Here is a 72,089-nt window from a genome sequence, read left to right on the forward strand (position 1 = left end):
TGAGGCAGTGTCATGATGGTCAGGGCACACATCCAAGAAATACAGTCCCCGAGGGTACATGTGTCCCTGGAAACAGAGTTTACAAAGTTCAGGCACCCCGTGCAAGCCAGGCTGTACACGCTAACAGGGCCCCCAGTGTAGCTTGCCTGTGTGGTTCCTCCCGCCCCAGGCTTCTCAGTGGTGCCTTTCAGAGGAAGTGCCTGAGGTGGTCAGTGCCGGAGAGGTCTGTCAGCACTAGTCCATGGCCTGCTGAGTGTGGAGGGACCGTGCAGGACCCCGCAGCTCAGTGTCACATGGTCACATGCAGCCTGGGCTTGGCAGTCCTGTGGAATGTGAAGCGCTCAGGGCAGCTGGCACAGGCAGCACGGTTTTCCTTCAGTAAGAGTGGAAAGCTTCTGGGAGCAGTTCTGGAAAACCAAGATCACTCATGCCCCACCTCCACCCCTGGGCCTCCCCATGGCCCAAGGTTTTGTTGTTGCAACATCAGTATGTCCCACTTAATAATCCTAGCTTTCCAATTTCTCCTATCATTTCTCTCCTTCTCTTTTTTTTTCCCCCAGACATCTTGTCTGGACAGGTTGTGTACGAGAGGGACACAAGCATTTTCACAGAATAACATTTTTATAGTACTTAACCAAAAAGACACATCATATTCAAGAACTGGCCAGGGCAAAGAAATGGTCAGGGTGAAATCCTGATTTTTCAGTATTTTCTAAAAATGGGTTTACATAACCCCTTCTCTCCCCAGACCTCTTGTCCTGATCATTTTTCTGGTGAGCAGCCTAGAAAAGATCAATCCGTTTCTGGAGACAGCTGCACTGAACGATCTCACGGCCTTACTAAGATGTGTACAGCAGGAGAAAGGTGATGGGGTGGAGTCGGGCTGTCTGTTTACTGCAAATCACAACTCATCTGGAAAGCAGAACACAGCCAACAGCAGTGACACATCCCGCCCCCCTAGGGGTTCCAGAGTGTGATCTGTCAGGAAGGGCAGAGGGTTATGCTCCCCCGGCAGCGTGCAGCTTTCAATGGGAATCACAGGTTAGGAACACAGGCTCCTCATCAGAAACCTAGAGCCCGGGGCGCCTGGGTGGCACAGCGGTTAAAGCGTCTGCCTTCGGCTCAGGGCGTGATCCCGGCGTTCCGGGTTCGAGCCCCACGTCAGGCTCCTCCTCTATGAGCCTGCTTCTTCCTCTCCCACTCCCCCTGCTTGTGTTCCTTCTCTCACTGGCTGTCTCTATCTCTGTCAAATAAATAAATAAAAAATCTTAAAAAAAAAAAAAAGAAACCTAGAGCCCTTCTGCAACATCATTTCCTATGGTCTCATTCGAGAATAAGCCCTTTCCTTAGACAGCCACAAATGACCCAGCTGGTCTAGCCAGCATCTACCACATTCTCATAACTACGACCCCATAGAAGGGTGTCCTAAATTTCCAGCAGTCCCAGGGTCTGACTTCTGTTCCTGGAGCCTGTGACTGCTATCAGCTGAGCACAGCTCACGGCTGGCAGGGAAACAGCCCAGGGCAGGAAGTATCAGGTTTCAACTTGGAATCAGGTCCAGAAAAATAGCATCTGGGAAGTCAGGACATCAAAAATGCCACAGCTTTTCCTCAGCAGCAGCAAAGCTGAGCCACTGTAGGGCCAGGCACCTGTGTTCCAAGTTCAAGTGACAAGCAAGGCTTTTCCACGCATTTATTACCTCGTCAGTCTTAGGGTCCAAATTGCCCCATGCAAAAATGTGCACACCAGGGGCCAGAAAATCATGAGCTCCCAGGGGTCTGAAATCTTATTTTCCAAGAACTCATTAGCAAAATTAAAAAATGCTTTCTAAAATCTCCAAAGTGTATCTTCATCTGGACATTGGCTCCTTTTCTCTTGAGACTCCAACAAGCAAAACCCTAGCAAAGATTCATCAATTATAGAGACCTGTTTCCAATATTATGAGTTTAAATTTCAATCCGCCCACCTGTGACGACAAGCAAGGGAGCTGTGTCCCATTTGCACTTTTTTTTTTTGCAGCTTTCCCTAGTTGAGATGACCCCTCTAGCATTTATGAAATTGAAAGCATGTAATATTCTACATTATTTTTGTATCCTATATCCAGGTGCAATAGCCACAAAATGAAAACTGTGATTTAAAATTCCTTTTTTTTTTCCATTACAAGTTTAGGCAAACCCCTAGCAGTGAATTCCCCATTTCCAGGGCTCACATCACAGCTGCCAGGAGAACGAACCCAGCAGGACTGTGGGGCCTGGGATGACTGCAGTAGCAGCTAGGCTGAAAAAATGGCTAGGGTGGTTTTTTTCTCTTTCTTTTTCCCTCTGGTTTATCTAAAGCCTTGCTCCAGCCTTTTTTTCCTCCCACTTAGAGGAGAGAGTAGCCACAAACCAATGTTTATATTTGGGCCCTTTCTCCCCCTGCCCAGAGGAAGGAGAGAGACAAACAGATCACGGGGGCTATGGCGGCTTTTCCCTCACTGCATGGGCCATAGCCTGCGTGGCCCCAAATAGCTGGGGGTCCAGCCAGCCACCTCTCCCAGGAATGGATTCTTTTGCCATTGCATAGGTAAATTTGCCTCAGATCACAAACAGCCGCTCAGCTGCTGCTTCATACCTACTCCCACCTCTCGTCATTCCCTGCCCCCCCTTGCTCCCCAAAATAACACTGTGGCTGTATTTCAGTGAGTTACGTCAGTAAGTTCCACCATTGTGCTGGAAGTCCCCAAAACCACCCCACATTCAAATATTTCACTAGATGGTCTCACAGCACTTACCTGTATCTGTGATCACAGCTAAGATGATTTATGGTGATGCAGTGAAGATATACAGCCAGAACAGAAAGGAAAAAGACACAGGTGGAGTCTAGGGGAATCCTCCAGCAGGTTTCCTTATGATTGCTCCCTCCCCTGAGAGGTCATCCAGGGTGCACTCTTCCCCCTTCCCCCGCTCCCCGACACCAAACAAAAATTAGCAACAAGCATGCAATGTTTCTTCCCAGGGGAGCCCATGGGAAGACTCAGTGCCTAGGGTTTTTACTAGGAGCTGGTCACACAAGCACCATCTACCTAGCCCATACCAGAACTCCAGACTCCCAGCAGGAAAGCAGGTGCTCCCCATAAGCCACAATGTCAGCACAAACAATCTAGGCCCAGTGAACCACCCTTATCACTCAGCGCAGGGTGGGAAGACTCCTGAAATTGTAGTTCCCAGGTTTAGCCAGGGGTCAACCTTGCTGGCAGGCCTTTCTAAGGATAATGCTCCCAGGCTTGCTATGTTAATTCGTTTCTGCACATACACTGCTAATACTTCTGTGTGGGGTTACATGCATTCATAATTAAAGGAGAGGCTACGTTTCAGTGAGAAAATAGCTATGTAACTATTTTTTCCCCTTCAAGTTCACCAAACCCCCAATTTCCATCCACTGGCTCCTTGAAGAGAGGGAAAGTCCACCGATGACTGATTCAGAACCAGTGAAAGTTGATGGCTCATTTTTTCCCAGTCTGAGACTTTGCAAAGTTAACTGCCTGCAGTGGTGAAGCAGGGGCTTCTAATATTCCCTCCACTTTGTAGTGTTAGTTGTACTCCTGTATTTGCTGAGGACCACAGGGTTGGAAGACCTCAAGGAGGAAGAGGAAGAGGAAAGAAGAGTTCTTACCTGGCTGATGCCAATCTTCCAGTTTTCTATGGCTACAGCAGATGTTTCAAGTTGACTCTCCTGTGGGTATTTACAGAGATTATTTGGAAAACTTTCTCCATATTTCCCTCAATGCTGAGCTCTCGGATCCCTTTCCTACAGCTACTTCTGTATTCCTTCCAGTTTTGCTTCTCCTTCTTCAGTCCCCAGATAGCTAGATCTCTCTACAGCTCCTTCTACTAAGTCTTTCCACCCCACTAGGCAACTCTTTGGGACAGGACGTAAGATAAACCTACGGCAGCATGCCTGCCCTCCCTCCCTCCCCCTCCAGAAGGGAAACACTTTTTGCTTTGGCGAGCTTGGAGCGTGTGGCTGCTCAACCCAGTCACCTGTTCTGTCCTCTGCTCTTCTGTCTTCTCTGTAGCCCGTCTGTTGCCCTTAGATTTCCTGGTGAGAGTCAGACACTGATCCATGATGTTCCCAAACTTCAGTGGACACCGATTAGCTCTACAAGTCACCTCCTTAAAGTCTTTTGTTGACTTGAGTCACTCCACCTTTGGGGCTCCCTCAAATATTCCTTTCGCCGTCCCAATTTCCATACTTTGATATGGGCGAGGGAATAAGAATCAGGTAAACCTGACGCTTCCTGCATCGTGATTTTAAACCTCACTCAGCTTCTTGTTCTCTTTGTGCCTCCCCAGAAACTGGCACTAGAGCCTGCTTTTAACACCCAGCTACTAATGTGCATTCATTCATTCATGTTCTTTTCCTCAGCAGTTGAACCTATGATCAGCAGGTGAGTCCACTGAGGGTCTTTTCTTGGCATAAAGGATAATTTCAATCTTTGTCTCGACTGCATTAGATTTGACCTTCACCACCTTCGCTTTCGTTTTCTCCTTTTAAAATTCTTTTTCCTATAAAATTATAGGGGCAAAGTGCAAGAAACTATTTAAATGTTTCACAAACACTGCTATGGGTACAAAACCGGAGAAATGCGACCGTTGGCTGGCAGGCAGCACTGTCCTGAGAAAGCTCCAAACGTTCTCTCATCAGGTGATGGATGAAAGTCCATATTCAGCACAAGAAAAGCAGTTTTGGGGTTCCAGGGTATCCTTCACAGAGGTGCTGATACTACCTGTAAAGATTGGTTTGGTTTACAATATTCTGCTTGCAACTGCTAATACATCCGAGAGGTTCACACCTTAGACACAATTACTAAGTGACCTTTCCTTCCTTTTGAATAATACTGATCGCTAAGAAGAGGTGCACTGAATAAATGGGAGTTTGTCTCTACTGAGGGAGAAGAGAATTTTTGGATTGATCTTAGGGAATTTCCATCTGGATATAAGAGGTTGGTGGAATGATGGCGGGGGCAAGTGAGAGGGTCTGACAATAGGTAGAAGAAGGTCTTTGGATAGAAGCCATCAGCACTTAACTGTCTACTTAGAAATTATGCCCGGTGGCTGCAGTGACCCCACCCTTTTACTGCCCTCTTTTCCCATCATTGGCTGGTGGTGCCCCCATTTTGACTCAGTTTTGTATTGCGGTTAGGTAATGTATGATGAAACAGGGACATTGACATGAGGGGGAGTGACAGACTACTCTGAAGAGAAAAAAAATTCATATATATTTTCTCCAGAAAACAGAATGTAAAAGCAAGGAGAACCGAAGTAGGAAGGTAATAAATAGCAGAGGATGGGAGACAAAATAAGCAGGCAAAAGGGAAATCCGCAATATAACATGAATGTGAGATTTACCTAAAATAGTCTATAGTGTTATATTATTTGTTTCACTCCTACTATATGGATACAAATGACCGCTGTATATTTCAAATAAGAGAGCCAAAATGTATCGTACCAAGCTCTGCTCTGAGTACTTTGCAGGGAGTATATCTTTCAATCCTTAGAATAGCTCTAGAAGCTAACTACTATCCCAGGTAATTCAGGGCTCAGCAATTGGGTCTCTGCCCCGAACCCGGTCACTAGCGGGAGGCACGGCTGGAATGGGAAGGTCATCCTGGAGGGTGAGTGCATCTCACCGCCTATCACTAGAGCGTACTGCCTCCAGTTTGGCTTCAGAAGTGAAACACAGGGAAGTCTATCTGCCACACTTTGTGGAATACATCGAACACACCTTACTTTAAAATCCGGTTAACTAAGACTACTTACGGTTTTTGACTGTTGGCAAATCTGATGGTTCTTCTGTTGTTGTTATATAGTTCTAATGGACAGATTTTCTGAAACAGAAATTGGGACCCAAGGTTTGACAAAGAGAGTTTCGTGTTTATGTGAAAAATCTTATGAAGATATAAAATGCCCAATGCATTTAATTATATGTTTAACATATCACCTTCATTGAAAAGAAAAATAAAGTCACATGAAATATGGTCCACGCAGAAAATACCAAACATATGCTTCTGGAAAACATACTTTTCTCCTCTACAGCCACATCTTTTTGGTGCTCTCAGGTCCAGCCTTTACCCTTACTCATTTTGTCTCAATCCTTATTTAGCTAAGGACTTTGAAGCCATTTCATGCTTCAGTGCAGAAAGGTAATTAATGTTGGGATTTTGACATTTAAAAACACACGTAGAGGATTTAATAACGTTGATGTAATTACGATGCATTAAGTGGTTATTTTTTTCTTACCTCCACAAAGTAATTGTAATAGAGTGTGATGCTACTGTTATCATTGCTCTTTAAATTATAAACAAGGGAATTGCCAATGTGGAAAATGTATCCTAATTCAAATTAGGCATAACATGTAGAATAGTAAAATACAGGGAACCTTGCTTCCCCCATTTCCTTTCTTTCCAATATAAAACAAAAATGATTACTTTTAATTAGCCCCAAACCCACTCATACATATATCTGGTTAAATACTGTGAATTGTTTATTTGGCGGTCTTATAGCAGACAACATTTAAATAGTGGATGAATGATAAAGCCTGTCTAATCAATCAGATAATTGGTTGCATCTGTGGGTTCCATGACTAACTTGACAATGGCATTTCTCATTCGCCATACCGAAACAAAAAAGACAACCAAAAAAACCCCACCAAAATGAAACTAAATCCTCTGGTTTATAGACAGACAGTTTCATTATTTAGTTTTATAATTGCTAATACAGTATTATGGGGTCTGTATGCAGACTACAGGTACTCGGGTATGAATTGGATCACTTTTAGAGGCAAGGCACATTCACTTACTGCCGCGCACACCACTCCCTGTGGTTGTGTGTGTGTGTGTGTGTGTGTGTGTATACTATTTTCACTCATTTGGGTTATCTGCTGGGCTTCTAGGATCATGTGAGTTTATTACTCTTGACTGAGATAATGAAAGAAACCATCTAAATGTTATATCGGCCATTATATTAAAAAATAAAACCTTGAACACCTAAGCATATGTGTGAATGCCCCAATTATTCATTTCCTCTCAGCCCCAAATCCTCCATTTTTTGCCTCGCTTTGTGATATCAGAGGCACACCCTATAAACTTGCGTCTTTGCCAATGGTGCACTGTTGCTTTCAGCAACAGAGAAAGATGAAGGGACACTGCCAGGCAATAGCACAGAAGACATTTTCCTTCCAGGTACTGGTCCCTCTTCCTTATTACTCAGCACAGGAGCCTAGCAGCCCACCAGATCAGCACCAGCCAGCCACAACCTCAGTGTGCCACCAGCTGTGATCTGTGTCCTCCCACAAGTTTCTTCCATCCTGGAGGGTGCCTGTTCCTGCCCTCTTTGCAGAGGTCTGAACCTCAGTCTTAGTGGGGTTGGATGCTCCGCTAAGTTATTTTGCTTATTTTGTCAATTCTTCTCAGGCTAGATACTGTAGGTGTGTCAGAACTTGCTATCCCTAGACCCCTTGGAGTCTTCTTTTACCCCATTTAGTGTTCAACTCCTTTTTATTAATTATTAATTCTTTATGCTAATCTTCTCTGTGCAAATTACGATGATGTTTCTGTTTCCTCACTAGACCCCAACTGATGGAGTGAGCAACTGAGGTCTATAGAATTTTATTCTAGATAAAATGCACCAAAAATTCTTACAGACAAGGTTAACAAAGTGTTCCAGGAAATATAAGTTGAAGCATGGGGACACCTGGGTGGCTCAGTCGGTTAAGCATCTGCCTTCGGCTCAGGTCATGATCCCGGGGTCCTGGGATTGAGTCCCACATCGGGCTCCCTACTCAGCAGGAAATCTGCTTCTCCCTCTCCCTCTGCCTGCCACTCCCCCTGCTTGTGCTCTCTCTCTCTCTCTGTCAAATAAATAAATAAATAAAATCTTAAAAAAATAATTTGAAGCATGATCTATTGTATGCCAAGTTTTATTTCTATGTATGTAAATTAAAGTCTACTTCTTCGAATGTTATTTAGTATCAGTATACTTTAATGAATGCTAATGGCAATAGCTGTCTTATAAACAGGAAGCTGAAAATTCAAAGGGGTAAATGAACCCCAATGTTTATAGCAGCATTATCAACAATAGCCAAACTATGGGTAGAGCCCAAATGTCCATCGACTGATGAATGGATAAAGAAGTAGTGGTGTATATATGCTATGGAATATTACTCAGCCATCGAAAAGAATGAAATCTTGCCATTTGCAATGACATGGATGGAGCGAGAGTGCGTTATGCTCAACAAAATAAGTCAGTCAAAGAAAGACAAATACCATATGATCTCACTCATGTGTGGAATTTAAGAAAGAAAACAGATGAACATATGGGAAGGGGGAAAGAAAAAAAGGAGAGAGGGAAACAAGCCATCAGAAGCTCTAAACGATAGAGAACAAACTGAGAGTTGATGGAGGGAGGGCATGGGGGATGGACTAGATGAGTGATGGGGATTAAAGTGGGCACTTGTGATGAGCACTGGGTGTTGTATGTAAGTGATGAATCACTGAATTCTGCTCCAGAAACCATTATTGCACCGTAAGTTAACTAAGTAAAATTAAAAAGAAAAAAAAGCAGAAGCTGAAAACCAGGAACATGAATTTTCAGCCTAAGATATCTGAAGTTGTGTTAAGTAAGACTCTGAAGAAAAATCCATCTCCGGGACTACACATGCAGAGCATACCACATAGGTGGGGCCTTGCCCTCAGTGATCATTTTATCCACTTGCCAACAAAATGTCAGGAAATTACACTTAGATGCATTGAGTGTCCTTTTTTCTCAGAACATTTTTTTCTCTTTGTATTATATACAAAGAGAGGTGAGGATCTGCCAATCAATAATCATTTGGATTTCTGCATGCAATTCCATTCTCTGCTTGAGATCCTCCGAGTTATGCACCAGGCTTTGGTTTCTGATGCTGCTGTGTATTTGTTTTTCTGCTCTGGTTTCAACGCGTGCTGATGGCAAGTTAAATTATGAAAACCCTCAGTCTTTAATTCCATCAAGATGTGAATGTCGAAGAAAGGTAAAGATACAGAGGAAACTTGAGCCTGGCTCTACAGGAGAGTACTCCTATTCTTCTCCTTTGGGGAGGGTGTCTAGGTGTAAGTTGAACGTGTGATACAAGGATGCGTGCGAGACAGCCCCGTAAACTCATCTGCTGACAGTGCACATGAAGACTTGACTAGGAAATTTCCATTAAGAAGACCAGAGACATAAACACATTTTAACAACTAGTAAAACTCCTCTCCATATTAAAACAGCCAGGTATACCAATTATTTCCTCCCCCAAAATGGTAGGGGTTGTATATGTTCAGGCAAAGGTTTTCAGTCAGCAAGTAATTAAAGCAAGTAACTTCAGAGTTCATTCGATGCAAGTCATACATACACTACCGAACCTCTATAACGTGCAACCTCCTGTGCTCTGAAGAAGCTTAATGTTTGATGGGTGGGCAGATAGTGGGCACTGAAGTATTCCACAATTAATTGTTCACAGCTAAACTCTAACCCACAGCTACTGCATTTTGACTGTGGTTGAAATAGAAATCAACCCTTTCTCTCATATGTTCATTTTTCTTCCCTCTGCGGTGCACCTCCAGTTTGTATCAATGGTTTTACTCTAGCTCGAGGCAAGGTAAAGCAAGAAGTGGGATAATTCTGAAATGGTATAAAAAAAGAGTTTGACTCTTTGTTTGAAAATATTTAGATAATTGACTTGCAACCATGTTTGTTGCACCAGGAGATGCCCTTCATTAACTCTGAACTGGCAAATCTGTGACACACACCTTAGTGCGAGCCATTTAGACGGAATAACTTTGACCATGCTGCGTTGATGGCATTCATACCATGATCAGCTCCTTCTTCACAGAGGCCATTTAACACTTACTTTGCATATATGCCAGACATACATTAGTATACCCAAAGCTAGATTATTTGCCCAAATCTGAGAAGGCAAAATCCTACGAGAGACCTTTTACTGGTTAATATCTCTCTCCCTCAAAATACAGATTTGTACCATGTAAGTGAAAGTTGTCTGTCTCCTGTAAGTACCCTGGACTGCCCCCACATTATTCCAGAGGTATTCATTTCATTTAACAGATTAAAATATAAATTAGAGGCCTGTAAGTACTTTTTAAGGGACTTTAGCAATGGCAGGGCATTAAGGTCTCTTATCCTGGAAATGTACAAGTCACCAATTCAGATCAGCAGAAAAAAGTCTGCCTTAACTTTGGGATACCTGAGCCCAATTTTTAAAAAATTAGTCAAGTCTCTATCTACTGAGCTAGCCAGGTGACTGTCCATCAGCAGATGAATGGATAAAGAACATACAGTATATACATACAATGGAATCTTACTCGGCCTTAAAAAAGAAGGAAATCCTGCCATTTGTGACAACGTGGATAAACCTGGAGGACCTTATGCTAAGTGAAATAAACCAGTCACAGGACAAATACTGGGTGGTTCTACTTATAGGACGTACCTAAAATATTCAAACTCATAGGAGCAGAGAGGAGAATAGTGGCTACCAGGAATTAGGGAGAGGAGGTAAGGAGTTGTTTAATTTGTATAAACATTCGGTTATGCAAGACGAATTCGTTCTGGAAGTCGGCTATATAGCACAGTGCCTACAGCCAAGAATACTGTATGGTGCACTTAAAAATGCATCAAGAGGGTATATCTTGTGCTAACTGATCTTACCACAAAAACAAAAACAGAACAACAACAACAAAAAACCCAAAAGGCCACAGGGAAACTTTTGGAGGTGATGGATTTGTCTCTTACCTTGATTTTGATGACGGTTTCACAGCTGCATGCACATGTCTGGACTCATCAAACTGTATGTGTTAGAAATGTGCAGTTTTGAAGGAGGAGAAAAGATGGCGGAGGAGTAGGGGACCCCTTTTTCAGCTGGTCCCCTGAGTCGAGCTGGATATCTACCAGACCATCCTGAACACCCACACAATCAGCCTGAGACACAGGAAGATACATCTGGATCTCTACAAATGAACATCTCCAGTGCTGAATATTGAGGTACGAAGTGGGGAGCCATGAATCCATGCACAGATATCAGAAGATAAACGGAAGGGGGAGGGAGCTGCCGTGCTCCGGCACCGGGAAGCAGTAGCCACTTGTACTGGGGAGCATGCCGGACTTGCTGACGGGCACCCGCAAGAGAGCGGACCGAGACCGTGAGCCTGGGAACACGCGTGGGAACAGACTGAAAACCGGAGCTCCGGAGTGCTCACTGGAACTGGACTGATACAGGGAGCTCGGGAGCGCATGCGTGACCAGACTGAAAACCGGCACTCCGGAGCATGCGCAAACCACACTGAAACAGGGAGCTCGGGAGCGCGTGCGGGAACCGGGGGCAGCTGGTGGTGTTAGAAGCACAGAGGACAGAGACGTGCCGGCCCTGGGAGGGAGGGCTGCGAGAGCAGCTGTGGGGCGCACAACCCGGGACGCTGTGGGGTTTTTAGCAGCACCAACAGAAACAGAGTTAAAGTGGCCAAGAGAGCTCAGTGGAGAGCAGACTGCGATCTCTCTGTTCTGAGACAGAGGCTGGGATACGGCCACTGCTGCTCTGACTCTTAGAAGAGGCACAGAAAACCAACAGGGAAAGCTGCCAGAGAACAAAAGCCCAGAAATACCGGCTCACATTGTGCCCAACCCCATCCCCCCTCGCAGGGGACAGGGCAACTCTGCCCAACCAGGGTTGCCTGAATATCAGCGTGGCAGGCCCCTCCCCCAGAAGGCAGGCTGAGAAATCAAGAAGCCCACATCCCTAAGGTCCCTATAAAACAAGTGCACACTGCCTGGGTCCTGGTCAATAATTTGGGCTCTGGGCATCCCCGCAACCTCTCCTCATCACAATGATGAGGAGGAAAAATCCCCCCCAGCAAAGAAAAGATAATGAGTCTGTGACCTCTGCCACAGAACTGATGGATATGGATATAACCAAATTGTCAGAAATGGAGTTCAAAGTAACAATGGTCAAGATGATGTGTAGGCTTGAAAAAAATATTAACGAAAATATTAACGAGAATATAGAATCTCTAAGGGCGGAAATGAGAGTGAATCTGGCAGAAATTAAAAATACTATGAGTCAAATGCAGTCTAAACTAGACGCTCTGATGGCCAGGGTAAATGAGGCAGAAGAACGAATTAGTGAATTGGAGGATAGGATGGTAGAAGAGAAAGTTAAAACAGAAACTTGGCTCAAAAAAAATCCAATCTCAAGAATGTAGATTACGGGAGATTACTGACTCAATGAAACGTTCCAATGTCAGAATCATCTGCATCCCTGAGGGGGTGGAGAAAGAGAGAGTTCTAGAAGAGATAGTTGAACAAATTGTAGTGGAGAACTTCCCTAATCTGGCAAAGGAAACAAGCATTCTGCTTCCAAGAAGCAGAGAGGACCCCTCCCAAAGTCAATGAGAACATACCTACACCATGTCACATCATAGTGCAATGTGCAAATATTAGATCCAAGGATACAGTATTGAAACCAGCCAGGGGGAAGAAAATCTTTACGTACAGAGGGGAAAATATCAGAATAACGTCAGACCTGTCTACAGAGACCTGGGCAGGCTAGGAAGGGTTGGCAGGGTATTTTCAAAGCTCTATCTGAGAAGAACATGCAGCCAAGGATCCTTTATCCAGCAAGGCTGTCATTCAGAATTGATGGAGAAATAAGGACCTTCCAGGATCAGCAGAAACTGAAAGAATTTGTAACCACCAAACCAGCCCTACGGGAAATATTAGGGGGGTTCTATAAAAGTAAAAAGGCCCCAAGAGTGATACAGAACAGAAATTTACAATCTATAGAAACAAAGACTTCACAGGCAACATGACATCATTAAAATCATATCTCTCAATAATCACTCTCAATGTGAATTACCTAAATGCTCCCATAAAATGCCACAGGGTTGCAGATTGGATAAAAAGACATGACCCATTCATTTCCTGTCTACAAGAGACTCATTTTGAACCTAAAGATACATCCAGACTGAAAGTGAAGGGATGGAAAACCATTTTTCATGCCAATGGTCCTCAAAAGAAAGCTGGGGTAGCAATTCTCATATCAGACAGATTAGATTTTAAACTAAAGACTGTTTTTAGAGATACAGAAGGACACTATATTATTCTTAAAGGATGTATCCATCAAGTGGATATGACAATTATAAATATCTATGCCCCCAACAGGGGAGCAGCTAGATACACAAGCCAACTCTTCACCAGAATAAAGAGACATATAGATAATAATACGTTAATAGTAGGGGACCTCAACACTCCACTCTCAGCAATAGACAAATCACCTAAGCAGAAAATCAACAAAGAAACAAGAGCTTTGAATGACATACTGGACCAGATGGACCTCACAGATATATATAGAACACTACAGCCCAGAACAACAGAATACTCATTCTTTTCGAATGCACATGGAACTTTCTCCAGAATAGACCATATACTGGGTCACAAACCAGGTCTCAACCGATACCAAAAGACTGAGATTATTCCCTGCATATTCTCAGACCACAATGCTTTGAAATTGGAACTCAGTCACAAGGAAAAATTTGGAAGAAACTCAAACAGTTGGAAACTAAGAACCATCCTGCTCAAGAATGATTGGGTAAACCAGGAAATTAAAAATCAGTTTAAACAATTTCTGGAGACCAATGAGAATGAAAACACATTGGCACAAAACCTATGGGACACTGCAAAGGCGGTCCTAAGGGGAAAATACATAACCATCCAAGCCTCACTCAAGAGAACAGAAAAATCTAAAATGCAGTTTTTGTATTCTCACCTCAAGATGCTGGAGCTGGAACAGAAGAACAGGCCTAACCCACGCAAAAGAAGGCAGGTGATCAAGATTAGAGCAGAGATCAACGAATTAGAAACCAGGAGCACAGTAGAGCAGATCAACAGAAATAGAAGCTGGTTCTTTGAAAGAAGAAATAAGATCGATAAACCACTGGCAAGACTTATTCAAAAGAATAGAGAAAGGACCCAAATTAATAAAATTATGAATGAAAAGGGAGAGGTCACAACCAACACCAATGAAATAGGAAGGATCATTCGAAACTTTTATCAACAGCTTTATGCCAATAAATTAAACAACCTGGAAGAAATGGTTGCCTTCCTGGAAACCTATAAACTACCAAGACTGAAACAGGAAGAAATTGATTATTTAAACAGACTGATTAATTGTGAAGAGATTGAAGCAGTGATCAAAAACCTCCCCAAAAACAAGAGTCCAGGGCCTGACGGATTCCCTGGGGAATTCTACCAAACATTCAAAGAAGAAATAATACCTATTCTCCTGAAGCTGCTTCAAAAAATAGAAACAGAAGGTAAACTACCAAACTCATTCCATGAGGCCCGTATTACCTTGATCCCCAAACCAGGCAAAGACCCCATCAAAAAGGAGAATTACAGACCAATTTCCCTGATGAATTCTCAACAAGATCCTAGGTAATAGGATCCAACAGTGCATTAAAAGGATTATCCATCAAGACCAAGTGGGATTCATCCCTGGGATGCAAGGGTGGTTCAACATTCGCAAATCGATCAGTGTGATAGATCATATAAACAAGAAAAGAGTCAAGAACCATAAGATCCTCTCAATTGATGCAGAAAAAGCATTTGACAAAATACAGCATCCTTTCCTGATTAAAACCCTTCAGGGTGTAGGGATAGAGGGTACATTCCTCAATTTCATAAAAACCATCTATGAAAAGCCTACAGCGAATATCATTCTCAATGGGGGAAAGCTGAAAGCCTTTCCCTTAAGATCAGGAACATGACAAGGATGCCCACTCTCGCCATTATTATTCAACATAGTACTAGAAGTCCTTGCAACAGCAATCAGACAACAAAAAGGGATAAAAGGTATCCAGATCGGCAAAGAAGAAGTCAAACTGTCTCTCTTCACAGATGACATGACACTCTATATAGAAAACCCAAAAGACTCCACCCCAAACTACTAGAACTTATAGGCAATTCAGTAATGTGGTGGGATACAAAATCAATGCTCAGAAATCAGTTGCATTTCTATACACGAACAATGAGACTGAAGAAAGAGAAATTAGGGAATCCCTTCCATTTACAATAGCACCAAAGATCATACATTATCTCGGAATTAACTTAACCAGAGACGTAAAGGATCTATATTCTAGAAACTACAAACCACTCTTGAAAGACATTGAAGAAGACACAAAAAGATGGAAAAATATTCCATGCTCATGGATTGGAAGAATTAACATAGTTAAAATGTCTATGCTACCCAGAACAATCTACACTTTCAATGCCATCCCAATCAAAATACCGATGACATTTTTCAAAGAACTGGAACAAATAGCCCTTAAATTTGTGTGGAACCAGAAAAGGCCCTGAATTGCCAAGGAATTGTTGAAAAGGAAAAACAAAGCTGGCGGCATCATGTTGCCAGATTTCAAGCTGTACTACAAAGCTGCGATCACAAAGACAGCATGGGACTGGCACAAAAACAGACACATAGACCAATGGAATAGAATAGAGAACCCAGAAATGGACCCTCGGCTCTTTGGGCAACTAATCTTTGATAAAGCAGGAAAAAACATCCAGTGGAAAAAAAGACAGTCTCTTCAATAAATGGTGCTGGGAAAATTGGACAGCTCTATGCAAAAGAATGAAACTTGACCACTCTCTCACACCATACACAAAGATAAACTCCAAATGGATGAAAGACCTCGATGTGAGACAGGAATCCATTAAAATCCTAGAGGAGAACATAGGCTGAAACCTCTTTGACATCAGCCACAGCAACTTTTTTCATGACACATCTCCAAAGGCAAGGGAAACAAAAGAAAAAATGAACTTGTGGGACTTCGTCAAGATAAAAAGCTTCTGCACAGCCAAGGAAACAGTCAAAAAAACTAAGAGGCAGCCCACGGAATGAGAGAAGATATTTGCAAATGACACTACAGATAAAAGACTAGTATCCAAGATCTACAAAGAACTTCTCAAACTCAATACATGTGAAACAAAAAACCAAATCAAAAAATGGCAGAAGATATGAACAGACACTTTTCCAATGAAGACATACAAATGGCTAACAGACACATGGAAAAATGTTCAAAACCATTAGCCATCAGGGAAATTCAAATCAAAACCACACTGAGATACCACCTTATGCCAGTTAGAATGGCAAAAATTGACAAGGCAGGAAACAACAAATGTTGGAGAGGATGTGAAGAAAGGGGATCCCTCTTACACTGTTGGTGGGAATGCAAGTTGGTACAGCCACTTTGGAAAACAGTGTGGAGGTCCCTTAAAAAGTTAACAATTGAGCTACCCTATGATCCAGCAATTGTACTACTGGGTACTTACCTCAAAGATACAGACGTAGTGAAGAGAAGGGCCCTATGCACCCCAATGTTCATAGCAGCATTGTCCACAATAGCTTAATTGTGGAAGGAGCCGAGATGCCCTTCAATAGATGACTGGATTAAGAAGCTGTGGTCCATATATACAATGGAATATTACTCAGCCATCAGAAAGAACGATTACACAACACTTGCAGCAACCTGGACAGGTCTGGAGGAGATTATGCTAAGTGAAATAAGTCAAGCAAAGAAAGACAATTATCATATGGTTTCACTCATTTATGGAACATTAGAAATAGCAGGAAGATCAGTAGGAGAAGGAAGGGAAGAATGAAGGGGGGTAAACAGAAGGGGGAATGAACCATGAGAGACTGTGGACTCTGGAAAAAAAACTGAGGGCTTCGGAGGGGATGGGGGTGGGGGAATGGAATAGGCCGGTGATGGGTAGTAAGGAGGGCACGTATTACATGGTGCACTGGGTGTCATATGCAAATAATGAATCATGGAACATTGCATCAAAAACTAATTATATACTGTATGGTGACTAACATAATAAAAATTATTTTAAAAAAGTGAAAAAAGAGAAATGTACAGTTTTTTGTACATAAAAAAACAAAAAACAAGTCAAAACACAAGCCAACGAACATCTCCAACCATGTGCCATCTGTTGCAGTTGGGTTCATTCTAATATTTTAAAAGGTCTAACACTTTTCTAAAGAACCATGAGACTTGAGTCTTTTCTCAGGTTGTCTCCGTCTTCCCAATGTTCCATCTGAGAGTTCAAATTCTGGCCACTTTTCAAAGCCATTTCAAATAATCCTTTCTCCAGGAAACGATTTTATCTGTCAAACCAATATAATCTCTTCTCCTCCTCAGTACTTCCTATTTTTTTTTTTAAGTTTTGTAACGTCAAAGAGTACCATAAGAGTGAAAAACCACCTTCCTCTGTAATGTTTTGTTTTGTTTTTATTAATGTATTGGGAAGATAGATTGCTCTGTTTTCATTAATGTGAGGGGGCAGGAAGATTGCTCGAATGATGCTTCCTAAAAGACAAATATAATTTTTCTGTTAAATCACTCCAGTGATGAGGCCCAAACTCACTTCAACATTGGAAAATTATAAATGGAAAGTGAAAATCCTCAAAGATTTATGTGCAAAATTACGCCCTGCCTCCAGCTATGCCTCCACACCTGTGTCAGGAACCCTTCCTTACTTAGAATGTGGACAGGTCCTCCTGCAATCCTCTCCCCTTCTGAATAGTGTCAGCTGCAGGGCACCTCAGTGGAAATCTCTTTGCAAGTCTTTTCAGAACTCAGAAAGCAGGCAGCAGCTGAAAGCGGATGGGGGTGGGGAAGCTTTCCTTGCCTTGCAGGCAGACAGGGAGGGCTGCTTCACAGGCTGCAACGCTGCGCTGTGGCTGGCACACAGAGGTTCCCTGATGTCCTCCTTCAAGTTCAAGATGACATTTGGGGAGGTGGGGGTGGTTTTCCTCCTCTCCAGGGCCCCTGCAATAACTCCTCTTAGCTTCCCATTGAAACTCAAGTGCCTGAGTGACGTTTTCCACCTCCCAGATCTACTTTATATCATTTTCTTTTCTCTAAGTATGAGGATTTAACATCAGGTAAGGGTTAAACTACCTAATGGAGAACAGAAGGAAACTTTCAGCCTGTTAGAACGTTGACACTGGGGAGGGGAGGAGGAATTAAGTAAATGACAAGTTACTAAAATTCCTTCTGTGAAAAAAAAAGTTCTATATTTGCAGCAGTAATGTGTTGGGTTTGGCAGGCCAGCATCCATTTGCTTTTCCTCAAAGCGCTCGAGAATTACTTCTTCCTCATTGAATGCAGTCTGAGGCCTGTGAACATGGGCTCTGTCCTACTCCACCTAAGGGGTGGGCAAGTGACCCAATCCAAATCAGTGTAAATCTTGGCCAGAGAAATAAAGATTAACAATGGCTGGAATTTCATTCCTCGCTGGGGTGGGAGGTTGAGGGAGGGATCTTCTGACTGTCCCAGCTGCTGATTCCTGCTTGGCAGCTTGAAAGACAGACATCCTTGGTCCTGGCCCATATAAAAACCTAGCCCCTGATAGTGTTCCACATACACTCTGCTTAACTTCAGCAAAATGAGATTACTTGTATTGCTTAAAACCAAAGAACCTTCATTATTTAATGCTATAACTCAGAAAAATAAGCCATGGAAAGATTACTAATATCTTAAGGGTATTAGGCCCTTACTACCTGGTCGATGGTTTGCCCAACAATGTAACAAGAATAGCACCAAGTATTGCACTGGGTGTTATACACAACTAATGAATCATCGAGCCTTACATCGGAAACCGGGGATGTACTGTATGGTGACTAACATAATAAAAAATCATTAAAAAAAAAAAGAATAGCACCAAGTATATCAACATTAAGTATGTAAGGGGAGCCATATGATTTGGTGCGCTTCACAGACAATTATGGGTAGCCTTTGAAAATATTTTGGACACTTCACAGAGAGCTGACAAACAGTGCTTTGGAATGGTTCTAAACCTCAGGCATCAACAAACTAAATGATGAAAGCATGAATTCCTCCTCTTCTTTTTTACATAAGATTGCTTGCAGTAATAAACACTGGTATAGTCGGAGATGTCAACCATACGCTGTCTGAACGGAAAGCCAGAACAATTTGTTCCCATGTAAAATTTATATCATTAGTTGGAGAATTTGTAGTCCTGTGGAAAGATAATTTCTTTTAAAACATTTATAGGTGATAAAAAAAATAAGCCAGCAATTTTGGACTGATTCACTTATTAATGTACTTTGTCATGCAGAAGTTTCAATGCCAGTGTGCTTTTCTATAAAGGGCTCAAGTGCTTTAGGACTGAAGTTTCTTTGCTGTTTCAGCAAAGGTAAAAACACCACCATCGCCACAATAAATAAACCATGTTGAGGGTATGGTGACATCACAACATAAGGCCATACACTGAAAATCAACTGTACCGAATGCTTTCTTTAAAGATTCCTGAGGGAAGGCACCCCTTTGGAGATCATCACGGCGTTGCCTGTGACTACAGTAAGTGCGACACCACTTTGTCCTGCACTATTAAAATAGATTGCTCTTTCACAGGTGAGCACCAGATTAAACAGTTTTCTCATGCTTCAGGCTTATGTTTGGCCAAAAAATGAAAAAGAGCTTTTATAAAACAATAGAACCAGATCCACGGAGGCGAGATGCTCCCACTGTCAGAGCTACTGGGACACAGACCATGAGAAAGATGCTACCTCCCAGGGCTAACGTAGCCAGAACTGTGTATGCATTGAAATTTTGGCAAGCGGACTTCTCAAAAGTCACATCTGTGGTTGACATGGCTCCGCTGTAGACTAGTAACTGATCCTTAAGGCAGATCTTAACTCAACCGAAGCTTGCTTTATTGTACTTTACTTTGGTTTATAACTCCATCTTGTGGTTTATTTTATTAGCTGGTAATCGGCTGGTAATTTGACTGCCATCCAAAGTTAGTTGATTAAACAATAATAGCTACCACCGTAGATAATGTGAAAGATTCTTAACAAACTTTACCAAATTTAACCCTGAAAGGTAGGCATTATTATCTCTGTTGCATGGACTTTTAAAAAGAAATCTGAGCTTTTGTTTTCCCAGACAGTATTGTGTTGATGGTGCCAACATTTGCCCCCCGCTTACCTAAAACTTTTGTTGCCAATCATATTTCCTCAAAATTGGACGTATTTAACAACATCAATATGATACCCATTATGTTTTGCTGTCCTGGGGTCTCTTTAACATGCCTTTCCAACTCTTTGTGGTTGGAGGACAGTCCTTCCTGTGTAACAGGTATGAACCTCAACCTAAAATTTAGAAGAAATATCCAGTTGTTTATTTCTTTAAATCGAATCAAAACTGACCCCAAGCATAAACCCACAGGGCCAGTGAGATATTCAACCCCAATCATTCTTCAGACTTCCCGTCTCCCAGTATTGGCCCCCAAGCCTGGGTCTAATGGTGATCTCTTAGCTGCTTGCAGTCTTAATGCCCCTCCCTGTTACTCCCTTGCCAAGTTTGAAACACAGAAATCTTCAGCAAGGCTGGAAACCATGTAGTTCAAGTCTGGCATCATCTGTGATCTTGCCAAATCCCTGTAAAATTGCTGCGAAAGAGTGTCCTGATCTTACATGCCAGCAAGACAACTCTGAAAGTCTGAAAAAGTCAAAAATAGATTCTGCACTCCAGCTACTCTCCAAATATCAGCAATTTCTCACTCCTTTTTATAGAGACAAGAAACGTCTTGGACCCCAGCAGGATTTGACAATTTCTATAGATCAGTGACTGCTGGGTGGTTTTCATTCTTCTCTGTTCTGAATGAAAGCTTTAATGGTATTTATCCTGTTCCTGATTTACCATTGCTTATCCAACGTATATCTTGAACCACAAAAGGAACATCTGGATCTTGTGGAGAAGAGTGCAGATCACCCGAGATCCTGGATATTCAGTTGTATTCAGGGACTGGATTGCACTTGGGTTATCTTGCTTGAGGAGGGGGGTTAATGTGTTCTGTATGTGGAAGAGGGAAATGGATATATAGTGAGAAGAATAAACACTGGAAGAGGCTGGCTCTCTGTTCTAAATTGAGGGCTTTTTCTTCCTGGACACACAGCTAGAATATACCACTGAGTGTAACTTCTCACTTTGTCGTTAGGTGTGGGCATATGATGGCATTCTCACCAACGAGATACAAGCAGAAGTGGTATGTGCCACTTCCAAGCTGTTGCCTCCATACCGTATCATTGATATCCTCTGTGCTTTTTCTTCTTCTTGATGCAGATGAGCACAGTTGTCTTGGAAGCCACTTTTGGAAGACAGAGATTATAATCAGTCCAGGATGCAGATATGTGCAACATGAGGATTCCGAGCAGTTTCAGATTAATCTCCATGTGTAGTAGGTAAGAATCTTATTCAACAAGATTAGATGTGTAAGAAATATTCACATGTTATCTGAGTTAAATAAAATTAAACCTGAATCCAAATCTAAGCTCCATCCCACCAGGCTGCTTTTATTAAGGCTTCTAGATAGTGTGTTCAGGTGGCAATTCTGCTTCCCAGGCACGTTTGTGACTCACCTGGTGAGTCTGAAAGCCCATGCGCATGAGACCCAGACTCCTCGAGCCTATCCCAAGCCACACCTCTAAGGCTGTCATGTGACTGTGGGACTGCCTCTGAATTATGTGTACATCCTTGCTCTCCACTTCTGTCCAATCCCAGCACTGATCTCAATTTTTCTCTCTCACCTTCCTTCCCTTCTTCAAAAGCCATGTCTGTCTCTCCTCTCATGAGTTGTGGGACAGGCAAAATGTCACTTAATGGCCAGGGACAGCCAATGACTTTAGCCATCCTATCTCTACATGTTCTGTAAAAATCCATATGGCGAATTACAAAACCTGACCAACTGTTCGAAATGAGGGAAGGGAAAAGTATGCAGGAAACATTACTATTTCAAAAGAACCGTCATGGTACATCTTTATCAAACACTCTGGATTGTTTCCTCAAGGTGTAGCTGGGCTAGTCTTCATAGGCACACTCCAGCTAATGCTCACTAAATGATCACATAAAACATTGACCTCTAATTTATAAATGTTTCTACTAGCCCAGGACTGATTGGTTCTGACTATCGACATGAATTGAATACACTTCTGTATATTAACTTGATCAAACAATTTATACGGGTTCTTGGATGTTTGTTTATTTGTCCGAAGGTTGACAAGTTTTAAGAAGTGTAATAGCGACTGGACTTTGTGTAAGAATTCTGTGAAGCCTAAAGAAAAATGTTAAATGACATATGAAAAGAGAAATCCAATAAACTATGAACTCGAAATCAACTCTGAAAATAGAGGTGGGCAAAGAGCGCTAAAGAAGAAAAAAGGCCACTAGGAATCAGAAAAAATAAGAGGGATGAGTCCAACAAATGCCAATAGTCTATAATCCCTGTGGGTGAGCAGATGGTGACTATGTGATAGCTGTGAGCAGGGAAATGCAGAATCCTGGGGACGGGACTGACACACGAAGAGGAAACACTCAGAATCCTGTAAGGAAGGAAAAGGCCTCACTTCACTCCATCTCAGAGACACCTGCTCCGTAACGAAAGCTGCTGCCTGGGAGACATGAGAAACGCCAACTCCACAAAGAAGATAAACGATCGTATCGTTCAGCAATGGCACTTGTCTCAGTGGGTCCCTAGATCAAATCTCTGCCTGGAAATGGTTTCTCATTATTTGAATGCTCAGTCGGAGAAATAAAGTGTGCTGCTGTTTCATTATTAATTCTTAAAACATGCTGAAATGCATGTTGACACAGAACACCTAGGTTTTCTTGTAAGTTAGTCTTCTATAACCCATCCCACCCTCATGCACTGATGAGATAAAGGAAACACTAAGAGAATAACACAGTACACTGTGCAGTTTGGCTAGAGTACAAGGTGTTATTTATTAATAATTTTTATTTAATTTTGATTAAATAATTAGTAATTGTTCGTTGTGCAAGAACTATCAAAGCAGTAGATATTGGAGTGGGATCTTCAGACATGAGAAGTGGGCCCACCAGGGATGGCTTTACAGGAAAAGGAGACCTTGGTGGGGGTCTGGAAGATTCAGCAGAATATAGGGCTATGGGAAGGAAAGGAAGACATACTAAGACCCCAGTGAGCATTCTGAGTGTGATTTGGATTTGGCATTCTACACACACCATTCATAAACTTGTAAATTGTTATTACTACTGGAAAGGAGGAGAGTTTTCTGGAGCATGCTGAGGGCCTCTTTTAATCCTCATGCAATTTAAGAATGTATCTGAGATACTACAACCAACTATTATGTTTCCCTGGAACTCCTTATTTGGTGCATCTGCTTTTGGACAAAAACAAATATTAGCCAAGGTTTGATATTAAATTTATGTAGATTTTGATGCAATACTTGCTAAATATAAATACAATGTACTGTATCTCAATGTCTTCGAAGTAATGCATCAAGTATGTGAATCCTCGAGAGTGAAAAGTGGCAGCAAAAAAAAAAAAAGTAATGCTGAAATCAGTACAAGAGGAAATGAAATGGCTATACTAATTTGGTAGAAACCTACAAAATGCAATAGCCCATAGAGACCATGTTTACCATTTTGATGCACTGGTAGAAACTGAGTGTGAGGCAAATATTCAGAAAGCAGACTTAGTTCAAAGTATTTTTTTCTCATATCCTAAATATTTTTCTCCAAGTTCTTATTTTAATTCACTAGTTAACATACAGTGTAATAGCAGTTTCAGGAGAATTCAGTGATTCATCAGTTGCATATAACACCCAGTGCTCATCACAACAAGTGCCCTCCTTAACGCCCATCACACATTTAGCCCATCCCCCCCACCTCCCCTCCAGCAACCCTCAATTTGTTCCCTAGAGTTAAGAGTTTCTTAGGTTTGCCTCTCTCAAGACACATATAATACCACTGTTTTGGAGACCTAATAATTATGAGATGAGGAAAATGAGTAGGTTTCCATGACTAAGGGCATATGATCAAAATTGTAGCATTGTACTTGGAAAATTACAAATACAATCTTAACTTTGAATAACATATAAGACCTATGACAATGACAACCAACCAAACTTATTTATACTAAAAAATATAACCAGAGTACACATAAAATAACTAAAGCATCTTAGAACTAATGGAGTGAAATATTTATGGCTTACGCCCTATCTCCATCCACCGTAGGATTGTTTTTGCTGTATCACTCACAGATGGCCAGCACCTTCTGCTTGAACAGGTGTAGTATCTCTCACTGTTCCTCTAGGAAGTCTGTTTTGTACAGCTGTAATTCATGGGAAGCTTTGCCTTCTGCTTAGCTAGAGTTTACCTCCCCGTGACTTATTTTTTGATCTAAGTTTTGCTCTCTGAAGCTTCAAAGGAATAGTTTAATTCAAATCAGTTCAATTAGTGAGTATCATAGAGTAGCTCTGTCAGGGACTGAGGTAGATGCTGGCATACAAAGATGAATAAGCCACATTTCTTTACCTCTCTACTCAGACTTGACAGCTATTCAAACTCCAGAAGACAAATTTTACATCCTCGAGTCTTCCCTCTAAATCAAAGATCTCCAGGTCTCTGAACCACATTAAGATACTTTATATTCCCAATCACTCAATTTCTACATTTGCATGATTAAATTACTAATCCAATTAAAATTGTAATATACCACTATTAGATGGGGGCTTTTCCTGCTCTAATAATTTGCTTCTGAAAACACACCCTCTATATAGGATTCGCTGGGGAAGTGGGTACAAAAAAAGAGTCTAACGGTCCCTTAGCTGATCTCTTCCTACTCCCAGGATATAGAAGAAGTGAGAGAAGACAGTCAATGGGGCTCAGGCACCATAAATCTCAAATTGCAAAGAATATACACCCTGAAGTTCAGGGATGAGACACTTGGCTTTAGTAGTTTTTACCTAACATATTTTGAGACAAAAGCTAGCTTTTTCAAGTTAATACTTTTAAGAGACATTGAAACTTCTAAATAGGATAAAAAGCCAGGGCTTAACTCCAAAGAAAAAGTATACTTTTAATTATAACTGTCTTTAGAGTAAGTGGGTAAAATTAATTTCATCACTTCAAGATTTCTATGTGAACTTAATGCAACTGGTAGGATGGTATTCAGTTATTGAAGCACATTATTTCATTTCCGGGGTGGTTTGTATAATACTGCTTGTCATAACGGCATAGAGTTTTTGCAAATTGCTCCAGTATGTAGTTATTTTTCCCTCCTTTAGTATCAGATATACTTAAATGTAGAATAGAATGACCTCCAACCATCAATTACTTTACACTATCTTCTCTCCACAATTGAGTGCTTAATAGAGAGAAAAATCAAGAATAAACATATATTAACTTTCTAAAAGGGTTATTAAATGTAAAGTATAGCCAACATTTAAATATCTAACTTCACTAAGCTAATGTTGTTATAGGGAAAAATATCAGTTCGTTCATTGTAAAAATGATCATTTCTTAAGCCTCATTATGGTTATCACATTTATTTGTAATTTTTCTCCCTTCATACATTAACCCTACCATTGTGAAAGTAAATGTATTCTCCTAAAGGCCTCCTTCTTTTCTACATTCTTTTTCCTCTTTGAAATGGATGCAATAGAAGTATCTGTAATGGAATACATGGTTCCTTTCCCAGGAAGACGAAGGTTTAAATTATTATTTAAATTAAATTACATTCAATTTGACTCCATCTCATTTTATAACTTTATTACATTCCCTAAACCTGGCTACCTTCCCAATTCTGTGGGTTATCATCAACAGCCAGAAGGTGATACATTGGTTTCTTGATCCTTTATTTCTTGGGCCAAAGATAGAGAAACATAAAATTATATCCTAAATTTTTTTATAATATTTTTTATTATATTACGTTAGTCACCCTACAGTACATCCCTGGTTTTTGATGTAAAGTTCCATGATTCATTAGTTGCGTATAACACCCAGTGCACCATGCAATACGTGCCCTCCTTACTACCCATCACCAGCTTATCCCATTCCCCCACCCCCCTCCCCTCTGAAGCCCTCAGTTTGTTTATACAGTGTTTAAACCGAGTTAATCTTTTTTTAAAATTTTTTTAAAAGATTTTATTTATTTATTTGACAGAGAGACAGCCAGAGAGAGAGGGAACACAAGCAGGGGGAGTGGGAGAGGAAGAAGCAGGCTCACAGGGGAAGAGCCTGATGCGGGGCTCGATCCCATAACGCTGGGATCACGCCCTGAGCCGAAGGCAGACGCTTAACGACTGAGCCACCCAGGTGCCCCCGAGTTAATCTTCTCTTATTTGGTTTTATATAGAGAAGCTGCAAGAATTGGAGACAGCATAAGTGGGCACTATTATTTGCAAATGGTGGGCAGTGGCTGGTGGTGACCCATCCAGAGGGGCAGATCCCCCTGCATGGGATTGCCGATTCCCATATTGACTCAAAACTCTAATTCATGTTGCCATCAATAGCCATAGCATCGTGGTTGGCTCAAAGAATAATAAAAGTTGCTAAGAATTAAGTCCCCCTTTTATAATAAAATATGTTGAAGAGTGAGGTATTATTTGGGCACACATAATAGGGAAGAACATGTATTAAATGAAGGTAGAGTGTCAGTGTTAAGTGCTTGGCCTGAAATGGACAGGGTCCAAATCCTAGCCCTGCTACCTGTTAGATGTGTCACGTTCAGCAGTTCCCTGAAGCTCTGTAACCCTTACTTTTCTTTAATCATTAAAATGGAGTTACTAATTGTACTGCCAGGTAAGCCTATTGGGAGAATTAGAAGTGATAATACATGTCAAGGGCTTAGCATAGGGCCTGGTGCACAGGAAGTAGTCAACAAATATTTGCTATTATCATCATTTTTACAAAGAATCCATAGATCTATAGAGACTCTGCATTGAGGTTTACATGGAGTCTAAATTCTGATGTTTAATTTCCCCTAATGCGGTCCTAAGCTGTCTTTGTTTCCCATGTCATCTCTTACATCTTTTGTCTATGTGGCTTGCTAATCACTATCTCTGCATGTGTTGGTCCTCCATCTATTTTGATGAGAAGTCTTTATTTTATGTCTATTTATTTTTAAAAGATTTATCCATCTATTTTAGACAGAGCAAGTGGAGAGAAGGAGAGAGAGAGAGAGAGAGAGAGAGGGAGAGAATCCTCAAGCAGACCCCCTCCAAGCACAGATCCCAACACAGAATCTGATCCCATGACTCACAAGATCACGACCTGAGCTGAAACCAAGAGTTGGACGTTCAACCAAGTGAGCCACTCAGGTGCCCCTCTGCCTATTTAAATACTGCAGGGTTCAGCTCAACCTTCACTTCTTCCACAGAGCTTTCCCTTAACATGGAATCATAGAATGTTAACAGAAACCCCAGGACTGAGGGATTTCCTGGGACATGGAACTTTCAGTGCTGAAACTGGGACAATCCCAGGCAAAATGAGACAAGTCAGTCACTCAAGAGCTAGACGAGATCCCGGAAATTATCTAGATCAACCTTCTCAATTTACTGATCTGGAAACAGAGCATCTAAGGAACTAAACAAAGTAAGTGAAATAGATAAGTGGTTTCCTGATAGAGCTGGAATTGGAATGTAGGCTTTCTGATTGCCCATGACTTCTAGTTTCCCCCAAACTGCTATGATAATGACTACACACACACACACACACACACACACACACACACAGTTGAAGTACAATTAACATGCAGTGTTACATTAGTTTCAGGTGTACTGAATAGCCAAAGTAATTGTGAGAAAGAAAAACAAAATGAAGTTGGAGGTATCACAACTGCAGATTTCAAGATAAACTACAAAGCTATAGTAATCAAAACAATATGGTAATGACACAAAAACAGATGCATACATCAATGAAAGAGAATACAGAGCCTAGAAATAAACCTATACTAATACAGTTAGTTCATCTATGACAAATGAGACAAGAATATACAATGGGGAAAAGGCAGTCTCTTCCATAAATGGTGTTGGGAAGACTGGAGAGCTACATGCAAAAGAATGAAATTGGTCCACTCTCTCACAGCACACACAAAAATAAACTCAAAATGGATTATAGACCTAAATGTGAGACCTGAAACCATAAAAGTCCTAGAAGAAAAAATAGGTGGTAATTTCTTTGACATTAGCTGTAGAAATATTTTTCTAGATATGTCTTCTTAGGCAAGGGGAGCAAAAGCAAAATTAAACTATTGAGACTACACCAAACTAAAAAGCTTTTGCACGGTAAAGGAAACCATCAACAAAACAAAAAGACAAGCTACTGAATGGGAGAAGATCTCTGCAAATGATATATCAGATAGGGGGTTAATATCCAAAATATATAAATAACTTAACAGAGGCTAACACCCAAAAAAACAAATAATCCAATTAAAAATGGGCACAGGACCTGAAGAGACATTTTTCCAAGGAAGACATCCAGGTGGCCAACAGACACATGAAAAGATGCTCAACATTACTCACCATCAGGGAAATACAAATCAAAACCACAATGAGTTACCACCTCACATCTGTCAGAATGGCTAAAACCAAAACAAGAAACAAGTGATGGTGAAGATGTGGAGAGAAAGGTAGTCTTGTGCACTGTTGATGGGAATGCAAGCTGATGTGGCCACTGTGGAAAACAGTACAGGGGTTCCTCAGAAAATTAAAAATAGAATTAAATAGGATCTAATAATTATAGTATGTTTTAAAGGGAAGCATAAGAAAGCATAGAAACTTGCAAGTTAAAATGTCTTAGTTTGAATACAGGCCCTACTATTTACTAGTACGTAAATTTGGACAACTGATTAAACCTCTTTATTTTTATTTTATTTATTTTTTTAGAGAGGAAGCGGGGAGTGGCAGAGGGAGAGAGAGAATCTTAAGCAGGCTCCATGCCCATCATGGAGCCCAACATGGGGCTTGAACTCACAACCCTGAGATCATGACCCAAGCTGAAATCAAGAGTTGGATGCCAAACCAACCAAGCCATGCATTAAGCCTGATTAAACCTCTTTAAACCTCACTTTTCTCCAGTTTTCTCCAACTGTAAAATGGAATACTACTACTTGAAAAGTTCTTATGGAGATTAACTATAATTGTATATATTTCTATATTATATATCATAATGTTATGTAAAAGTATATGCATTTATATATTTACATAGAAAAGCATAAAATATAGAAAGTGATATATACATATTACTGATCACAGCTCTTGGAAATAGTAAGCAATTAATGCATATTTATTGTCGCTATTATCATTTCATCTAACGTTTCTTTTCATACTTTTTCATTCTTTCTTCCCTTTTAATGTCATGTATTTATATAGAACTTTATTCTTTCTAAAGCCTATCTGTATACATTTGATGTGAACCTCTGAGCAACACTTTGAAGCAAGCTGTTGCCTAGTGTTACGAATGAAAAAATAGGGTCCCAAGAAGTCAAGTAACTTTTCTAGATTCACTTGTAATCAGCATCAGGGCACAAATTAGAATCTTCTGATTCATACCTAAGTGACTTAATTTTACTCCCTCCCTATAGCCATGTGTATGACTTATGTTTTTGCCATGTGTATGACTTATGTTTCCACCCCTACTGGGGCAAGGGCCTTTGATGGCAGAACCATCCACTGAACATCATTGTGGCTGAGCGGGTCTTTGACTTTGACAGTATGTTCAGGGCTCTCAACCATAAAGTGCCAGAGTGATCTCTGCCCCACTTATCTGTGCAGAGAAATTATGAGGATGCATGGAAAATATAAACATGCATGTGTTTTTGTCATTTCTTTTTTTAAAGATTAAAAATATATATTTTTAGAGGGGGGAGGGGCAGAGAAGGAGTGAGGGAGAGGGATAAGTAGACTCCTTGCCGAGTGCGGAGCCTGACGTGGGACTCCACCTCAAGACCCTGAGATCATGACCTGAGCTGAAACCAAGAGTCAGACGCCCAACCAACTGAGCCACCTAAGCACCTCTATTTTTGTCATTTCTTAAATGCTACACAAATACAGGGCATCTCACCCATGACTGGCATTCAATTAATTCTTGCTGATTGAATGATGTGGTTTATAGCTAAGAATGGAGAAATGAGAGGGGAGTCAGACTATTTTTTATCTTTGTTTTGGTTTTAAGAAATAAATAACACCTGTTACCTTTCATCTATCCCCTTCTGAAATATTAAGTTCTAACCACAGAAAAATTCCCCCATGCCCCCAAATCTTACAAGATAAACATAAAGGAAACAAAAGAAGAAAACCTTCTCTTTTGTCACCAGACTCAAGCCCTTCACTCTGAGATCAGTCATTTCACAAGTGTGGTGTACTGCCTTGGACAGTTGGGTGTGGTTTTATATGCACACATGTTATTTCTCAAGGTAAACTGGAAACTCTCTGAGGTTAGGGCAATGTTTTCTTTATTTCTGTCCTTCCTATTATCCACCATAGAGCCTTGCAATTCCTAAGGAACCAGTTTTATTATTGCTGTTGTTGTTGATTGTTTTCTACTTGCTAATTCCTCACAGGGAAATTGAACTAGACTCTGTATAGGTTTCAGTCTCAAACCCTAGAAATTTGCTTTCTGTCCCTTTGCCTCTCCTTTTGCCAAACGTCCCACACGGTCATGTGGTCTGGCATACTGTGCTCTAAGGGCAGTGCCATCTACCTCTGGCACCATGTCTGCTCTCCCACCTGGGAGAATGGCAAGAGTGGGGCTAGAGATCTATTTTAATTGTATCAGGGTAGGGCAAGAAGCCATTCAGATGCTTCCTGAATCTTGCCACACAGGCAGACACCTATTTTTCTCATGCCTAGGGCTAACTTTTCTTGTTAGGTGAAGCTTCTCAGTTTTAATAAGCAGTGGATGCTGTTTGCACTTATTTATCTCGAGAACTTCACCTGGACAGAAATGTGCTCATGTCACCTGTGAAGCTGATGATTTGTCCAATAATGTGTGCATCTAGTTTTCCACTCTGTCTGAGAAAAGTCACAGAGGATTTTTCAGCTGCAGCCTGTCTACGGGTGCCTGGCAACTCCCAGAGGCATCACTAATGAAAGAAAACTTGTGTTTATGTGCTTTTGGTAACCACATTCAAATCTAGCATTTCACATCTTGCAACCTCAAGTTCATTGCCAATGAAAAAATGAGAGTGGTAACTGTTATTCCTCCTTGAGACAGGGTTTCTTTTTTATGAGAGTCAGATACGATGATGTGTGACAAAGCCGTAGAGTAACACAGAACACATCCTCCACCTTGGATGACATATCAGATTAAACCTGAAAAGAATTTATTAAAATATTTCCCTCTCTAAAGTTGCCCTTCAATGCTTGGTCCAGGGGGGCATGAAGCAGAGTCAGATGGGAAAGATACAGTATTTCCAGTTTTGAAGATCTCTTGTCCACAAGATACAGCATCTGTCTGAATAATGGATTTCTGTACAATCCCAGGAGCAATCTTGCACATTATAGTCAGATCCACTTCATTACCCAGTTATTTTCTACCTTTCCAGGCTGTTAGTCAAATCACCCTGCTGCCTAGCAAGTTTCTGATTAATCTGGATTTCACTAATTACCCTACAGCCACATGGACCGGACTGAAGGGCTGTATGGTTTTTTGCTGTAAGTTTCAAATCAGTTTTCGTAAGTCTGTGGCATTGCTTCCCTGCAAATGAGTCTTTTTTCTAGGAAGGACAACCAGGAATTGGATTTGAATTCTTCCCCATCTCATCTTTCTCTCAGGCAAACATTTTCCATCCAGGGAATCAGAGTTGTGTTAAAAAAAAAAAAAAAAAGAAGTACTTGAAAAAAGTAAGAAATCAAGCTTGTGTTGCTGCTCCAGTGACATGACTGAGGAGAAATAAGTTGGAGGTAGATTAGCTCCACCAGAATAAAATAAATGCCCAGGGTCAAGCCCCAAACCCAGTTCCAAACCTACAAACCGCCGATGACTATCTTCCAAGAAGCAACACTGCCACCTGGCTGTGTAAGATCGAGAAACGACGCTGATGCTTTCTTTCCTTTTCTAACCAAATCCTTCAGACCTTCAATCTACTCCTGGATTTCAGGATTCTCTAAGTAGATTTCTGGAATTCTGAAGATTCCTATAGTATCCTCAACAATACAGAGCACTAGGGCACAAAATAAGAATGGGATAATCGGAAAATATCTCAAGGACCATCCAAACCACCATGAAAATTCATGCAAATGAAGCTCAAAATTGCATCATAAAAGTGGTGCTGTAATGCAGGTTGTAAAGCTTAAGGAAAAAAGAACTGGAAAGGATGCATGAAAGCAGATGCAGGGAGATTAGTAGTTAGAAGACAAATGAAGAAATCAAAGGTGGATGAGGGTGAGGAAGTTGAATGAAACTGAAGAGAATTTGGAAGGTTGTAGCTAATATTTAATGGTAGAATCAATGGGGCTTGATTCTTGGTTATAGTTTGGGAGGGTGATGAGGAAGAGAAACAATGCTTAGGTTTCTGACATTAGCAATGGGGTAAATACTAGGAACGTCTACTGAAATGAGACCTGAAGGCCCCTGGTTTCAGGAAGAGCCCATACGATCTTTTTGACATATTGGGCTTGAAGTGCCTGTAGTGTGTATGGTGGTGTATTACTCAGGGTTCTTGAAGAAACAGAACTAACAGGAGGGATATACATATAGTAGGGCAAGCCAGTAGAATGTATGTATTTCTGTTCCTGGCCAGTCAGAAATCCATAGGGCAAACTAGTAGGCTAGAAACTCAGATGTTACAGTCTTGAGTCTGAAATCTGCAGAGCAGGGCAGGCAGACTGGAAACTCAGAAAGGGTTTCTGTGTTGTACTCTCGAAGCTGGATTCATTTGGGAAGACACAGTCTTTGCACTTGGGGCCCTCAAGTGATTGGATGAGGCCCACCCACACTATAGATGGTAATCTGCTTCACTCAAAGCTTGTGGATTTAAATATTAGTCATATCTAAAAAATACCTTCACAGTGACATCTAGATTGATGTTTGACCAAACAACTGGACACCATAGTCTAGCCAAGTTGGCACATAAAATTAAGGGATAGGAATGATAGGGAGGAATCTAGACTTGGTAATCTGGTGCTGCCACTGCCTGGGACAAAGAATACAGGAGGAGGAGTTTGGGGAGAAAATAATGAGTTTATATTTTGCCACACTGAATTTGAGATAGCTATGAACCAATCATAGTTAGATCTGTGGTTAAGGCTTTGTGGGTAGGTCAGAATGTGGGATAATAGATACGGAAGTTAGCATCACATAGCTGGTAGTTAGAATTGCTAGAGTAAATGAAATTACCTGGGGTAGTTGTGGAGAGAAAGAATTGTGGACTGGAAATGGTAACTTGAGGAACACCAATGTATAAGGGGTGATGTAAAGAAGAAGTTCATTGAGGAGATGGAGGAAAAAAAGTCTGAGAGGTAGAAGAAGAACAGGACAGGGTAGTGTCTTGAAAGCTCTAGGAGAGAGAGTGCTATGCTCACCAAATCCAATTCCATATTTCTACTTAGGCACATGGAAAGCTCCATTTTTCAGACTCCCTTAAGCTAATCAAGGACATGTGACTAGTTTTAGCCAATGGAATAGGAAAGGAAGTAATAGGCTTCCCTGAATCAGAGAAAAGCCCCTTAGAGACTTTCTGGCCACTCTCCCCTGCCTCAGTGAGTAGGCAAGTCCCAGAACAAGCCCTAATAGGCTTCCCTCACCCATATCCACTGAACATGTAGCATCCTCAAGAAATATACCTCGACTGTATCACACTGAGATTTCAGGATTAATTTGACCCTAGCCAATCATGACTAATACAAAAGCCAAAGCAGTAGCACATTAAGCAGAGAACAGTCACAACAGTATCATCTACACTGTTCCAAAGTTCCAGAAAAGAGAACTTGCTGTAGATTTCCAGATGTGGAATTAAGCCAATAAGTCCAAACACTTTAGGGGGTTTCAGTTACAACAGTCTGACAAGATCCTGCAATGTCTTTGGGGTTTAGCTAACAAATGTGTTTGTCAGATTAATAAAGCCAGTAGAGTTAACTTGAACTGGAAATTGACATCACAACACATATACACATTACAGTATATTATACTCATAGTTTGACTCGAAATCTTGAGATGATACAAATACTGATTGTCTTTGCCTGAGTTCTCCATTTGTCTTGCAAGAAGAGGACTATTAATATTTTTCCCTTAATGCAAGAGATCTCAATTTCTAAACAACTTTTATCCTATATATTTAGTTCTAAAGTTGATCGTTTAGAATTCTGGCTGCCCTTTCCTGACTGGAAAGAAATAACAAAGGATGATTAGTTTTCCAGGCTGGATCCTACAGTCTATTTAACCTACAATGTGGCTAGACAAGAAATACATATTATTTCAGGACATAAATACGACTGACATTATTTTTTTTAAAGATTTTATTTATTTATTTGACAGAGATAGAGACAGCCAGCGAGAGAGGGAACACAAGCAGGGGGAGTGGGAGAGGAAGAAGCAGGCTCATAGCAGAAGAGCCTGATATGGGGCTCGATCCCATAACGCCGGGATCACGCCCTGAGCGGAAGGCAGACGCTTAACCACTGTGCCACCCAGGCGCCCCACGACTGACATTATTGATTCTAACCAAGGAGAAGCAAACTAAATGTAATTTTACATAAGGCACAATAGTAGAGTCAAGTAGGAAGCTGTGCCAGATATATGTGCATTTTATTTGAAAAAGGAGAATGCCAAATTCCAAAAGTGCATGGATGCATAATAGTGGTAGTCCAACTGACCCAAATGCACACATTTAGTCATAGATTCCAAATATTTGTATAAATAAAAATGAAACATCTTATGAGGGTAATAATTATAAAATGTTCCAGCTTGGAAAAATTCAGTTTAAAAATCACTTAAAATACAAAATATGCATGAAAACAAGGCTCTGAATATGTAGCATTTCCAATGTGCTTCAGTCCTTCTTCCATATTACTCTCAAAAGAGATAACCAGAACTTTCTCAGATTTATAAAAAACAAATTCAGAGGTATCCTTGGATACTAAACTCTTCTTAAGTCTTACTTAGTCCAAGATGTGGTAAAAGCCAAGTTCCTCAGTTCTTCTTAGCTATTTACTAATGACAGAAAATAAAATGTCTCTCTATTGAAGCACCTCATTTACCCTTTTTTTTAAAAAAAAAGGTTTTATTTATTTGAGAGAGAGAGAGAGAGAGAGAATGGGGGGGGGATAGGGAGGGGCAGAGGGAAAGGGAGAAGCAGACTTCCTGCTGAGCAGGGAGCCTGATGCGGGGCTCAATTGCAGGACCCTGGGATCATGACCCGAGCCGAAGGCAGATGCTTAACTGACTGAGCCACCCAGGCACCCTGCACCTCAGTTATCCTACACAAATGGGGAATGAAGTACCTGATAACCACAGCCAGTACTTAAACAGTATGTAACTATTTTTAATGACATTAATGAGAATACTCTTATAGTGTTTTAGGGACTCCAGATGTGAGATAATTCTCAGAGATTATATTTCTACATTTTGGTTTTTAAGTGTTAAGGTTATCTATAGGGTTCATATTCTCACTGTATTAAAGGTTAATTAACTCAACATAAAAAATGAAAACTCAGCAAAATGTTTTGATAATAAAATAATAGTTAATATATACATAATGCTCGTGAATTTGTGGGCTCTGTTCTGAATGCCTTATATTTAATCCTCAAAATAATCCTTGAAATAGTGAGGTGCTATTATCATCCCAATTTTACAGATGAGAAAAGATGCTCAGAGTGGTCAAGTAATTTATTCAAGATCACACAGCTAGTAAATGGTACAGCTGGGATTCGAACACCAACTGTCTAGCTCTAGAACCCCATGCTCCTGTGTACTGCATAATGCTTTTCTAGATGGTGTGAGATAAATATGCTCCATGAACTATGTAGAAAGCCATGAACTAGCAGGACTTTGATATAAATTTTCTCTTTGTTAATCTGCCATCTTGAGAGAGAACAGTCTATGAGTAATGCAATTTTTTTTTGGTATTTTATAGGTGGAATTATTATGTCATTTAACTCTTGTTTTATAAATTATTTTTCCCATTTTAAATGTTTCCCTAACATCTATAATTGGAATTTCTCATGCCTTTTAAAGTTTTTCTAAACCTTTAAAATATTTTTAAGGACAATATGTGATACCTGTAGAAAAAAAGATTAAAAATTCAAATATGAATGATTTGTAACCACTGCTAATCCTTCACATACCTATTAGTAAACTTCTTGTGCCTAATGAACAGCCACAGAACTCAGCATCTTAACAGAGCAGCCACTTGTCCCCACGGATCTACAGGCTGCCTAACATGGTTCTGCTTCCTGCTGTCGGTTGCCAGGACCGGAGAGAGGGAGGCTGGGAGTTTTTCTAATGGTGATAGAGCAGTTTTAGAAAGTGAGGCAGGCCTTATATGAGCTGTCATGGAAAGATCCTGTATTTACTTCATTAAGTTGTAAGATCATTTACAGAACAATATACACATTGTTGCCTATGTATGCAAAAAAACTCTATATTTTTACAGTACATCTGTGTATGAAAAAGCCTCAAATCAGCTTTAAAATGACACACACCAGTTCATTGTGGTTACTTTTGAAAATGGGTTGATTTGAATTTCCCTGATGGCTGATGATTTTGAACATTGACAAGGCAGGAAACAACAAATGTTGGAGAGGATGTGGAGAAAGGGGATCCCTCCTACATTGTTGGTGGGAATGCAAGTTGGTATAGCCACTTTGGAAAACAGTGTGGAGGTCCCTTAAAAAGTTAACAATTGAGCTACCCTATGATCCAGCCATTGCACTACTGGGTACTTACCCCAAAGATACAGACGTAGTGAAGAGAAGGGCCCTATGCACCCCAATGTTCATAGCAGCATTGTCCACAATAGCTAAATTGTGGAAGGAGCCGAGATGCCCTTCAACAGATGACTGGATTAAGAAGCTGTGGTCCATATATACAATGGAATATTACTCAGCCATCAAAAAGAACAATTTCTCAACATTTGCTACAACATGGACGGGACTGGAGGAGATAATGCTAAGCAAAATAAGTCAAGCAGAGAAAGACAATTATCATATGGTTTCACTCACTTATGGAACATAAGAAGTAGGAAGATCAGTAGAAGAAAGGGAAGAAGAAAGGGGGGATAAACAGAAGAGGGAACAAACCACGAGAGACTATGGACTCTGGGAAACAAACTGAGGGCTTCAGAGGGGAGGGGGGTAGAGGATTGGGATAGGCCGGTGATGGGTATTAAGGAGGGCACATACTGCATGGTGCACTGGGTATTATACGCAAGTAATGAATTATGGAACTTTACATCAAAAACTAGGGATGTACTGTATGGTGACTAACATAATATAATAAAAAATTATTATAAATTAAAAAAAGAAAACGGGGTTGAAATTTGGAAGAATGCTATAATGGGGGGGGGAGACTGTAATTGACCGGTGTTAGAACTTTGTATAATAAGACTATACACACTACTATTAGCTTTGTCTAATGACAAATGTTTAAAAGAGCCTAACAACAGAAAAAGCAGTTGTGTATTACTCAAAGTTACTACCACCTGGTGCAACAGAGAAAACCTGAAATCTGAATGGCTTAACACAAGAACTTTCTTACGTACATAAAACCTGATGGGGGTTGGCAGACTCACGCTGTCAGGTGACCCAGAGATCCAGGCTGTCTCCATCATGTGGTTCCACATCTCAACATAGGCTTCCCATGTTTGCCGCTGAATGGAAGAGAGAGCATGGAAGTGGCATACTGGCTGTCACGTGCCTTGGCCTGGAGGTGAAAAACATGCTTCTACTCATATATCAGTGGTAGGGGTTAGTCATACGACCCTTCCCAACTTTAAGTGGACTGGGGATGGAATCACTCCTACGTTGTAGGTGCTCAGTCAAGAGCAACTGTAGTAATTAGTTCTAACAACAACCTGTTTCCTTCTTGGAGGAGTTTCTGAGAAGGCTAAATTTACCCTGAAATTCATCAATTATTTTTCTACTGCATACAATGAAACAGAGTTTTCGAATATAAGACTATATCTAATTTTCAAAAGGACCCTGCAAATCTTAGCAGAGAAAGCTCACCCCTTGTCCCTCAACAGCACCTTTCTGCATGGTCATTTGCAATAACCTGTATAATCTCAGTAGGCTGAGAATTTTCTCCTACCTTTTGGCGCACAGTCAAAATTATGGCTACCCACCACCTGACTGAGCTCGCCTGAATACCTGAACAGGTGCCATTAAGCACACTGTAAAAACAGCATTTCCCTGGGGCAGATACAGACAAGATTCACTGGAAGAATGGGGAATTCTTTTTCCTTTTTATTGAAAGTCTGCATGTCTAAGGACTCCAAGATGGGCTTTTAGAAATTCAGCCTCAGTAGACATTTGGTTGCACAGTGATTTCCTCGGTCCTTCCTCATTTACCACTTAGGAGGGAGACTTTGGTCCTTGACCACTTAGTTAAGTTCACTCATCAGTGTGTGGATTCAGTGGCCACATTCAAGTAGGATACTCCATTAAAATCCTACTGCAAATATCAGGTCGTTTCCAAAGAAAGGCCTCTCCAGCCTCAGAGTTATAAACAAAGGCCCTGTAGATTCCATGCCAAATCAGTTTACCTACTAGCTGATTTGGCAAAATACATGCGCACGCGCGCGCGCGCGCGCACACACACACACACACACACACACACACAAACTTTGAGAGTGAGGTGGAAGCACCCGGGGGAGATGAGGTGTCTAAACCTCGCTGTCAGAGGGGTGCCTGGGTGGCTCAGTCGTTGAGTGTCTGCCTTCAGCTCAGGGCATGATCCCGGAGTTCTGGGATCGAGCCCACGTTGGGCTCTTCTGCTGGGAGCCTGCTTCTTCCTCTCCCACCCCCCCTGCTTGTGTTCCCTCTCTCGCTGGCTGTCTCTCTCTCTGTCAAATAAATAAATAAATAATCTTTAAACAAACAAACAAACAAACCCTCACTGTCAGAATCAGTTGCGGTGGGGGGGGGGGGTCAGGGGGAGGGATGGGAGCTGCAAAGCTCTAAGTCAGGAGAGAGTAGGGGATATGGGCTGTCTGTTCCACCAGGAGCAGGTGCAGCCTCCAGAGGAGCACACAGAGGAGAGCTGGCCAGCAGGTCAGGTCCCAGTTTGGACAAAAATGCCCAGTGGGGAAGTCCCAGGGGAGGGAGCTGTCATGCAGGGAAGTGCTGGGACTGGAGACTGGACACAAGTGCTGAGACCAGAGCAGAGCCAGCTCTCAAGGGACCCTGGGGCGAGGGGCAGGAGGACCCTAGGAAAATGAACCCCATGAACAATCCCCAAATTGTGCTTTTCATTTGCACCTTCCTTCTTCAGACCTGCTTTTAGTACGTTGGCCACAGGGTCCTTCTTTCATTGCCTGAGAGCCATCATGGAATAGTGAAAAGAGAAAGTAATTAAGAGACTCGAGGTTGGCCTCAGGCCAGGAGGAGTGGAACAGCGTGGGCTCCAGAGGAATCAGACCAGACTCTACCCCTGGTTCTGTCACTTTACCAGCTATGCGAACTTGAGAATATTTCAAGTTCTTCATCTGCCAAGTGGGTTGGAGAAGTCCTGTCCTGTAGGACTGTTGGAACATATGTAATGTATACAAAGCACCTGGCACAGTGACCGGCAAATAGTGGGTTTTTAATAAATGGTAGTTATTATTATGCTTTTTTTCACACCAGAAGAAACTACCCTCATTTCTGGGAATTTTTTTTTTTTTTTTTTTTGGTCCAGGAGATGTCAGAGACTGCAGTGCTGTCTTCTTGAATGGCAACTATGCCACAGAGAAGACCCCTAAATGTCCTGCTTCAGAGAATTTATACGTCACTGCTCTCACATGCCCCCTTTTCTCATTGCTTTTTTTCAAAATTGTCTTACATGTTAGAGTTCATCACACCATCGTCCTTATGTAATAACTGCTCTTAAACTCTAAAAATCTACAAGCAGGGTCTTCCTTATCCTTAGCATCATCACCACTAACATACAACCTTCCAAAGACCAGATGCTCAATTAATGATAAGAATAAATGGGGCACAGAGCAAGGAATGTAATTTATTACTATTTAATTTTATCTGCATTCTTGAATAAGTTAAGGACATCCAGGTATATATCCTTGAATTTTACAAAGAGAAAGACAAAAATGAAGAGAACAAACCAAGATTTACCTACATTTTACTTTGTTTCTATTTTTAAACCACAGCTATATTTTTGCTAGTTCTTTCATATTTCCAAGAAAAATCCCCATTCTAAGCCATATTATCTCGTTCTGGAACCCAAAGAAGATGCAAGGATTTTCAAGTTTTATTACACAACACCAAAACTCTTACTCTTAAGAAAACCCCCATTCCAAAGCCATATTATCTTGTTCTGGAACTCAAAGAAGATATAAGGATTATCAAGCTTTATTACACAACAACAAAACTCTTACTCTTAAATCTGATAAACGACAATGTGTGATCCGTGTCATTTATAAACATGGATCCTGAATCTAAATAAACATTCTACTGAAAGGAACTACATTTGTAAGCTACCAGTGTAAAACAGGAAAACAAAGAAGATATGTTATGGCCTCTCCAACCCCACCTTAGCCTCTACTTAAAAGTTGGCAGCCCTCATCAACTACAAAGCAAAGAATCTGCCTCTGCCCTCTCTAGGGAAGAGAGGAGCGGCTGGACTTGGCCCGGGAACGCGCACCGGCCTTGGAAGTAGAGGCAGCCCCAGCTGCAGCTCGGGCTCGGGCTCGCTCTTCCTCATCTCGCAGAGCCTCTTCATAATGGAATGGGAAGGCACTGGGGACGGTATCATGAACCTTGGCCAAAAACTCCAGGACTCTCATCTTGCTGGTCTCAGCATGGGCTCTCGGGCCCCACAGGAACTCGTAGCGTGGAGGATCACTGTTGGCCACCTGGCGGTACTCCAGGTACTTTTCCTGAACCAAATCTTGGGTGATGAGCTTCCTGGCATCCCCGAAGACTAAATGCCTCCTTCCATCAGAGATGCCCAAGATATTCAGGAATTCCCAAATATCCTCCTCAGAGGCTCGGTTGCCGCTCAAGAAGATCACACTCAGGAGAGGCATGAGAAGCCCATTCTTAGGGAAGCCCCTGCCACTGCTCACGCTGCCATCACTGGTGCGGTCCAGGCTGCTGATGAGGATATAGGAGTGACCGCCTGGCTTGACTTCCTTCAATTCTAGGCCAAAGACCAGCTCCATGCACTCGGAGGCTCTCCTGAGGATCTCAGGGAAGTGCTCCCTGTACCTTTTGTTGACGATCTTCAGCATGTCTGCCCTCATAATGGGTGCCCTCATGGTATGCTTTTCTAGCAGGAACTGCATCAACATCCCCACCTTCCTGGTTAGAAGATCTTTGCGAGCACTCTCAGGGGAAGTTGAGGCCCGAGAGGAATTTTTACTTTTCTCAACTTGGCCCTTGGCACCTACATTAGATCTCCGGCGTGAAACACCTGCAGCAGGAGAGCTAGTGGCTGGGGATCCCTGAGGCTCCTGGGAAGTGCCAGCAGCAGGGGAACTCAGGGGAGTATCCCCAGAAACAGGAGAGTCGGGGGACCCTTCGACCTTTGCTGCAGTGGACTGAGTACCCACAAGGCCCTGGGGCTCACCTCGAGCCTGGTGGCGTTTCTCACGGGCACGGAGCTTACTCTTCTGGCCCCGAGGCATGACTGGGTCAGGGACATCAGGCACAAGAGTGGGCAGGAAGGCGGGAGATGCTGGCACCTGGAGAAGGGAAGATGAATGTTTGAGCACCTCAGCAGGGAGAAACCACCTTGGCTTTTAAGAAGCCACCTTTGCAGGTTTCCATGAGGGCACCGCTCTAGGACCCAACAGCGCTCTTGCTCTTGGTCAGCCAGGCTCCTGAGAACTTAATGGAGGAAGTCAGAGATCCTAGCACTCCCAGGACTAACAGCAGGGGTGGCATCATGGGCCACTCTTTCTTTTCTTCTCTTTAAAGATTATTTATTTATTTATTTGAGAGAGAGAGAGAGAGAGTGAGAACACGAGTTGGGGGGGGGGAGGCAGAAAGACAGGGAGAAGCGGACTACCTGCTGAGCAGGGAGCCTGATTAGGAACTTGATCCCAGGACCCTGAGATCATATCCTGAGTGGAAAGCAGACGCTTAACAGACTGAGCCACCCAGGTGCCCTCGGCTACTTATTCAATTGGGTATAGAGTGGTCTCCATTTCCTTACACAGGATCTTCAGCTTGACTCCAAATTCTTCCTTGGGCTCTGCCCTCTGCTGATCTGAGGCCATGACCCTTAGACAAAGATCCTCATATTTCTGGGACCCGAGTTGACAGCCAGACTGAGCTGACTGGGGCCTATGCCTGCTAACAGCAGGGGCCAGACCCTTCAACCCCACTGTTCTGGAAGCAGTGGCTCCCTGAGACCTCATTCAGGACTTTGACCTTGACTCCAGGTAGGATTTGGGATTCCTCCATCTACCTGAGTCTACAAGCCTTAAAGCAAAGGCCTCACCTCCCTGAGTAGCTAGAAGAGAAGTCACTGTGCTGCACATCTGGGTACCTCACCTGGGGACTCCCAGATAAGAGAGCCGGGTGCCGTTCTGTGCAGCTCCCTATTTTGAGGAGAGGGGCCCTTATGAGCACTGACGGTCCTACCTACACTGCTTTAAGGCCAAAACTCCTCCTCCGCGCATGGGGCTGCCTCCTTTAGATAAAGGCCTCTCTCCACTTGAATCACCCCCTAGGCAAAAACGAGGGGTTATCTCAGCCCGAATTACTCCAGGGCATTCGAGGGCCGCCAGCGGAAGTGGAGCGGCGCCCTTTAGACAAGGCCCTCGCCTCCCTGAGGCAGCCCAGGTGGCAACGAGCACGATGGGATTGCTCGGCACGCCAGGCTGCTGGGAACTCCCAGAGCCGGACGGAAGGGGCAGGTTCGGGCCAACTTCGTTTTGAGGGGGGGGGATAGTCTCTTCAGTTCCCACTCAGGGTCCTCACCTTGACTTTAGGCCAGTCCCGGGAAACCAGCCTCCTCCCGACAAACCGCCGCGCCCAGTGGTCGAGGTCCCGCCCAGAACGGAAGTCGGGTGAGCCGCATCCGGGGGCGGGGACACCGGGGTTTCCAAGGGCTGAAAGCAGGGGCGGGGCTCTGTGGGACCCCAGCGCTTGCAGCTCCTCCATCTGCCGGCCCAGGCCTGCCAGCCCCCAGGGGAATTTCTGGCCATCCCGCTGGGGTCTACTCCTTCCTGGGCCACAAGCCTGATAAGGGGAGGGGACTCTGTGAGCCTCCCCCTTTCAGGAGAGATTCACTTGCATTGAGGGTCCACACCTTGATTCTAGCTATGGCCAAAACTTCTCCCTCTGCAGAGCTGGGACCCATCCTGTTAGCTACGGCCATTCCTTCCCTGAGACTCACCAGACAGAATGAGGGGACTCCTCAGAGCTCTTCTGGGTCCCTCAGGGCTCAGAATGGTACAGGATTCTATTTAGCCCGCTCTGTTTGGGGGGGGGGGGGTCCACTTATAACACTCATGGTCTTCATGAATTCTTGTTAGGGCCCAGGTCCCTCCTTATGGAAAACTGAGGCAGCTTCCATTAAACAGAAGCCCTCACCTTCCTGAGACTTTCCAGGCTGAAATCAGCCTGATATCTCTGCCCTGGGCTTCCCAGGGATGACAGCAGAGCGGATGTTGTGGGGCCTCCTTTTATGCTGTGGGTGCTGCTCTTAGTCCACATTTGGGTCCTCACCTTGACAAATAACCAATCCTGTAACTTCACTCTGTGCTCATCTTACATGTAGGTCTTCCTTTCCTGAGAATTCCAAGTTGGAAGTGAGGGTGATCCTCGTCTGATCATGGCCCTTGGGTGCCTCCAAGAATAGACAACAGGGATGACATGCTATAAGACCTCACTGTTCTGGCTGGGTCTTCCATCATTTCTCATTCATGGTCCTCACCATATCTTTCAGAGCCTGGGACTCCTTCTACTGAGCTAAGGTCACCATCCTTAGGTCTTTGGATGACCCCAATATGTTGGAATAGTTGTCTTCTCAGTACTCATTCATGGGGATCCTCATCTTGGCCTGTCTCTTGATTAAAGGCTTCCTGGGAAACAACATGTACCTGCAACCATTTGGCCAGATTCTCTACTGCAAATCTTGCAGAAAATAAGTCCATGTGCCAAGAGTGATGTAAGATTAGGAAAGCACAGCATACATCAGGGAGCCCAGGACAGGTGTTGTGGTGTCTGAGGAAAAAAAAAAAGCTGATATATTCCTCCTCTTCACCAGTCACACTTAGGTTAGCTCTAAAAGATTTACTTTTTACAGAGAAGGATGGAGCCAGATCATTTTTTGAACCCCTGATCTTTGGAGGATATCTGATTTTGCACATGTAGATGACCATATTGTCACTTTCTCTCCTTTATTCATATCTCTTATTTATTTTGGTATTTTTATTGTGCTGGCTATGTATTCCGATCCAGTGTTTTGGTCACAGAATCCTTCTTTTTATCGCTTGAGATACATTTTGAAGGTAGAAGAAAGTGAATTAAGTGATCCCTGGTCAGCTTCAGGCTGGGAGGAGTGGAAAACTGTGAGCTCTGGACAGATTCAGACCAAGGGTCTAGGCCTAGCTCTATCACTTATTAGCTCTGTGAACTGGGTGCATTAGCAAGTTCTGTGGGCCTCAGGTTCTGCATCTATGAAGTGGATTTGTTAAATCCTGTCTTGCAGGCCTGGTAGACCATGGTTAATGTATATAAAGCACCTGGAAAGATGCCTAGAATGCACTAAGACTTTACACAATGCCTGTAATTACTATGGTTATGATTATTTTGACCCCAGAGGATATCACCCATCTGGATGGAATAGTTGTTTTAATCTAGGAGATATCAGAGAATATATGCCACTCTAGGACATGGAACACCAAATCAGTCCAAAGTGCTGCTTACAGAGACACTAATGTAAATTTCCTCCTAATAAATCATATTTCGAGCATGGGAGGGTTTTTTCTAGCTGAATGCAACTCAAATCCTCTAGAATTGGATTCAAAGACTAGTTCTTTCCGCTCAGCTGCCCTTTTACCCAAAGCACCCCTATCTTCATCAATTTCACCATCACCTAAAATCTATACCTCCCTTAGAGTTTGCAAAATTGCAAGCCAAATAAACAAAACAAAACAAAAACAGTAACATGGAATTTGAATGCTCTTTTAATAAAATGGGTTCTGACTCCCCAGCTTACAGGAAAGACTACCTGCCCAGAGACTTCTGAGTTTCCAACGTCAAAAGAGTACCGTCCTTATGTCTCAGAAACTCCCTGGAGATGGTTTGCGTAAAACACCTAGTTTGTGCTGTGTTCACCTGCACTGGGGACAGAAGCATGGGACATGTTCCATCCGTGCCATGGGTGGAGATCCTCTCTGATTTATTCACAATCCCAAAGTAACCATTAAAGGTAGTTTTCCATTCCAGACTTATATCTCTCAATCAGAGACCCACCACCTGGCTTCCACAGCCACTTTTAGCCCACCATACAGCTAACTTAAAATTACTTCCCATCATGGGCACCTGGGTGGCTCAGTTGGTTAAGCATCTGCCTTTGGCTCAGGTCATAATCCCAGCATCCTGGGATTGAGCCTCGCATCAGGCTCCTTGCTCAGCAGGGAGCCTACTTTTCCCTCTGCCTGCAGCTCCCCCTCCTTGTGCACTCTCTCTCTCTCTGTAACAAATAAATTAAAAAATTACTTTCCATTCCAGGGCTTTCAGCTGCCCAAAGGCTCAAGCTGCCTTACCTCAGGGCATTTTACACTAGAATTCCTCATCTGGAGGCCCCATCCCTCCTTTTTACCCCGTATTTTTACTAGTCCTTTCCATCTTAGGGAGTGTCTCCCTAAGTATCACCACATACTTCATATGAGAGCTGCTGTTAGACTCCACAGTTTCGTAAGCAGGGGGTGGGCCTATTTTTCTTATCATCTCCAGTACTAGCCAGGAGCCTTCCAAAAGCAGGTCCTAAATTAATATTTGGGCAATTAAAGAATATTAAATTAAACATTACCTAGTTCTGAATGACAAGAAATGATTCAAGGGTTTCAATTTGTTTTACAAAATACTAAAATTCTTATTTTTCAACTTGATAAACTCCAAGAAATGTATGACCCATGTCATTCATCAACTTGGATTCTGAAGCTAAGTAAACCTTTAATTGAAAGGGAAGAAGATATGGTCCATATATACAATGGAATAGTACTCAGCCATCAGAAAGGGTGATTATCCAACATTTGCAGCAACATGGACGGGACTGGAGGGGATTATGCTAAGTGAAATAAGTCAAGCAGAGAAAGACAATTATCATATGGTTTCACTTATTTGTGGAACATAAAGAATAGCATGTAGGACGTTAGGAGAAGGAAGGGAAAAATGAAGGGGGGGGGGAATCAGAGGCGGAGATGAACCATGAGAGCCTGTGGACTCAGGGAAACAAACTGAGGGTTTCAGAGGGGAGGAGGGTAGGGGGATGGGCTAGCCTAGTGATGGGTATTAAGGAGGGCACGTATTGCATGGAGCACTGGGTATTATATGCAAACAATGAATCACGGAACACAACATCAAAAACTAATGATGTACTGTACGGTGACATATCATAATAAAAAAAATTTTTTAACTTAAAAAAATAAAAGCATTTCATATTTTATCCAAAATAAATAAATAAATAAAATGGTAATGGGATAAATCCATTAAAAAAAAGGAAAGGCATTTAAAATAGGAAGAAAAAGATACACCTCTAATTTATACATTGTACAGAAATACAAGTATGTTACACATTGTGTTCCTTTGAACCCCACCTGGGCCCTCCACTAGTTAGCCGATTAACTGCCTTTGTTAACCACAAAGCGAAGAATGTGCCTCAGCCCTCTCTGGGGAAGAAAGGAGCAGCTGGACTGTGTAGATGCACCGGCCTTGGTAGTAGAGGCAGCCCCAGCTGCGGCTCTGGCTTGGGCTCTCTCCTCATCTCGCAGAGCCTCTTCATAATGGCACGGGAAGGCCATGACCTTAGCAAAAGCTCTAGGACTCTCATCTTGCTGGTCTCAGCGTGGGCTTTTGGGCTCCACAGGAAGTCGTAGCGTGGAGGATCACTGTTGGCCACCTGGCGGTACTGCAGGTACCTTTCCTGTTCCAAGTCTTCCGTGATGAAATTCCTGGGTTCTCCAAAGATTAAATGCCTCATCTCAACACAGATTCCCAAACACGTTTAGGAATTCCCAGATGTCCTCCTCAGAGATGCAGTTGCCATTCAAGATCACACCCAGGAGAGGCATGAGAAGCTCATTCTTAGGAAATCCCCAGCCACTGCTCACACTGCCATCACTGGTGAAGCCTAGGCCACTGATGAGGGTATAGGAGTGACCAGCGGGCTTGACTTCCTTTAATTCTAGGCCAAAGACCAGCTCCATGCACTCAAAGTTCCTCCTGAGGATCTCAGGGAAGTGCTCCCTGTACCTTTTGTTGACGACCGTCAGCAGTGCTGCCTGTATAATGGCGCCCTCACTGCATGCTTCTCCAGCAGGAACTGTGCTGACACGCTCACCATCCTGGTTAGGGAATGTTTCAGTGAGCTCTCAGCGGAGGTTGGGGCTTCAGAGCAACTTGCACTTTCTCATCTTGGCTCCTGACACCTTGTTCAGACCAGATGCATGAAACAGCTGCAGAAGTAATGATCGTGGGTGGGGATCTCTGAGGCTCCTAGCAATGCCAACAATAAGGCAATCTGAGGGAGCATCCCTGAAACAGAGGAGGAGAGGGGGGACTCTTTGCTGCAGTGGCCTAAGCCCCCTCGAGATCTTGGGTCTTACCTCAGGCCTAGTGGCATTTCTTGTGTTGTTGAACTTACTCTTCTGAGACTGAGGAATGATGACTCCATGGTCATGAACAGCAGACCGGACAGCGGATGATGAGGTCACCTGGGGAAGGGACAATGAGATGGTGTGTGAACCTACAGCAGGGACATTCCACCTTTGCTTTAACCTCTGCAGGTTTTCTTGAGGACATTCTCTAGGAACCTACAAGGCTCTTGTTCTAGTCAGCCTGCTCTGAGAAGCTACTGGAGACAGAGTGAGTCATAGGCTACAGCTTGCCAGCTCTGTCCTTTACTGACTAGTGTGACAGCATGGCTGGCAGTGGGGCCATATGTGTTCTAAGGTGGCAAGGGATCCTCTATGTTTACCTTCAAAATTATAATAACTTTTGGCAAGGCTTCTAACCTTATCTCTCTGCTACACTAAAATTGATATCTTAAAGCTCCCTGGGACCTTAGCCCACCACCCTTACCAGGAGACACTCAGTGCTTGTAGCTCTCTGTGGGGACCTCTCTGTATTAGGCATGCTGGGTCTTAAGTATCCATTCAGGGTCCTCATTTGGACACCACACAGGGTTGTGGACTGCTGCCCCCCACACCTTCTGCTGACTGGTGACTGGACCCTCAGACTAAGGATCTCACCTCCTCTAGATCTGATATAAAAAGTGATGAAAGAAATACTTGATAAGCTAGACTTCATTAGAATTAAAGCTTCTTCCCTCCAAAAAATCACCAAGAAAATAAGAAGATCAGCCACAGACTGGGAGAAAATGTTTGCAAAGGACATATCTGATGAAGGCCATTGGCCAAAATAAACAAAGAACACTTAAAAGTCAACAAGAAGAAAACCAACAACCCAATCAAAAAATGGGCAAAATATATGAACAGACACCTCATCAAGGAGGATATATAGATGGCAAATAAGCATATGAAAAGATGCTAAGCATCATACATCACGAGAAAGTTGCAAATTAAAATAAAAATGAAATGCCACTGCATGCCTTTTAGAATGCCAAAATTCAAAGCACTGACAACAGCAAATACTGGTGAGGATATGGAGCAATAAGAACTCTCATTCATTGCTGGTGGGGATGCAAAATGGTACAGTCACTTTGCAAACACAGTTTGGCAATTTCTTATTACACTAAACATATTCTACACCATTGGCGGGAATATAAATTGGTATAGCCACTTGGAAAACAGTATGGAGGTTCCTCAAAAAATTAAAAATAGAACTACCATATGATTCAGCAAACCTACTTCTGGGTATATATCCAGAGGAATTGAAATCGGGATTTTGAAGATATATCTGCACTCTCATGTCCGTTGCAGTGTTATTCACAATAGCTAAGACATATAGCTAAGCAGCCTAAATGTCTATTGATGGACAGATGGATAAAGAAAGGGTGAAACATACATACAATGGAATATCATTCACCTTTAACAAGGAGGAAACCTTGCCAGTTGCAACAGGATAGAGGACATTATGCTAAGTGAAATAGAGCTGACAGAGAAGGGCGAATCATGATACCATTTATATGAGGAATCTAAAATAGAGTCACAGCAGCAGAGAGTGGAATGGTGGTTGCCAGGGGCTAGGAGGAGGGGGAAATGGAGGGGTATTAATTAACGTTTACAAAGTTTCAGTTATACAAGACAAATCCTAGAGGTCTACTGGACAGCATAGAGCCTATAGTTAACAATACTGTATTGTATACTTAAAATTTTGCTAAAAAGATAGATCTTATAGGGAATGTTCTTATAACACATAAATAAATAAGGCAGGAGGAAACTTCTGGAGGTGATGGATATTTTCATAACATAAACTGTGGTGACAGTTTCATGGGTGCATACTTATCTACAAACTCATCAATTTATGTACATCGACTATGTACAGCTTTTGGTCTGCCAATTGTACCTCAATAAAGTGGATTTAAAAAAAGCCTGACTAAACATACTATATGAGCTGGTGATGATGCTTCTTGGTATTTACCCGAATGAGTTGAAAACTTATATCCTCAAAAAACCTTCACATGGATGTTTCTAGCATCTTTATTCATAGCTGAACTTGAAAGCAACCAAGATGTCCTTCAGCAGGTACATGGATAAATAAACTATGACATCCCAACCTTGTTTTACTGTGCTTCACTTTACTGCACTTTGCACATATTGCATTTATTACAAATTGAAGGTTCGTGGCAGCCCGGCACCAAGAAAGTCTCTTGGTGCCATTTTTCCAAAACCATGTGCCCACTTTGTGTCTCTGTGTCACATTTTGGTAATTCTTACAATATTTCAAACTTTTACGCTATTATTGTATTGGTTATGGTGATCCGTAACCAGTGATCTGTGATGTTACTATTGTAATTGTTTTGGGGCATCACAAATTGCACCCATATAAGATGGTGAGCTTAGCTGATAATGCTGTGTGTGTTCTGACTGCTCCACTGACCAGCTGTTCCCCAGCTCTTTCCCTCTTTTAGGCCTCCCTATTCCGAGACACAAAAATGTTGAAACGAGGCCACTTAATAACCCTGCAGTGACCTCTAAGTGTTCAAGTGATAGGAAGAGTCCTACATCTCTCAGTTTAAATCAAAAGCTAGAAATGATTAAGCATACTGAGAAAGGCATGTCCAAAGCCGGGAAGGCCAAAAGCTAGGCCTCTTGCACCAAACAGTTATCCAGGTTGTGAATGCAAAGGAAGAGTTCTTGAAGGAAATTGAAAGTGCTCCTCCAGTGAACACATGGATGATAAGAAAGCAAAACAGCCTTCTTGCTGATACGGAGAAAGTATTAGTGGTCTGGATAGAAATGAAACCAGTTACAACATTCCCTTAAGCTGAAGTCTAATCCAGAGCAAGACCCTGACTCTCAATTCTATGAAGGCTGAGAGGCGAGGAAGCCACGTAAGAAAAGTTTGAAGCCAGCAGAGGCTGTTTCGTGAGGTTTAAGGGAAAAGTTCTTTCCACAACATCATCGTGCACAGTGAGGTAGCAAGTGCTGATGGAGAAGCTGCCACAAGGTATCCGGAAGATCCAGCTAGGATCATTAATGAAGGGGGCTGCACTAAACTACATTTTCAGTGTAGACAAACAGCCTTCTTTTGGAAGAAGATGCCATCTAGGGCTTTTGTAGCTAGATAAGAGAAGTCAATGCCTGGCTTCAAAGCTCCAAAGAACAGGCTGACTCTCTTGTGAGGGGCTAATGCAGCTGGTGGCTGGAGGTTGAAACCAGTGCTCATTTCCCATCCCCCAAATCCAGGGCCCTGAAGAATGATGCTAAATCTACTCTGCCTGTGGTCTATAGAAGGAGCTACGAAGCTTGTAGGACAGGACATCTGTTTACAACATGGTTTTCTGAATATTTTATTTTATTATTTTTTTAAAGATTTTATTTAATTTATTTGACGGATAGAGAGACAGCCAGCGAGAGAGGGAACACAAGCAGGGGGAGTGGGAGAGGAAGAAGCAGGCTCCCAGCGGAGGAGCCCGATGTGGGGCTCGATCCGAGAAGGCCAGGATCATGCCCTGAGCCGAAGGCAGACGCTTAACGACTGAGCCACCCAGGCGCCCCTTCTGAATGTTTTAAACCCACTCTTGAGACCTGCTCAGAAGAAAAGATTCCTCTCAAACTATGACCACTCATTGACAGTGCGCCTGCTCGCCCAAGAGCTCTGATGCAGATGGACAATGAGGTGAGTGTTGTTTTCATGCCTGCTAACACAACATCCACTTGGCAGCCCATAAATCAAGGAGTCCTTTTGACTTCCAATTCTTATGGATTAAGAAATATATTTGGTAAGGCTATAGCTGCTATAGATAGTGATTTCTTGGATGGATCTGGGCAAAGTCGATTGAAAACCTTCTCGAAAGGATTCACCATTCTAAACGCCATGAAGAACATTCATGAGTCATAGGAATAGATCAAAATATCAGTATGAATACGAGCTTGAAAAAAGTTGATGCCAACCCTCGTTGGTGACTTTGAGGGATTCAGGCCTTCAGGAGAGGAAGTAATGGCAGATATGGCAGAGAGAGCAAGAGAACTAGACTTACGAGTGGAGCCTAAAGATGGGACTGCATCATTGCAATCTCACGATCAAACTTTAGTGGATCAGGAGTTTTTTCTAACGGATAGGCAAAAAAAAAAAAAAAAAAAAAAAAAAAAAGTAGTTCCTTGAGGAAAAACTACTCTTGGTGAAAATGCTTTAAAGGTAGCTGAAATGACAACCAAGGATTTAGAATATTACATAAACCCAGCTGATTAAGCAGCAGCAGAGTTTGAGAGGATTGACTCCAACTTGAAAGAAATTCTACTGTGGGTAAAAACTATCAAACAGCATCACATGCCATAAAGAAATCATTTGTGTGAGGAAAAGTCAATCAATGAGGCAAACTGCAGTGTTCTCTTATTTTAAGGAATTGCCACACCACCCCAACCTTCAGCAACACGACCCTGATCAGTGGGCAGCCATCAACATCGAGGTAAGACCCTCCACCAGCAAAGAGATTATGATTCACTCAAAGCTCAGAGGATGACTAGCATTTTCTAGCAATAAAGTATTTTTTAATTAAGGTATGTATGGGGCTCAGACATTTAAGTGTCCGACTCTTGATCTGATCTCAGGGTTGTGAGATTGAGCCCCATGTCAGGCTCTGCACTGGGCATGGAGCCTGCCTGAGATTCTCTCTCTCCCTTTGCCCCTCCCCATTCTCTTCCTCTCTTAAAAAATTAAGGTATGTACATTGCTTTTTAGGCATAATACTATAACACACTTAATAGACTATAGTAGGGTATAAACAGAACTTTAATATGTACTGGAAACCAAAAAAAAAAAAAAGAATTCCTCTGACTCACTTTATTGTGATATTCACTTTATTGCTGTGGTCTGAAACCAAACCCACAGTATGTCTGAGGTATGCCTGTATTGCTCAGTGCTAAAAAGAAATGAGCTAATCAAGCCATGGAAAGGCATGGAGGAACCCTAGATGCATATTACTAAGTGAAATAAGCCAATCTGAAAAGGCTACATACTGCATGAGTCCAACTCTCTGATATTCAGGAAAAGGCAAAACTACAGGAAAAGTAAAAAGATCGGTGGTTGCCAGGCGTTGGGGGAAGAGTGGGATGAACAGGCAGAGCATAGAGAATTTTAGGGCAGTGAAATTACTTTGCATACTGTGACAGCGGATACAAGTCATCAAAGGTTTGTCAAACCCAACAGAATGTAGCAACACCAAGAATCAACCTCATGTTAACTATGAGCTTTATGACGTGTGGATATAAGTTGAGAGACCGTAGCACACTGACCACTCTGCCAAAAGGTGCCGAAAGCGGGGAGGCTGTGTGTGTGTGTGACAGGGAAGAGGGTGGATGGGAACTCTCTGTACTTTCTGCTCAGTTTTGCTGTGAACCTAAAATTGCGCCAAAGCATGAAGTCAGTTTTTTTAAACAAGTGATGCTGGGGGCACTCAGCCTCATACCCTGCCCCTGGGGCTTTCAGTCTTGAGTGCAAGAGCAGGGCCAGACTGTTTTCCCATCTATTCAGGGACAGGTTGTGCCCTTGGTCCTCACTTGGTTTCCTTGATTTGACTCCTGGCAGGGCCTGAGGTTCCTCTCTTTCTTGGTCTGAGGACATTTCCCCAGAAAAAGGCTTATACCTCCCTGAGATCGAAAAGGAAGGGGTGAGGGTGGGCTTATTTGGCCACACCTGCCAAGGTCTCCCACAAGTGACAGCTGTGGCAGGCAGCCTGAGGCCCTATGATGGTGATCCCACTTAGGGTTCTAACTCAGTACCCTAAATCTGACTCATGTGAAGGCCCAAGACTCCTCTCTCTGCTGACCTGGGACCTCCCCACTTTTCTGTTACCACTGAGGAGGATATGAGGCCAGCCCTGCCTGACATTTATGCCTGGATCTCTCATAACAGTGTGAAGGATTCTGGGAGGCTCCACTGGTGTGGGTTAGCTGGTCCCTGAGTACTCACCTTCCTCCTGGCACACCTTAGAAATCCTACCTCTACTGACCCGAGTCAATCAACCTCAGACCAAGATCTTTCACCTTTTTGACTTAAGTGGAATTCAGCTTCAGTCACATCCTTCTCTGAGAGCTGACAGAGGGTCAGGAGCCTATGGGCCACACAGTTCTGGGCGGCTGCTGTCTTCATGCCTCATTCAGAGTCCTCGCCTTTGTATGTCAGAGACTGTGAGTCCTCCCTCTAGTGACTGAGGCTGCCTTCTAAGACTCCCCTGTCCTTGAGAACCCCGAAGAATAAGTGAGGGGATGCTCAGACTGAGAAATTTGCCTGGCATGTTGCTCTTCCCAGTCCTACTATAGAGGGATCTTCATTATGGCTCCTGTTTCTTGATCAAAGGCTTCCTGGGAAAGGCTATGTCCCTGCAAACTCTTGACCATTTTCCCTAGGGCAAACCCTTCAGAGACTGGGTCCCCATCCCAGGAGTGATGTGAGATAGGAGAGCTGTAACACAAGGCAGAGACCCGGAACACATGTACCGTCAAAGGAAAAAAAAATAATCCATTTCTTCTCTTTAGCAACCAGACTTAGCTTTTTCTGTAACTTCTGTTTGAGCAGATGTAACTTTCTTTATGGAAGGGCCTATCCAAAATGATTTTGTGAGTCCCTGATCTTTTGAGGTTATCTGACTGCGGATATATCACTGAATATTATCTCTTTCTTTCCTTTATTCACACTTCTCAATTATTTTGATATGGTAATCGCTCTGGTTATGTATTCTAATCCAGTGTCTTGGGCCCAGAGTCCTTTTTAGTACCTGAGACAATTTTTGTAGTAGTGAGAAGAAAGGGGAATTAAGGAACATGAAGTTGGCCTCAGGCTGGTAGAGCAGAAGAGTGTGGGCTTCAGACTGATTCAGGCCAGGGGTGTGGTTCCAAGCCTATCACTTAGCAGCTATGTGAAATTGGGCACAACACCAAACCCTGTGAGGCTGTCTTTTCATCTGTGAAATGGGTTTGATGGGTTCTGTCCTGGGGACTGGTAGAATGTCCATAATGCACGTAGAAGCATGTGGCACATTGCCTGGCCTCTCCTGAGCTTCAAAGGATGCCAGTTCTTACTCTGATTAATTGGTCCCCTAGAGTTTCAACTCACTATAATGAAATTTAATTTTTAATCCAGGGGATGTCAGGAACTATTCAGTGCTCTAGAACAAAGAAAACTCCATCAGACAAAATGGTGCTTAGCAAGGAACACTAAGTTAGTATTTCCCCATTCAAGGATGTCATCCAATGTCAGCATAAGGTGGACTTCCTTAGTGGAATACACAAAGCTCCTAAAACATATTTCAAGGCCCCAAAACTTACGTTCCTCTCAGCTGCCCTTCTCTCTAAACCACTGTGACTTTCATTCAACCACCAACAAAAATCTAGACCTTGCCTGGAGTTTGCGAAATGACATACGAGATAACCGAATTTGAATGATGTTTTAGTGGAGTGGGCTCGGGCTCCCCCCCCCCCAGGGCCAAGGGTGCCAGTCCAGCGGATTCTGGGCAGCCACTCCAAGAGAGTATACCCTTTTTTCTCAGAAGCTCTCTGGAGATGATGTAAATAAAACCTCAAATTTGCACACTGTGTTCACCTGCACCGGAACAAGAGCACAGGACACGTTCCATCTCTGCCCCGGGTGACTGCTCTCTGGTTTCCCCACCATCCCAAAGTAACTGGTAAGGGCGGTTTGCCACTCTGGACTTAGTCTTTCAACTCTGAAGCCCACCATGTGAGGGTCTGGCTCCTGCTCCCTATGATCACAGCCTCCTGGAGCACCCCTCCCCCAGCCCCATGCAGCCAACTTAGAATTACCTCCCATTGAGGGACCTGCCGTCTCCGAAGGCCCAATGCTGCCTTGCTTCAGGGCACTGACACTTAACTGCTCTCATCTGGAACCACCTCTCTCCTGTTTTATCTCCTCTTTCCATGTGTCCTTTCGGTCTGTATATCGCCATTCTTCCTTATATGATAGATGTTTCTTGACTCTATAATTTTATGGTCAATGTCTCGGTCTTTTCCTCAGCTTTCCCAGTGCTAGCATGAAACCTTCTAAGAGCAGATGCTCAGGCAATGTTTGGGGAATAAATGAGCCTGTGAGCATGGGATCTAATTCAGTAAGGTTTAATTCTACATTCTTCAATTAGACAAGCACGTACTGTTATTCAGAATTTTATAAAACACAGAGCAAAAGCGATTAGGAAGCCAAATACCGACCATCTTATTTGTTACCTCTGTATCGATTCTATATATATTTTGCTGCTTTTTCATGTTTTTAAGGAAATGCATACACCAATGCCATGTTACGTTGTACCAGATTACCAAATAAGATGGAAATTTTCCCAATTTGTTTTTTTAAACAGCAACACTCTTAACTCTTAAACCCGATAAACAGTAAGTGAGACCAATGTAACTCATAAATTTAGATTATAATGCTAGGTAAGCCTTCATTTCGAAGTAACAACATTTGAAAAAGAGCAAAAAAATAAAAATGCTGATATATGTCCAAATTACCCATACAGAGCAGGAGCACAAAGGTATCATACACTGTGTTCCCTCAGTTACACCCCGCCCTCCACTGCTCGGAACATGGACTGCTCTCTTCAGCCACAATGTGAAGAATCCACCTCAACTTCATTGGGTGTGGGAGGTGCTGCTGGACACTCCTTGGAACATTCACTGGCCGTGGCATCTGTCTCAGCTCGGAGTGTAAACGTGGCTTTGACTCGCTCTTCCTCATCTCGCAGAGCCTCGTCATACCAAGAGTGGAAGGCACTGGGGACTGTATGATTAATCTTGGCCCAAAACTCTAGCACTTTCATCTTGCTGGTCTCTGCGTGGGCTCTCGAGCCCCACAGGAACTCATAGCGTGCTGGATCACTGTTGGCCACCTGGCGGTACTCCAGGTACTTAAGCTTCACCAAATCTTGGGTGATGAGCTTCTTGGGTTCCCCAAATATGAAGTGCCTCTTCCCCGCATAGACTCTCATCTTATTCAGGAACTCCCAGATGTTCTCTTCGGTGGCACAGTTGCCCTTCATGAAGATCACACCCAGGAGATTCATCAGGAGACCGGTCTTGGGAAATCCTCTGCCACGGCTTACAGTCCCATTGTTGGGGAGGTCCATCTTGCTGACGAGGATATAGGAATGCTTGGTAGAATCGACTTCCTTCAAGTCAACACCAAAAACTACTTCCAAGCTGAAAGAGACTCTTCTGAGGATCTCAAGAAAGCGATTTTTATACTTCTTATTGACAATCTTCAGCATATCGGCTTTCGTGATGGGCTTTTTCCTTTTGTACATGTGTATCAGGAACTGCACCAAAATACCCGTTGTTTTGGTTAGAGGGTCTCCTCGAGACTGCACAATGGTGAGTGAGGCTTGGGAGGAACTTGGCTTTTTCTCAGTTTTGCAGTTGGCACCTTGGTATGATCTTGTGCAAGAAACACCTGCAGACTTGGTGGCTAGGGCTCTACATGACCTAGCAGCAGGCTTCCTGTGAGTCAGAACACCAAAGGGAGATGGGGCCAAAGAGGGGAATGTTTTCTCCTTGGCTGCAGTGGCCTGAGCACTCCTCTGATGCTGGATCCCACCTCGGGCTTGGTGGCGTTTCTCACAGGTGTAGAGCTTACTCTTCTGTCCCCGAGGCATGATGACTGTGATCAGGGACAGCAGGTAGGAGTGTGGGTAAGACAGCAGGTGATCTGGGCATGAGAGAAGAGAGGATGAGAGGGAGCACCTTCCACAGGGAGAGACCACCTTGGCTTTAACCAAGGCTGCCTCTGCAGATTTCCTTGAGGGCACGGCTCTAGGAAACCACCAGGCTCCTGTTATGATCAACCTGTACTCTGAGAATCCTGTGGAAATAATTAAAGTAAGCCTCAGGCTGCAGCCTGCCAGCCCTGCGTGGTGCTTACTGGGGCTGAGAGCAGCGGTGGCAGGTTTAGTCCTTGCGGAATCCTCTCTACTCTGGAGTATGCGGATCCTTTCAGTTCACATTCAGGACTATCATATCAACTTTTGGCAAGGCCTGGGCTCCCTCCTCTGTGCTGCTCTAAATTTACATCTCAAACTCAGGTCCTCATCTTCTTGGGACCCCTGAAGAGGAACTAAAGGGGGCACTGAGGCCCATTACTGCTGCCTTGGCCCACTACTGCCACCAACTGCTGACAGTTCTGTGGGACTCTCTGTTCTAGAGTCATTGGAGTTCTCAGTCCTCATTCAGTGTCCTCACCTTGGCTCTGGGTAGGGCCTGGGACACCTTCCTCTGTTGATCTGATGTCTCTCCCTTCATACAAAGGCTCTCACCAACCTGATGCCATCAAAAATAAAGTAGGGTTCACACACCCCTGACTTCAGTGCCTGGGCTCCTTAGGGCTGCAGACAAGGGGGAGCTCTCTGTTGTCTCTATTTGGGGGTGAGTACCATCACCCTTCATTCAGGGTCCTCACTCTGACTCCTGTGAAGCCCTGGGTCTCCTCTCTCTGCAGAATTGAGGCCACTCAATTAATCCAACAGCCTCACCTCTCTGGGACTCTGCAGACAGAAATGAGGGGGGGTGCCTCAGTCTAAAAAATATTCAGGGTTTTCCCAAGGCTGAGAGAAGGGTCAGGATTTATGAGACACACTTTTTAGAGCTGATGCTCTTTTAGAGTTGATGCTCTCCTCACTCAGGTCTCTGACCTTAACTACAGGTAGGACTTAGGACTCCTGTCTCCAATACACTGGTAGGACTTAGGCCTCCTGCCTCAGAGCAAATCCCTCAATTCCAAGTCCCTAGAGGGGAAAATCTGGGTCCTCCACATAGGACTACTCCCACCTAGAGCCTCCAGAAATAAGTACAGGGATGCTGCTTTCCTTAACCGGGGAGAGGTCCCTCATTAGCACTCAGGGACCTCACCTTCACTGCAGACAGGGCCTAGGTCTCCTCCATCTGTAGGACCCAGGCTATTCCCTTAGACCAAGGCCCTCCCTACCTGAGACTTTCCAGGCAGAAAGTCTGATAGCTCTCCTGGGGCCTCCCGGGGCCAACAGCGGTAGTGAGACTTAGTGGGGCCCCGTGTTTTATGGATCCGGATGGTCCGTTCAGTGCCCACGCAAGGTTCTCACCTTGCCTCCAGACTAGTCCTAAGAATTCACTCTCGGGGGGCCAGAGACCTCACCCACAGACAAATGTCCTCACTTCCTGGAAACTGAATCGGAAGTAAGGATGAGTCATATCCGGCCACAACTGCCCAGGGTCTCTAAGGGCTGAAAGCAGGGGCAGGGTTCTGTGAGACCCCACTGTTCTGGAGTCGGTGGTCCCTAGGTCCTCACTCAGGGTCTTCGTTTTGGTATCTATCAGAGGCTGGGACTCCTCCCTCCAGTAAATTCAGTTCACCAAGCTCCAAACACAGCCTTCACTTCCAGGAGCTCCTGGGGAGTTGGCGGGGGGTGGTGGTTGTCAGCGCCTGCCAAATAAAACTATCCCCGCCTGGAGCCTCCCTGAACCAAATGCCGGGGTACTGCTTTCTGTCGCCATCTCTACTGGGAAAAGATCCCCTCTTTAGCACCAAGGACCCTCCCCCGGCTCTAGTTAGGGCCTATGTTTCCTTCATCTGCAGAATCAGGGCTACTCTCTTAGACCAAGGCCTTCCTCCCTAAGACTTCCCAGGCAGAACTCAGCCTAACAGCTGTGCCAGCACCTTCCACTGCCGACCCCAGGGGCAGTACTTTGTGGGGCCACCTTTGTTATAGGAGGGGGAGTGGTCCCTTCACTTCACATTCAGGTCCTCACCTTGACTTCAGAGAAGTCCAGGGAACCCACCCTCGGCGGAACAAACGCTACGCCCAGTGGTCGAAGTCCCGGTCTCCAAAGCGGAAGTTCAGGTGAATCATATCCGGCCATGGCTGCCGGGGGCTTATGAGGGCTGACAGCAAGGACGAAGCTCTGTGGGATCACAGTGTTCTGAATTTGGTGGTCTCTAGGTCCTCACTCAGGGTCCTTACCTATCAGGCTTTGATAGATACCAAGATGAGGACCCTGAGTGAAGACCTAGGGAGTACCAAATTCAGAAGACTGCGATCCCACGAACTTCGGACTCCTTCCCCTACTGAACCAAGTCAGCCAGTCCGCAAGGCAAGCCCTCACCTTCCCGAGTCCCTAGTGAGGAGTCACGGTGCACTGCTTCCAACTACCTTTGCCTGGGGCCCCAGAGGCTTGAAAAGAGGTACAGGACTCTGTAAGCCTCCCTCTTTTACGAAGAGATTCTATCATTAGCACTGAGGGTCCTCACCTTGACTCTGGTTATGGCCAAGACTTCCCCCTCGGCAGAAATGGGGCCCATCCTGTTAGACAAGGCCCTTCCCTCCCTGAGACTCACCAGGCAGAAATGAAAAGGCTTCTCAGGCTTATAGCTCTGCCTGAAGCCTCCCACAGTTAAGAATGGGGTCAGGGGTTTGTAAAGCCCCGTCATTTATGGGTCTAGCAATGTCCTCTTTACTCACTCAGGCACCTGACCTTGCTCCTGGCTGGTCATGTGACTCCATCCTCCCTGACATGAGGTTACTCTGCTGAGATCAAGGGCCACTCCTTCCTGAGACCTCCCATGTGGAAGAGTGAGTCACATTAGACCAGGGATGTTTGGGTCCTGAGAGGTGGACAACAGAGTCAAGTCTCTCTGGAAAACCATTGTTGTGGAGTCGATGGTCCCCACATTCATCACCCAGGAACCTCGACTTGATACCTACCCAAACCAGGATCTCCCTCTACTGAAGTGTGACCATTCTCCTTTGGCTAAGACTTAGACCTTGCTGAGAACTCTGAGGAGTAGAAGAGGGGATGCCCACTCTGATTTCCCTGCCTGGGCATTCTAGGCCTGAGAGCAGGTTTGGCAGGTCTCTGAATGACCCCCTATCATTTGGGGTGGTTCTCTCTCCAGTCTTCATCCATGGGGGTCCTATCTCTCAGATTAAAGAATTCCTGGGAAACTCCACATCCACGCAAACTGAAGCAGTGTCCCTAATGCAAACCTTGCAGGTTCCTGTCCCTGACTTGATGTGAGATAGGAAAACTGCAACATATGACAGGGGACCCAAGAGAAAGGTGGGCTGTCAAAGAAAAATGATGCTGATCTATCCTTTTTTTTTTTCAGTAGTCAGAGTGAGCCTCTTGAGTGATTTCTGTTTTAGAAGATTTACTTCCTAAGAGGAAGGAGTTGTCCAGGATGGTTTTGTGATTCCCCAATCTTGAGGGTATCTGACACTGCATATATAGATCATCATATTGTCACTGAAGAGTATCTGTTTCTCCTCTTTGTTCATGCCTTTGATTTAGTGTGCTATTCTTCACTGCTTCGGCTATGTATTCCAATCCAGTTCTCTGCACACAGAATCCTTATCCTCCCCCCCACCTCGCCCCCAAGGTACATTTTGGAGTATTAAGGAACACAAGGCTTGCTTTAGGCAGAGAAGGGTGGAATGATCATCGTGTTCTAGAGGAAGTCAGACCAGGAGTCTAGTCCCAGCCCTGTCACTTACTAGCCCTGTAAACTTGAGCATATTACCAAACTCCAAGACAAAGAAATCACCATCAACCAATGCTGTTTAGCGATGCCAATTATGTACTATATCCTCATTAGAGGATATAATATACAGTGTGTTTGTGGGAGAGAATTTCCCAGTTGGATACAACTTAAAGTTCTCAGAATTTTTGTCAATGACCAATATTTTCCCTAATTTTAGGCTGCCCTTCCATCTAAATCACCATTATTTTCATTCATTTAACCATTAGCAAAAATCTAGACCTTGCCAAATTACACGCAAGATAAAGTGACTGAGTGCTCTTTCGATAGAGTGGTCTATGGCTCCCCCAAACCAGGGAAAAGAGTGCCAGTCCAGTGGATTCTGGACACCCCACCTCAAAGAAGTATAACCCTTATTGCTCAGAAACTCCCTGGTGACTATGTACATAGAACATCTAGTCTGTGCACTGTGTTCAGATGCACTGGGCAAGAGCACAGACACCTACCACTCCTCCACCACGTGGAGATTTTCTCTGGTTTAGCCACAATCCCAAAGGACAAGCTTCCATTGTAGGCTTAGTTTTTCATCTCTGAGGCCCTCCATCTGAGGGTCTGGCCCCTGCTCACCACTCCCATAGCCTCTTCTAGCCCACCATGCAATCTCACTTGAAATTGCCCCTTGCTGAAGGGCATACAGCTTCCTAAAGCTCCACGCTGCCTTGCCCCAGGATTTTGGTACTTGACTGCTTTCAGTTCAGGTCTCCTCCCCTCTTCAAACCCCTCCCCCCTTTTTACTTGCTCCTTAGGTTACAGAGAATATATCACCATCTCTTTTTATATAATAGCAGCATCCCGACTCTAAAATTCAACGAGCAGGGGGCTAGTACTTGTTTTTGCGTTTTGAAGTTGTTGTTGTTTTTTAAATCATTCCCAGTGCTAGCCTGAAGCCTTCCAGAGAGCTCATTCCCACTTAAGGATTGGAAATAAATGAGAGTGAGCATGAGGTCTAACTCACCAACATTTCATTTCTCTTATACACCTGAATAATCTAAGCAAGTCCAGATATATAACTTCTTCTTTTATGGGAAGAAACACTAGAAAGAATTAGGCAAACCAAGAATTGACAATCTTTTCCTTACTTATACTTTCTTTTTTCTTCTCTTAATGATTAAATATTTATGAAGTGCCTACCGTATACTAGGCACTGTGCTAGGCTACAACCCCAAATAAGACAAAATATCTGCTTCTTTAAAAACTACTTTGTTGAGGCATGATTGACATACCAAAAGCAGTACACACTTAATGTATACACCTTGATGAGCTTGGAGATAAGTATACACCTGCGAACCATCACCACAATCAATGCCATAAACATACCCATTACCTCCAAAAGTTTTCTCCTGCCCTCTTTATTATTTTTCAGGAGTACAGTAACAATTAACATAATACCTACCCTCTCAGCAAATGCTTAAATATCCAGTATGACATTGTTATCTACAGATGCTATGCAGTATATTTCTAGGACTTACTCACCTTATAGAACTGAAACTCTGTATCCCTTGCCCAATACCTCTCCAATACCCCACCTCTCAGCACCTGGCAGCCACCATACTATTCTGCTTCTAGCAGTTTGACTATTTTAAATTCCTTACATAACATGTATTTGTCCTTTTGTGTCTGGCTTATTTCACTTAGCATAATGTCTTCCAGGTTCATCTCTGTTGTTGCAAATAGCAAGGTTTCCTTCTTTTTAAGGTTGAATAATACTCCATTGTGTATATATGGCATATTTTCTTTATACAGTCATCCAACAATGAACATTTAGGTTGCATCCACGTCTTGGCTATTGTGAACAGTGCTGCAATGAACATGGGGTGCAGGTATCTCTTCAAGATCCTAATTTCAATTCCTTTCGATATAGACCAAGAAATAGAATTGCTGGACCATATGATAGCTCTATTTTTAATTTTTGGAGGGACCCCCATACTGCTCTATAGTGGCTGCACCAATTTACATTCCCATCGAGAGTGTCACAGAGTTGTCTTGCCCAAATACTTGCACTTAATCAGCTTATTCTCTACTTGGGGAGAGAGCAAGACAACAAACTTTTTAATTGTTGTTATGCTAAGAACACTTAATGTGAGAACTACACTCTTAACAAAATTTTAAGTGCACAATAAAATACTGTTAAATATAGGCACAATGTTTTTTTTTGCTAAGCACACTGATTTTTCTTTAAAATCTTTTTAAATTTAATTTAAAATGAATTAATTAACATAGAGTGTATTATTAGTTTCAGAGGTAGAGTTTAGTGATTCATCAGTTAGGCACAATGTTTTACATAGATCTCTAGAACCTATTCATCTTTCAGAACTGAAACTATACCTGTCCAACAACAACTTCTCATTTCTCCCTGACCCCCAACCCCTGGCCGCCACCATTCTACTCTGTGTTTCTATGTGTTTAACTATTTTGTATACTTTATATAAATGGAACCATGCAGTATTTATACTTATATGACTGGCTTATTTCATTTAAAATAATGTCACCCAGATTCATCCATGTTGTCCTATGTAAGAGGACTTCCTTTATTTTTAAAGCCAAATAATATTCCACTGTATGTATATACCACATTTTATTTATCCATTTATCTACTGATGGAGATTTGGGTTGTTTCCATATCTTGGCTATTGTGAGTAATGGTGTAATGAACGTAGGAGTGCTGATAACTCTTTAAGATACTGATTTTATTTCCTTTGGGTATATACTCAGAGGTGGGATCACTGAATCACGTGGTAGCTCTAATTTTAATTTTCTAAGGAACATCCAAACTGTTTCTTCATAATGGCTGTACCAATTTACATTCCCACCAATGGTGCATAAGGTTCCCTTTTCTCCACATTCTCACCAACACTTGTTATTTCTTGTCTTTTTGATAATAGCCATCCTACCTAACATGTTTGAGGTGATATCATTTGAGCTGATACCTTTTTTATTGTTTGTTTGCTATTGAGTTATAGTAGTTCCTTACATAATTTCGATATTAGTCCCTTAGATATATGGTTGGCTAATATTTCCTCTCACTCCACAGACTGCCTTTTTGTTGATTGTTTCCACTGCTGTACATATGCCTTTTGGTTTGATGTAGTCCCACTTGTTTGTTTTTGCTTTTCTTGCCTGTGTTTCTGTTGTCATATTCAAAAAACCTCTGCCAAGACCAATGTCAAAGAGATTTTTCCCTGTTTTTTTCTCAGGAATTTTATGGTTTCGAGTCTCATTTTTAAGTCTTTAATCCATTTTTCATTAATCTTTGAGCATGACATAAGTAGCTTTCAATTTAATTCTTTTGCATGTGGATATTCAGTTTCCCAATAGCATTTAATTGAAGAGACTATCCTTTCAACCATTGTATATTCTTGGTGGCCTTGTTATTGATTACTTGACCATTTATGCATGGGTTTATTTCTGGGCTTTATTCTGTTCCATTGGTCTATGTGTCTGATTTTATACTAGCATAACACTGTTTTGTTTTTGTTTTTGTTTTGTTTTGAGAGAGAGAGAGAGAGGGAGTGTGTGTGTGTGTGTGTGTGTATGTGTGTGAGCAGGGAGTGGGGTACAGACAGAGGAAGAGGTAGAGAGAGCATCTGAAGCAGGCTCCATGCCCAGGGTGGAGCCCAATGAGGGGTTTGATCTCATGATTCTGAGATCATGACCTGAGCCATAATCAAGAGTCAGACGCCTAACTGACTGAGCCACTCTGTTTTCATTAATATAGTTTTGTAATACAGTTCAAACTCAAGAAGTATGATGCCTCCATCTTTGTTCCTTTTTCTCAACGTTACTTTGGTATTCAGGGCCTCTTGTGATTTCATATGAAATTCAGGGTTTTTTTTTTTTTTTACTGTGAAAAATTCCATCGGAATTATGATAGCTATTGCACTTAATCTGTAGATCACTCTGAGTAGCATGAATTTTTAAAAAAATATTCTTTCCATCAATGAACACAGGATATCTTTCATTTTATTTATGTATTTTTCAATTTCTTCCATCAATGTCTTATTGTTTTCAGTGTATAGATCTTTTACCTCCTTAGTTAAATTTATTCCTATTTTATTTTTTGACACTATTTTTTTTAAAGATTTTATTTATTCGACAGAGATAGAGACAGCCAGCGAGAGAGGGAACACAAGCAGGGGGAGTGGGAGAGGAAGAAGCAGGCTCATAGCGGAACAGGGAGCCCGATGCGGGGCTCAATCCCAGGACTCTGAGATCATGCCCTGAGCCGAAGGCAGACGCTTAATGACTGAGCCACCCAGGTGCCCCTTAATTTCTTTTTCAAATAGTTTGTTGTTAATATATAGAGACATAACTGATTTCTGTGTTTTGATTTTGTATCCTGCAACTGAATACACTGTTAGTTCTAACAGTATTTTGGGTACATGGCATCACCTCAATCTCTTCCACCACATAGAGAGAAGTCACATTCTCTCTCGGGGATCAGCTGTGCCAACTTGAGGGAGGGGCTGATGCCAGTGATGTCTAATTACTGTTCCTACCCATTTCAAGTATAGTTGATCTCAGTTTTATGCTCACATGTAGTATCACATTTTCTTAAATAGATTCTGGACCTTTCATAAACGTATTTGTTACTTACAGTTAACTCTGTGCTTCTGTGGGCAAATAAGGGCTGGAAATTCTTATTCAACCATCTCGCTGATACCAAAACCTTTTCTTTATTTCTTGATACCAACAATTCTACTACAGGGTTCCTTCACATTTGCAAGAAAACCCCTATTCATATGACATTTTATTTTGCTCTAGACCACAAAAAGGGATGCAAGGTGGGGCACCTGGGTGGCTCAGTTAAGCATCTGACCTTTGATTTCAGCTCAGGTCCAGATCTCAGGGTCCTGAGATTGAGCCCTGCCTTGGGCCCTGCGCTGGGTATGGAGCCTGCTTAAAGATTCTTTCACCCTTTCGCCCTACCCCCAAACCCCAGCTCATGGGCACTCTCTCTCTCTCTCTCTCTCTCAAAACAGAAAGAGAGAAAGAAAGAGATGCAAGGATTTTTAATTTGTTGTACAAGATGCCAGAACATTTATACTTATACTGATCAATAGTAATACATCTGTGATACACATTATTCATAAACACAGATACTGAAGTCATATAAACCTTCGATTTCAAGGAACAGTATTTTTTAAAGTACCAAAAAGAAACCCCAAAATAAAAACCGATAAATCTCCTACTTAACTCAAGTAAAGCAAGAACAAAAAGACATACAATGTGTTCCTTTCAGCCCCACCTAGATGCTTAACTACTTAGAATGCTGACCACTCTTTTTACAAGACGAAAAATCCCCCACCCCTGACTTCACTAGATGTGGGAGTTGCTACTGGTCTCGGCCCTGGCACATACCCTGGCCATGGCGGCAATGCCAGGCCTGGCTGCGACTCTGGCTTGGGTCTCAAAGCCTCTTTATACTTCATCACATGATGGAATTCAGGCCCTCCAAGGGCTGACAGCAGGAACTGGACTCTCTGGACCACCAGCATTCTGAGTGGGTGCTTCCTTCACTCTTTTTAAGGGAACTCACATTTATATCTGACAACTCCCTCTTCTGACCTGAGATTGCCTTCCTTAGACCAAAGCTCTCAAGACCCTGACAACTGTGATGAAAAAGTGAGGAGATTCTCAGCCTGACAGCTCTGCCTGGAGCCTTTTAGCTTTGAGAGAAGGCAGGGGCTGCTCTCTCTGTAACACCCAATATTCTGGGATGTTGCTTTTTCCTTTCCCCAGTTCTGGTTCATGGGTATTTTCCTAAAGGCTCTTGTCATTTCCGTTAAAGGCTTCTTGGGAAATGCCACATACCTGAAAATTCTTGAGCGGTTTCCCTACTCCGAAGCTTGCAGAGAAGGGGTCCTTGTCGTGGAGTGATATGAGATGGGAAATCCACAACAGCACAAATCAGGGAGCCCAGGTAAGTGGGCTGTAAGAGAAATAAAATGTGTTGGTCTATTCCTTCTCTTTCCTGGCCAGGCTTTAGGTCTCATGTAACCTCTATTACATTTACTTTTTATAAGGAAGTGGCTGAGTAAGATAATTTTTTTGAGTCCCTGATCTTTTAAGGTTATCTCAAATCACATATGTAGACAATCCTATAGCCTGCAAATATTATCTCTTTTTTCCCTTTATTCATACCTCACATTTATTTTAGTACTATTATTGCTCTGGCATATCATAATATATCTGGTATGGAGTAGTTGGTTGTCTCATTCCTCATACAGGATTCTTTCTTTAAAATATTTATTTACTTAGAGTGTGTGTGTGTGAGTGGGGAGAGGGCAGAGGGAAAGAATCTTCAAGCTGACTGCCTGCTGAGCATTGAAGCCTGACACAGGGCTCGGTCCCACGACCCATGAGATCATGACCTGAGCCAAAACCAAGAGTCAGATGCTTAACTGACTGAGCCACCCAAGTGCCCCCTCATATAGGACTCTTACCTTCACATTGTCATGGCTGGGATTCCACTTCTAAATAGCCAGCATGTAAACCAAGGCCTTCATTTCCATGAAAGCCTCCAGGCAGAAGTCAGGGGGGCACTTGAGCCTGCCAACTCTTGCCTGTGCCTCCCAGGCTAATAGTAGGGAAGGTGTTAGGTGTAGCCGTGTCAGCTGTGGGTTGGGTGATTCCCATATCCACACACGGTGTCTTCATTTGGACCCTGTGCCCTTCCTGGGACTCTACCCTCTCTGCTGATCTGAAGATAAGGCCTTCGGACAAAGGCCACACCTTCCCAGGACCTGAGTTGAAAGTCAGTGTTGGTCACAAGCAGCCAAGACTCTTCTGAACTCACAGAGCTGACAACTGGGACAGGATTTTTATGGGATCCTACTGTTCTGGCTGGGCCCTTTCATCGTCCTCATTCAGGTCTATCTTCATGATTTCTGAGAGACTGATACTCACTCCTTTCTCTAGTGACCTGAGAACTCTGCCCATAGGTGAAGGCTCTTATGCCAGTGAGAATAAGTGAGGGTATGCTCAGCCTGACAACGGTGTCTGAGACTGTCTGTGCTTAAGAACAGGTGGGACTGAAGTCCCTGGCATCCCCTATATTCTGCAGTGTGGGTCTCCCCAATCCTCCTCCATGGGGCCCTCGTCTTGGTTTCTATCTCTAGGACGAAAGGCTTCCTGGGAAATTCCACAGCTCTGCAACCCTGGAGCAGATTCTGCTTTGCAAACCTTGCAGAGAATGCATCTCTGTCCTGGGAGTGAGGGGAAGTGGGGAAGCTGTAGCACCAGGCAGGAGTCCCAGGCCATGTGGTGGGCTGTCTCGGGACAAAATACACTGATCCATCCCTTCCGTTCATCAGCCGGGTGCAGTCTCACGTAACTTCTATTCTGCACGATTTACTTTCTACAGGTAACGGATTGGGCTGATTTTGAGAGCCCCTGATCTTTTGAGGTTCTTTAACATTGCAGATATAGATGGTCCTACTGTCACCTAATCCTGTCATTTCTTTATTTACACCTCTCAATTATTTTGGTATTCTTTTTGCTCTGGCTGTATATTCCAATCCAGCAGTTTGGACACAAAGCCACTCTCTTTATCACCTAAGACAAATTTTGAAGTACTGAGAAAAACTGAAATAAGAAACACAGGGTGTGTCTCAGGGTGGGAGGAGTAAAACAGTGTGGGCTCTATAATTACTTAGACCAGGAGTCGAGTCCCAGCCTTGTCATTTACTAGGCCTGTGAATTTTGGCACATGGCTGAACTCTAACTCTATGAGCCTCAGGCTCTTCTCTATGAAGTAAGTTTGATAAGCCCTATCTCGTAGGACCGGTGGAGTGTAGGTAACGTACAGAAAGCATCTGTTGCTGGGTCTGTCTTGTACTGTGACATTAGGGAATGGCAGTTATTACTATGATTATCTTGACCTCAGACATTACCATCTATGCAGCTGAGTTTTGTTTTGTTTTTACAACTAAGACATGTCAGAGAATATGCAGTGCTCTGGCCAAGAAAAACCTCCCAATCAGCCAAAATTCTGCTTAGGAATGAAAACTAAGTAATATGTTCTCTCCGCCCCCTCTTTACCATGCTTTTCACTCGTTCTTTATGAAGTACTCGCTCTTCCATAAGGACAGCTGCTCCTAGAATCTATAACTGCATGGGTAGCGGCTGGGTCTTCTCTGACTAAACATCCTCAGTTAAAGCATGAAGACTTCCCAAGAACAGATGCTCAGTGTGTGGAAAATAAGAGACACGAATAAAGAGGTCTGATTCACTATGATTTATATTCTCAAACATTCTTGACAAACAAACAAATTGAGGTATACATCTTTTAAATTTACAAAAAGACACACCAAGAATTAAACAATTTTTACTCTATCTATTTATCCATCTATCCATCTACTTTGGTGGGTCCCAACTATCTTAGTATGGAACTCTATCACATTTCCAAGGATATGCCTGTCCTAAAGCCATGTTAGCTTGTTCTGGATCACAAAAGCGATTTAAGAATTTCCAATTTGTATTTCAAAAAAACAAAGAAAACTCTTACTCCTAAACCTGATAAACAGCAATAAATAAACGTGTGATCCATGTTATTCATAAACTTATACTCTAAATCTAAATAAACTTTCTGTTGAAAGGAACACTGCTTGAAAAATGTAAGGAAAAAAAACCAAATTATTTGTGCATAGCAGGAACACTAGTTAACAGGCCTTTCCAACGACAAAGCAAAGAATCTGCCTCTGCCCTCTCTAGGGAAGAGAGGAGCGGCTGGACGTGGCCCGGGAACGCGCACCGGCCTTGGAAGTAGAGGCAGCCCCAGCTGCGGCTCGGGCTCGGGCTCGCTCTTCCTCATTTCGCAGAGCCTCTTCATAATGGAATGGGAAGGCACTGGGGACGGTATCATGAACCTTGGCCAAAAACTCCAGGACTCTCATCTTGCTGGTCTCAGCATGGGCTCTCGGGCCCCACAGGAACTCGTAGCGTGGAGGATCACTGTTGGCCACCTGGCGGTACTCCAGGTACTTTTCCTGAACCAAATCTTGGGTGATGAGCTTCCTGGGCTCCCCGAAGACTAAATGCCTCCTTCCATCAGAGATGCCCAAGATATTCAGGAATTCCCAGATATCCTCCTCAGAGGCTCGGTTGCCGCTCAAGAAGATCACACTCAGGAGAGGCATGAGAAGCCCATTCTTAGAGAAGCCCCTGCCACTGCTCACACTGCCATCACTGGTGAGGTCCAGGCCGCTGACGAGGATATAGGAGCGACCGCCTGGCTTGACTTCCTTCAATTCTAGGCCAAAGACCAGCTCCATGCACTCGGAGGCTCTCCTGAGGATCTCAGGGAAGTGCTCCCTGTACCTTTTGTTGACGATCTTCAGCATGTCTGCCCTCATAATGGGCTCCCTCAATTTATACTTATACAGCAGGAACTGCACCAACATCCCCACCTTCCTGGTTAGAGGATCTTTGCGAGCACTCTCAGGGGAAGTTGAGGCCCAAGAGGAATTTTTACTTTTCTCAACTTGGCCCTTGGCACCTACATTAGATCTCGGGCACAAAACACCTGCGGCGGCACTGGTGGTGGCCAAGGCTTCCTGAGGCTCCTGGGAAGTGCCAGGAACAGGGGAGCTTGAGGGAGCATCCCCAAAAACAGGAGAGGAAGAAGGAGTGGTCTCTTCCTCCTCTGCCGTGGTGGCCTGAGCACTCGTAAGACCTTGGGTCTCACCTCTGTTTTGGCGGCGTTTCTCACGAGCACGGAGCTTACTCTTCTGACCACGAGGCATAATGGCTGTGATCAGGGATAGCAGGTAAGGGTGTGAGCCAGTGAACAGGTGACTTGGGCCCCTGCAGGAGGGAGAGTAAGATGGTTTTATCACCTTCAACAGGTGGATTCCACTTTGGCTTTATCAAAGGCCACCTCTGCAGGGTCCTTGAGGGTACTGTTCTAGGACCTCACAATGGCTCCTGTTCCCTTGGTCAGCCTGTCCCCTAAGAATCCCAGAGAGGAACCATGGAACCCTTAGAGTGTGTCTTATTTGCATGCTGCTAGCCCTGCCTTGCGTTTACTCAGGTGAGAGCACGTGTTTGCCGTGAGGCCCCTGTGTTCTGTCATGTTGGGGCCTCTCGGTTTATCTTTAGTATTATCATGTCAATTCTTGGCAAAGCTGGGGCACCTTCTCCTCTGCTACTTTGAAAGTGACACCTCAAAGCTCCCTGGGACCCAGGAGAAGGAACTGAAAGGGTGCCTCGCTCTACCTCCCTGCTAGGGAATACCCTGTGCTGAGAGCTCAGTAAGGTCCTCTCTGTTCCAAGTTCATTGGGATCCTCAGCCTTCCTTTAACATCCTCATCTTGGCTCCTTGAAAGGCTCGGCACCACTTCCGTTTGTTGACTGGTGGCTGCACCTTCAGACTAAGAATATCACTGCCTTTAGACCTGATATAAAGAAGTGAGGGGGATGCTCAACCTGACAGCCCTTCCCTGTTATTTCTTGGGCTGAAATCAAAGGGTTAAGATGGATGTTTGATGTTCCCTCTATTCAGGATTGGATCACCCCCTGATTCCCTGAGTCCCAATAGGAAAACATGAAGACAACCTTATCTGAAAAAACGTGGTCCCCTCAAGAGTAAAAGCTATTGCAGGCAGGTTGATATCCTATGGTAGGTTGTCCCCCACAGGATTCCAACTCAAGGT

General features: G+C 43.2%; 3 protein-coding genes and 1 pseudogene across 4 annotated transcripts; all 4 read right to left on the reverse strand.

The window, feature by feature from the left end:
• Window positions 1-40,664: 40,664 nt before the first annotated feature.
• LOC123780095 (melanoma-associated antigen B1-like) lies at window positions 40,665-41,693 on the reverse strand. Of its 2 annotated transcripts, XM_087859398.1 has the most exons (2): window positions 41,619-41,693; window positions 40,665-41,432 (listed from the first exon to the last, which is right to left on the reverse strand). In XM_087859398.1, the coding sequence occupies exons 1-2, from the start codon at window positions 41,691-41,693 to the stop codon at window positions 40,665-40,667; spliced, it is 843 nt and encodes a 280-aa protein (XP_087715524.1). The 2 variants fall into 2 exon arrangements, with proteins under 2 accessions (XP_087715524.1, XP_045634848.2); XM_045778892.2 differs by having other exon boundaries at window positions 40,665-41,693.
• Window positions 41,694-46,865: 5,172 nt separating this feature from the next.
• LOC123780096 (melanoma-associated antigen B4-like) lies at window positions 46,866-55,831 on the reverse strand (annotated as a pseudogene).
• Window positions 55,832-56,476: 645 nt separating this feature from the next.
• LOC123780097 (melanoma-associated antigen B3) lies at window positions 56,477-57,568 on the reverse strand. Its single transcript, XM_045778893.2, has one exon. It carries the CDS (start codon window positions 57,524-57,526, stop codon window positions 56,477-56,479), a length of 1,050 nt encoding a protein of 349 aa, XP_045634849.1. The 5' UTR covers window positions 57,527-57,568.
• Window positions 57,569-70,145: 12,577 nt separating this feature from the next.
• LOC123780098 (melanoma-associated antigen B2-like) lies at window positions 70,146-71,201 on the reverse strand. The gene has a single exon (XM_045778894.2). The coding sequence runs from the start codon at window positions 71,178-71,180 to the stop codon at window positions 70,146-70,148; it is 1,035 nt and encodes a 344-aa protein (XP_045634850.1). The 5' UTR covers window positions 71,181-71,201.
• Window positions 71,202-72,089: the final 888 nt, after the last annotated feature.

The sequence above is a fragment of the Ursus americanus genome, chromosome X (assembly GCF_024610735.1).
Source record: "Ursus americanus isolate L20-20 chromosome X, mUrsAme1.1.p, whole genome shotgun sequence".
Classification (NCBI taxonomy): Eukaryota; Metazoa; Chordata; class Mammalia; order Carnivora; family Ursidae; genus Ursus; species Ursus americanus.

Coding starts and splice junctions, on each gene's coding strand:
- LOC123780095 (XM_045778892.2), bottom strand. CDS start 41,693: ATGCCTCGGGGCCAGAAGAGTAAGCTCCGTGCCCGTGAGAAACGCCAC.
- LOC123780098 (XM_045778894.2), bottom strand. CDS start 71,180: ATGCCTCGTGGTCAGAAGAGTAAGCTCCGTGCTCGTGAGAAACGCCGC.
- LOC123780097 (XM_045778893.2), bottom strand. CDS start 57,526: ATGCCTCGGGGACAGAAGAGTAAGCTCTACACCTGTGAGAAACGCCAC.